The 70,533-nt window shown below is 49.8% G+C and overlaps 4 protein-coding genes across 6 annotated transcripts in view; 2 read left to right on the top strand and 2 right to left on the bottom strand.

Moving 5' to 3' along the window:
• Positions 1-22,118: 22,118 nt before the first annotated feature.
• Positions 22,119-27,520, top strand: LOC149852735 (uncharacterized). The gene is made up of 2 exons (XM_090029799.1): positions 22,119-23,458; positions 26,182-27,520. The coding sequence occupies exons 1-2, from the start codon at positions 22,897-22,899 to the stop codon at positions 26,724-26,726; spliced, it is 1,107 nt and encodes a 368-aa protein (XP_089885925.1). The 5' UTR covers positions 22,119-22,896; the 3' UTR covers positions 26,727-27,520.
• A 5,663-nt stretch (positions 27,521-33,183) lies between these two features.
• LOC149852734 (uncharacterized) lies at positions 33,184-47,336 on the top strand. Its single transcript, XM_090029774.1, has 2 exons — positions 33,184-33,483; positions 44,372-47,336. The coding sequence occupies exon 2, from the start codon at positions 44,380-44,382 to the stop codon at positions 45,751-45,753; it is 1,374 nt and encodes a 457-aa protein (XP_089885900.1). The 5' UTR covers positions 33,184-33,483; positions 44,372-44,379; the 3' UTR covers positions 45,754-47,336.
• Positions 47,337-57,971: 10,635 nt separating this feature from the next.
• LOC149852733 (uncharacterized) lies at positions 57,972-66,995 on the bottom strand. Of its 3 annotated transcripts, none has more exons than XM_090029783.1 (3): positions 66,842-66,994; positions 66,503-66,642; positions 57,972-63,133 (listed from the first exon to the last, which is right to left on the bottom strand). In XM_090029783.1, the coding sequence occupies exon 3, from the start codon at positions 63,122-63,124 to the stop codon at positions 61,829-61,831; it is 1,296 nt and encodes a 431-aa protein (XP_089885909.1). In that variant the 5' UTR covers positions 63,125-63,133; positions 66,503-66,642; positions 66,842-66,994; the 3' UTR covers positions 57,972-61,828. The 3 variants fall into 3 exon arrangements, with proteins under 3 accessions (XP_089885909.1, XP_089885910.1, XP_089885911.1); XM_090029784.1 differs by having other exon boundaries at positions 66,503-66,655; positions 66,842-66,956; XM_090029785.1 differs by lacking the exon at positions 66,503-66,642 and having other exon boundaries at positions 66,842-66,995.
• Positions 66,996-67,417: 422 nt separating this feature from the next.
• The window catches only part of LOC149852732 (uncharacterized), a 6,514-nt gene continuing 3,398 nt past the window's right edge, over positions 67,418-70,533 (bottom strand). The window contains exon 3 of the mRNA XM_090029802.1: positions 67,418-70,302. Coding sequence (XP_089885928.1) covers positions 69,782-70,302 — 521 coding nt within the window. The 3' untranslated portion in view covers positions 67,418-69,781. The remainder of the gene's footprint in view (positions 70,303-70,533) is intronic.

Below are 70,533 nucleotides of genomic sequence, written 5' to 3'. Positions count from 1 at the left end.
TTGCCTCTCAGCCAGTCCCCCAGAAAGAGGGCAGAGGCCTGTACCCCACTCAACACCCAGTCCACCCCAGTTGCACAGGTCCCTGACCTGGGTATCAGGCTGGCCCAAGGGAGCTGGCTCTTAAACCGCTCCGTTAAACTCTTTCCCCTGGGCCAGTTTTGTCTCCTCGTTAAGGACGTCAGGGACCAAAGGGAGTCATCAAGCCAGTAATGCCTGCTCTCACGCTAACGACTGGGTGGGACTCCAAGGGGAGGGAGCGTTGGAGGAGCTGTGGAGAACGGGGTGCGGGGAGAAGACTTCCCTTCTCCTTCCTCTGCTCATCAGTAAGGACTCAGAAGGATCTGGGCGCTCAGGCCACATCTGTCATTTCCCGCCACCCTCCCAGTGTAGGGTTACCATATTTCCAGGTCCAAAAAAGAGGACACCTGTCCAGCGGGAGGGGGGGAGGCAGATATGAATGCTTTTGCCCTGCCCCTGCCCATTCTGCTGCCCCACACTGCCAAGCCACAGCCACGCCAGCCCTGCCACTGCCCCTCACTCCCGACCCACTGACCCCACCCCGGCCAGTGCCCCTCACTCCCAAAGAGCAGTACCCTGCCCCCCTCCCCTTGCTGGTGCCCCTCACTCCCAACTCACAGCCCCCTGGCACTGCCAGTGCCCTGCACAGCCAACCCACAGTCCCCTATCCCATCCCCCCTGCCCTTCACTCCCGATCTGCCCTACTCCCCAGCCCTGGCAGTGCCCCTCGTTCCTGACCTGCAGCCCCCTTCCTCCCAGCCCTGCCGGTGCCCCTCACTCCCACCCTGCAACCCTCAGCCCTGCTCCCCAGCCCCGCCAGTGCTCTCCCGAGCCGCAGACCCTACCCCAGCCCCGATGGTCCTCTCATTCCTGACCCGCAGCCTCTGCCCTCTGCCAGCCCTGCCAATGCCCCTCACCCCCTACCTGCAGACCCCTGCCCCCAGCCCTGCTGCTCAAGCAGGTCCCATGTTGCACACACACCCGCTCTCTTACACACACACATGCACACTCTCTTTCTACTGCCAGAACCTGCACGGGGACCCATGACAGCCAATCCCCAAGCAGCCAGCACGGGGGAGCAGAAAACCCCGACATTTGATCTTATTTTAAAAACCAACCTGGACGCAGCCCAGGGGTACGAAAAAGAGGACGTGTCCAGCAACACCCGGACGTATGGTAGCCCTATCTCAATGTCACCGACACTTCCTCTTACCCCTGCCCTGCTGTTATGCCATCTTGGGCAAGGAGGAAAGATAACGGAGGAGACCTGCAGCTTCTTCCCCTTTAGTCGGCCTCACTTCTGCCCCTCAGCAGAAGCCTCTGGTAGACGTGCCACTGCTCTAATGTCTCTGAGAGCGTTTGCAGTCTTGCCTGCTGGATAACAAAGCCAGGAAGGGAGGGGGGCTTTGATTCAGTCTTTGGCCCTGTCCCCAGCAAGGCAAGAGTTAGCCCACTGCTGCTTATCCAATGACTACTACATGTGAGGAAGCCCCTGGGACCAGAACGGTCTCCCATCAGGTCAGCATCCAGCTCGGTGAGATGCACCATCCATCGGGCCTGCTCCCCACTTCCAGGCATCCCAAAGAGCAGGGCTAGACAGGCCCTAGGCGTTTCTTATCCTGTGGCTGGATGGTTACAGTCCTGAGCAGAAAAGTAGGAGATGCAGATTCAATCCCCCTCGAGATGAATGGGGGGCTAGCACCTAGGCCTCCTCCCCCATGGGTAAGCGCTCAGCCCCTAGGTTACTGGACTGAAAGACAGGAGAACCGTCCTCCTCCGGTGTCAAGCATTTGCTGATCATGGTTTGCCTGTGACTAAAGTTTGAGGACCTACCCAGCCTCATGTGCATGTCTAAGCAACCCTCCTCCAACCTGGAGCCTAGCCAGGGCACAGCCTCCTGAGGCACTCGGCAGCTATAATTGCCTGGAGTCGAAACTGTGCCTAGGTGCAACAATTGCTGTAACCTGTCAGGTAAGCACGTAAAGGTGACAGCAGCTTTAGCCCCAAGTGCATGGGGAGCTAACTGTGGAGATCATCAGAGACAAAGTGAAGGGAGATGGATATATGGGAGCTCATCATCAGGCTAAAGCCAGAGGCAGAATAAGGTTAAGATTCAACTCAAACCACAGAGTTAAATAGCCCTCATAGGTTTGTCCACACTTGGATGGCGCCCTGGGCTACAGGCATGTTTGGGCCAAGACGACGAGGTGTGACCTGGGGATGTCAGTGAAATCTCACTGCATTTGCCAGTAGAAACACTCGGGAATTCATTTTCCTCCTGTAACAGAGCCATGTTACAGTCATTGCAAAGCCACGCTGACTGCCAAGTATTCATTTAACAACCAAGGTTTCCATGGGACTGACAGCAAACATACCAGACAGAGGAACCCAGGCAGAGCTAGACCAGCTGAGGTCCAACAGCGAGCACGTGACAGAAGGAACTGAACTCAGGGTTTTCGATCTTTGCTCAACCCCTTCCTCAAGGGCAAACCCCTCGCGTCCAGAAATCTGGGCCTTACTTCAGGTCTGAATTTGATTTTAGAGTTTGCTTAGTCACAGGGACGAAACAGAAGTTAAGCGTTTGGCAGACTACAGGCCTTCCTGCAATGCTTCTGTGTTAACTGTTTATATTATAATTATGTTTTGTGCCCCAATTTCTCCTCAGGCCCATCCTGGGCCAGATCTGGGGGCCAGCAGCCACTGTGGCAGGTCTGCATTCAGGCAGTAGCTTCAGCCTTGTGGTGCATGTTGGTACAGGCCCAAGGACATAGCCCTTACTTGCCTCCCTGCCACCAACAGCCATGTCCATCGGTCTCCAGGGACCCTGAATTCTGTGTCTTGCTGGCTCTGGCCCATATGGTTCAAGACTTTTCTTTAGGAACAAAATTCTAATTGAGTGATCTTCTCTGCCGTACAGGCATACACCAGGACCACAACCAGTCAGACACAGGCCTCATCAAAGATGTTCCTTCCACAACTTCTGGCAGAAAAATGGAATTGTCCCTGACCAATTCCCACCCGCCACCCTGAACAAAAAGCATCTGCTTTCCTTGGACATCTTCATGGTCTCATCAAAGATCCAAGTACTGCACATAAAAAAACACTTTGGTGCTGAAATACCCACGGGACTCATGCTTTGATGGCCACGCAGGAGCATGGAATGATCAGATTGGAAGGGACCTTGAGAGGTCGTCTTGTTCAATGCCCTACTCAGCAAGATGATCCTTATCTAGACCATCCCAGACATCTGTTTGCCTAACTTCAACATTTTCAGCAACAAACGCTCCATGTCCTTTCAGCATTATCTCTAGGCCTGAACCACTCCCAGTCAAAAAGTTCTTCCTCATACCCAACAGTCAAAATGTAACCCCATCACTCCTTGCTCTGTGACCCCTGGATAAATCATCTCCATCTAATATAATAAAAGGCTTAATCTGTCTGTCTGTGTGTTTGCCTGTATGTCTTTGTCCATAACACTTTTGGGCAACTGTGCATATGCTGCTGAGAGGGCGGGTGGCTATTGGCTGCGTAGCTTGGACTGCACATGCCCAAGCTTGTGCCACTGCCAGGGAAGTTTTTGGCAGCAGCGAACAGGCCCCAGCCACCTGAGAAAAAGGGCTCCCCCCAGGCCTCCCTGCATAAGGGTGAGCGGGGGATCACCATGGTGGCACGCCCCCAGCCCCAGGCCCCTATGCCCCCCAGAACAGCTGGTAGGGAGGGGGAGGGGGAGGGCATGGAGGGAGGGAGGTGGACATGAGCTAGATGCACGCAGTGCCGGGGGGTGAAGCAGGGCTGGAATTAGAGCGGCGGGGAGGGAGTAGAGCAGGGCCAGACCCAGAGCGGCCGGGGGAGTAAGGTCGAGTGAGGCCAGACCCGTAGTAGTGTGGGGGCGGGGCAGAGGGGGCTGGACCTGGAGTGGTGGGGAATGGGATACAGTGGGGCCAAACCCAGAGCAGTTGGAGGGGTGGGGGCGAGGGAGGTGAGCAGGGCTGGACCCAGAGCTGTGGGGGGTGGGTAGATTGGGGCCAGACCAGGAGCAGCACAGACCCAGAGTGCCAGGGGGTCGGTCTAAAAGATGGGGCATTTCAGCCACCCCTCCCTCGTGGCAGCTTTGACCTGCCCTCCTCCTGCTAGTCCAGCCCGCAAGGCTGCCGTTTAGAAACTGCCACCTGCGTGCAGTGGGTTGCAGTGACAGCAGCGTGCGCAGGGTCTTGGCCGAAGGCCACCCGGCTACTCTGCGTGCTTTTGCCCGCTCGTGAGCACCCTTCATCCCACGGGCCTCTTCTGTCTAAGCCCTAGGAAGTGAAGCTCTTATGCAGAATGGCTTTGTCAAGGAGAGGGCAGACCCTGTGTCCACAGGGTCTCTCCTGCTGTGCTCAGGGGGTGGGGACGGGCTGGTGGACATGCAGGGAGGCAGGCAGGAAGGAGCGGGCCCAGGTGAGGAGTGAGGGAGTGCTGGGGACTGCAATACGTCTGGACGCCCCCAGGGTCAGCCTTTGCCATACCACTGAGCTCAGCTCTGCCCTTGAACTGTTGACTACTCTTACACAGTCTTTTTCCCCCATGGGGCAAAAGAGGTAGGTCATAAAGTAACAGGTGAAGGTAAAACAGGTTCAACTGGACACGAGGCCGCTAAGAGAGCAGAGCCCCAGGGTGAAGGCTGCAGCTCGAAGAAGATGAGCACTGGCTTAGTGGGTCAGAGCAATGGTCCATCTACCCCAGTCTCGTGTCTTCAACAGGAAACACATGGCACATCAAAAGGACCCGTCTCCAACAGTGGTAGAAGTGGATGCTACAGAGGGGAGCGCATTGAACTGGATCCCTCTAGAGTGATCTATCCCCTATTCATTACTTTCACTAGCATCCACCATTAGAGGTTTAGAAAGATCAGAGAAAACTTCTCTCTGGAGCCTGGGGGCCGGGGCTCAGCCTGCCAGCCCGGAGCTGCTCCCCCTTGGTCAACATGCTGTGGAGGGGCTAGCTGGGGCACAAGGGTGCTATAGTGCAGGGCTAGTCGGCAGGCAGCCCCATCCACTGTAACACCTGTGTGCTACAGCCGGCCCCGGGCACTGTCTACGCATGCATTGCGGCACGCTAAATAACTCCACCGTAGCACAGTACTTGTGTTGGGCAGTACTATCCTACAGCAGAGTTAATTAGTTTATTGCAGCCTAATAGCACTGTACATGTAGACAGTGATGCTTTACTGATGAGCTAATTCATCAACTCCCCAGTAAAGCACATATGCAGATGTGCCCATCCAGTACAAACCTCTGCCTGAGGAAGGATCAGCCATATCTAAACTCCAAGGGGATTGGTAACAATGGCTAATTATTCATGACACACTAATTACCAGTATTTAGACATTTCCACATTTTCCCAAAATGCATTTTTCAGGCTGTATGGAGACTCAGGAAAGGGTGAGTATTCACATTAATAATGAAGAAAAATATCCCGCAAAAATTCTCAGGGTAGCTTTTAAGCACTCTGGGTTGCTGTATGACAACTCATAATTATATGGATAAGTGCTTAATGTACAGCTTCCTTCTAGGAAAATTCAGAGTGCTTACCAGATTGGTATTTCAATCTAATAATGGTCTAAAATAATGAGATAAAGCTTTCACTCCACATTTCTGCATGCACTCACTACCAAAATGGAAGAGACCTCTGCAAAAGGGAACAGTTTGATTATGTCCTGTTGAGTAACGAACAAATGCTTTGTGGCACCCTGCTGCCTGACAAATGCTATGGAGGGCAGAGGTCAGCCAGTTCATTATCAGAAGCCAGTTCCATTATGATTTAGCCTGTGTGCGCCTTTGGAAGGAACTAATGATGCGGTAGCAAATGGCAAATTAGCTGGAGGGGTGTACACACATATCTAGAGGCGTCACTAGCAATTTTTTGTGCAGAGATGCAGGAGCATGAGGGGAAGGAGGGACACTGTTCACCCACCCTTACTAATACTGCCGTACAAATCATTAGGATTCTAGGAGGAATTCAATGAGCTGACAAACAAGATTACAGTTGCACGTTATCCCAGTGACTAATTAGCCAGAGTGACCTGTAGATTGTTACTTTGTGCCTGTATCTTCGGTGTGGCTTCCCATTTTATTTATGTGAGAGGAAAGGATTTGTGCGGGGGAGGTGATCTCTTTTATTGAACCAACAGCATGGTTGGGTTAAAAATCAGACAAGCTTTCGAATGCCAGGCATCCACGCTGAGGAAGAATGAATGCATAATTACCATTTTAACTCATGAATGCCACCCAGTTCTTTGCAGCAGGGTCTGTGTTGCACAAGGGATAAGCCAGGGGCCTTGCTTTGCCTTTGCTGAGGCCTATGGCTACTACTATCATGTCACAGGTAAATTGAAAGCAGCTGAAGACTGTAAAAGGGGGCCAGGCCCAATAAAAAACTACCACTCCAGAAAAATCCTTGCTTCTCACATAATTCTTGGACCAGCACAGCTACAGCATCACTCCAACATGATCAGAGAGTATTATTTACATCATGCTTCAATAAGGGCCAGAAGCCTAAACAGAACCACATTGAATAACAGCAGCAAAGCAAATAGATTTCCCTTCCTCCAAGCAGAAGATCGTAGCCTTATGGAAATGGAGCGCGCTGATGAGCTGCATTGAAATGAGGGTCACGTCTCCGGTCTGCAGAGAGGCAGGGCTTTCCATGGAAAACAATCCCCAGGGTCTGACCTGCCCATGCTAGAAGCTTCCTTCCTTTCCAAGAGAAAGCACCAGTCATGGGATACCCCCCAACTCACACTCCCAACCAGCCGCACACCCTGCCAGCTAATGCCCCTCTGGAAAGGAGGGGGCCATCATGTCTCTGCTTTCTTGCAGCAGAGTGGCTGGGGGAAAGGGGGTTTGTATCAGCCTGTTCAGAGGCTGCACTAAGAAAGTGTGTGTGCATGGTGTGGGAGGGCAGGCCCAGATAACAAGGGAGGGTGCTTCCTTCTAAGCAGTGGCAACACATAGCAGGTGCACGGGGGTGCATGTGCACCCCCTGAGAGTGCTGATGTACCCCCTGACAGGCCACATTCCCTGCTTAGGCATCAGGTGGGGGGACAGGCAGGAGCACCAGTGCACCCCCTGCAAGTGCTGGCCGGGGAGTGGGAACGCCAGATGAAGCACCATGGCCACTTCTGGGAGTGCTGCAGCCACTTCCAGGAGCACCACAGCCTCAACCCTCCCCCCCTCCACTCCCCCAGCCCCGGTTGGTGAGATTGGCTGCAGGGGAACCCCCCCACCCTGTTGCTGACTAGTCACTGGGGGGGCATGTACTCCCCCTGACTAAGGTGGCACCAGTCACCCATGCATCTAAGAGATCAACTAAAGCAGACAGGAGGCCTGTTCAGTGACTGTCTGACTGAGTTTGAAATAACTTCTTGCACCACCAAGGAGCTATTGTGCACATCAGAGGTTTCCTCTAACCCTTACAGCATTGACTCCACGAGGGCCAGCAAAAAAAAAGCCCAGAGAACACTCCTTATTGCTAAAGCATCCCACCGTGGGTCTCAGCCAAACCGCACATGTGTTTCCTGTTTGCTGATGTTGAAACTCCCCAGACTGAAAGGAGATGCATTCAGCATGACTCACACCACTCCTTGCTTCTCCCTCCTCTTTGAACAGGCTGGCAGTACAGTGTACAGCCACGACAAAGCTGAGGCGCAGGATCCTGCTTCAGTTCTCAATCATTATTCCACAGTCAGGCATTCGGAGAAATCACAGAGAAATCCTAGCAGCATGAGGCTGGAAGAGACCTCTAGCAGTCATCTAGTCCAACCCTTGCCTGAGGCAGGATCAGCCCTATCCAAACCATGCCATATAAAGCCTAACTCTTCATCCAACGCCCACAGTCAATCCTGCCACAGGAAAAGCCGGGGAGCCACAGCTGCTTCTATAAAAGGTTGTCAACATACACTCAAAAGATCCCAGGTAAAGAGCTATGCCCCCCTCTCCAGAGGAAGTCAAAAGCCCCCACAGTCGGTACCAATTCCTTTCAATCCACCCTGGCCATGGACATGACAGCACAGCAGGGCCCTGCCTTACCCCTTGTGGAAGGCAGTCCCTGCCACAAAAAAAACAAGTTTAATTAATTAAAATTCTAATTATGTATTACAACATGAGAACCTAAGAGGTGCCAGCCTGGTTCAGACCAATGGTCCATCTAGCCCACTATCCTGTCTCTATAGGCCCCAAGACCTCCTGGTCAACCTCCTCCTGGCTCTGCCCAAGCTGGCTGTCTACAAGACTGGGAAGGAGGCTCTGGCTGGGAGGAACCCAGGCGAGTGCAAGGCTGCTTTCCTGGCACTCCTCCGCTCACGTCTCTGGATGGAGATTCGCTGGCCAGCATCAATAGGCTGCCTTGACATCTTCAGGGGGCAGCAGGCGCTGACTGGTGTGCTCTGTTCAGTGTCCACTGCTGATGCCTTTCTTATTAACCTACGACCTCACTCCTGTTCCTATTCTCTTTTTTGCTGTCCAATGCATTTAGTTGATGTGTCCTCAGTGGCCTCCTTTCTTAAGTGAAGCTTACAGTTCCCCATGATAAGCCATTCCCATGACCAAGTATGCACCTGTTTCTATAGGCCCCAGCCAGACCCCAGGACCTCCTAGTTAACCTTGTCCTGCCTCTGCCAAGATGGCCATCTATAAGATCAGGAAGCAGACTCTGCCTGGGGGGAACCTGGGCAAGTGTGGGTCTATCTTCCTGTCACACCTTTGCTCACATCTCCAGCAAGGGTTTCATTGATCAGCATCCACAGGCTCCCTTGGCTGATTCAGAGGGCAATGAGAGCTGGCCAGTGGACTTTGCTCAGTGTTTCCTTCTGGATCCCTTGTTTTGAACCTATAACCATCACTCGCATTCCTGTTTTCTTTTTATTTGTCCCAAACAACCAATTGAAGTGTCCCTACTGGCCTCCTTTATTAAGGGAGGCTTATAGTAATTTGTGATGTGCCAAAGTCCATAAACTTATGGCACATCAAATAGGCCTGTCTCTGTAGTTTTTCTTGGTGGGCCTTGCCCCTCAATACCATCAGTGTAACAAATAGGCCTGTCTCTTGACAGAGGTAGAAGTGGATGCTACATGTGGAGAGCATTGAACTGGATATCTCAACAGTAATCTATCCCCTATCCAATACCTTGCCTGTCATCCATCATTTATTAGGTTAGAGATGCCAAAGGAAACATCTCCAACCATTCTGTTCAACAGTCATGAGCAGATCTTGTAGGAGTTCTGGTTGTGCTAAGTTATATATATGTTAAGCCATAGTAAGCTACAGTGCCAAAAAGCAGTATGGGAGAAAGGAGCCTCATGACTGCTGGATGACCCAGTAAGAAAGAAAAAAATAAAAACACACCAATGAGCAAGAATACACAGAGGGGAGTATGAAAATAGCAGCTGAAATACTTGAGGGCAAATGGAAAGACTAAGAACTTACTAATCATAGAGAAATCAGGATGAAAGGGACCTCCAGAGGTCATCTAGTCCAGCACCCTGCCTGAGGCAGGATCATCCCTATCCAAACCATTCTTTACAATCCATCATCTAAACTCTTCATAAGACTACCATGAACTCTGACCCATCATAGACCTAACACCCTAAGATGCACAGGCAAAGCAGGGGAACCATGGTAGCCAGTGTCCTGCTTCGATGAAATGTTGTCACTATATGCTCAAGAGATCCTGGGTAGAGGATCATGTCCCCAGCTACAGAGGAAGGCAGAAACTCCCATAGTCCATACCTATCTGATCATGAGGTAAAATTTCTTCCTGACCCCAAATATGGTGATCAGTCTGACCCTGAGTGGAGGAGAAGACCCTTTAGCCAGGAACCTCCAGCTTTGGACTTAGCAGGAGCATTGGCTTAGTCCAGTCAAAATCCCCAGCCTTGGCTGTAGCCAACACTCAGTGCTTCTGAGGAAGGCTTAAATATACCCTGACACATGTAGAAGAAAGGGAATGAGACAGATCACCAGGACTGAAATTCTCGGCAAACGAAACAGGCAGAGATGCAGATCTCAACAGAGAGAGAGAGAGAGAAGAATTGGCACAAGACAGGGGACATGCAACTATAAATGCAGTGACTGGGAGACCTGTCCCTGGTAGAGACCTAGGGGAGGGTGAATAACAGTGTCTCTGCCTGTCGGGGGCAAGCTTCGCTAACTTGGACTGACTTCATCAGACCAGCTGTTGGATTGTCCAAGAACAATATACGTAGCTGAGCTTTTGCCACTGAACATGGATCCAAGTTGTTTTTTCTGCATTGCCTCTGGACCCTGGAAGATGGCCTGCTCACGTCAGCCTTCCAGAACATACAGACTCCAGTAACCTGAATAGCAAAAGTAACAGCAGCCAGAGACCACCCAAGAAAACACTCCACAGTCCTCAGAATAACTCATCTATTTTCCATGAATTTATCCAGTCCCTTGAACCTGCCTCTGCACTCCGCCAATGAACTCTATACATCAATGATGCATGGCATAACAAGTTCTCTTTTTTTGGTTTTAAAACATTTATATTCTACTAAGTTTAGTGGGATGCCCCTAGTTCTAGTATTCTGGGACTTGGTGAACAACAGTGTCCTGTTCGCTTGGTCCACACCCTCTTTCCTATCCCCCCTCAGCCCTGTCATTTCCAGACTGAAGAGTCTTAGTCTTTTTTAGTCTCTTCTGCCATGGAAACTGCTCCAGACCCCTGATCATTTAAATACTAGTTATTACAAAGCACTGGAGGGGGAAAAAAATCAAATGTTATAGAAACTGCCATGAGATCCCATCAATTTTGATTCTGATCTATCTGGTACAGAAGGATTTTGGGGATATACCAAGGTATCGTATCATAACCCTGTAATTAGATTGCTGACATGAGTAGCTTTGTTCTGCATAGGCAAGAAATTTTCAGTGCCAAAACCAGTTTGCTCACTTCGGAGCAAATAATCAGAGGATCCAAACTACAGAGTTTGCACATGTTCCTCAAACAGCTCTTCATGGCCAAGGACAACAGGTTAAGTCTGTGGTGTTAATGCTGGGACATGGGTGGCCAGGTCTGATGGTCCACAGGAGATCAAGGTTACTATATGGAGTACAAACCAGAGTCGAAGAGGGCAAGCAGAATCCAGGGACAAGCCAGGTGAGGAAACCAAGAGATTGAGAGGTGAATGAGGTCCACAAGCAAGCCAAGGAGGTCAGGAAGCAAAGTTACCAGAAGCACTATCTGAAGTCAGGCAAAGCTCCATAACCCAACCACTTCCTGGGCTTATACAGGGGGAAGTGCAGGGTCAGGGAATGAGACCCAGGCCACCAACTCAAGTGTCAGGGAGTAGACAGTGACTCAGGCACAGATAGAGGTGTCAGGTAGTGCTCAACCAGCCTATCAAAGCAGAATAAGGGAGTGGTGGGTTGGGAGAGATAGCCATGCTGATTAGACTAAGGTCCTGGGTTCAAAGCTACAGCCCTGACATGTAGGTCAACGAAGACTCTCCAATGGTAAGACCAAAAATATGTGTTAAACCCTGTTGAAAATAAACTCTAAATCCATGGCTCGCAAATACTTATACACAGGGGAAGATCCACCTTTTCAAGGGCTGATGTCTTCAGTCAGACACTAAAGTGAGGGGCTGGACACCACAGTCTTGTCTCAAAGGAAATGACAACATCAAGGCTCACCACAAAGGTTGGTGATGTTGAACATGAGCCAAGGGGAGGATGGCAATGGGGGTGGAGGTATGGAAATCAAAATGACCATATCCATAGTGGGAGCAAAACTCAGAGAGCTCCAAGCACTCAAGTCAACAGGACAGTCTCACCTCCCAGGGCTCTGAGACACAGACCACAAATTCACAGGTCTGGTGGCATGGACTGTGAATCCATCTATCAACTAGGGCATGGGGCCAAAAGCTGGATGATGGAATATACGGTGCCAATTAAGATGGAAAAAAAAATTAATCTTGACAATTCCAAGCCTGGCATCTTGACCTTAGTAGCATACATGGCTTTAGACCAAGTTTTGTAGAAAAGAAGAATTAAAGACACGGAGATTAACAGGAAATGGGCATGAGTTTATCAAAGGTACATCATGCCAGAGTTACCTGACATCCTTCTTTAATGGGATAATTCACGGAAAAGAATATATCGTGTTCATCCAGATTTTACTACATTGTCGCAAGGGAAACAAATCCTTGAAGATGGAGAAGATGAGGATTAGAGCAAGACGGGTATTAGAGACCACTGGCTAAAGGATGGATGACAGTGAATTGTGCTGGAAGAGGGACTGTGCAAGTGTAGATTATAGATTCATGAAATTCCTCAGGGGTCAGTCTTGGCACCGACCTTACTTAATGTTGTTTCATGAATGAGTTTGTCACATAAAGTAGGAATGTGCAACATAAATAGCAATAGGTGTGGGAAGCTTCATCCGTACAGAGGAGGATTGGCATATCACAGGAAAAACTGGATGACCTTGAGGACTCGAGTAATAGAAACAGGGTGATATTTAACACCACAAAGTGCAATGTTGCACACTCAAGCACTAATAACAAGTACCCTAGAGACTGGGTCTCAGTGGTTGGAAATGACATGGGCGCATATTATTCCAGTGGGGGACAATCTTTTTGACAGGCATGCCACATAGTAAACCCTGCACACTCCTGGAGTGCCATGCTGACCCCCTTCCCAAACTCAATCTATTCCTCTGCACTCCCTGCCTGATCTGCTGCTCTGATTTCTGCTCCTTGCCCAATCTGCTGCTATGTTCTGTTTCCTAGTCTGCTGCAGGCCACACACAGAGCCTGCCAGCACCACTTGTGGCACACATGCTGCAACTTGGCCACCCGTATCAGGCGAGGTTGTTCCAGTAGAAGCAGAGAAGTGTCACTGCCAGTTCTCCAAGCTTTGGCGAGACCTCCCCTGGAAGACAGTATGATTCTGGCCCATGCTCCAGAATAATGAACTCAGGCTGGAGAAGGGCAGCGAGGGAATGGAGAGGAGATGAGAAGAGCATAGGCTTTTTAGCCAAGCAAAATGAGAGTTGAGAGTATCTGATCACAGTCGGTAAGTACATCAGGGGATTCACACATGGGAAGGAGAAGAGCTGTCTAAGCTAAAAGTCAGTGTCTGAACAAGAACAACTGTGTATAGACCAGTGATTTTTAACAGGCGTGTCTGCACGAGATAATAAACTACGAAATAAATGCACAATAACCACTTCACAGAAGCACCAGTGAATCCCTTTTAAGTGATGCTACTGCACCAAGTAGCCTAATAATACATCACAGTAGCATGCTAGCCTTGTTGGCTCCGTGATGCACTCCTGCAGTAGTATTTGGCTAGCAAAAAGCCCATCTCCATCCCCTCTGTGATCACCCTTTGGTTACTTAAAGACTGTTCAACTCACCATCAGTCTTCTCTTCCACAGACTAAATGATGCTAGCTTTTTCAGCCTGTCCTCATAATTTTTGCCTCCTAAGCCCTTCATCATTTTTAGATTTAAGAGTCTCATATAATTTGCTATGCATCTTTAGACTCTTTTGGTAGCAGTGTTAATCACAGCTGTTAGTCAAATGCAAACATCTCCTGAAGCTAAGCCATGAACCTAGTCAGTGGATGGAAGACATTATACAAAGGGAGTTGTATAATGTCTTCAGGGAGGCATGGAGTTGTATAATGCCTCCATGAAAGCAAGGAGCTAAGCTAAACTCAAGGCTCTTGCTCTTCCAAACCAGTGCCTACTCCACTGAGCCACACAAAGCTTCCAGCTTGAGTCCTTCTCCTGGTCCTTCCTATCACCCACACATCTGCTTCCCCTGGCTGCTCAGAGGACCAGCTTTGAAAGAAGCACAGGAGAAAGAGATGCATAATTACTGACCAGTGGTGTTGTAGCTAGAGATACCAAGGTTCACAGCCTGCCTAGGTGAGGGGGTGCCCAGTAGCTTCCAAACTGAATGTCCCAATCAGCTACTGGGAGAAAAGCTGGAGAGAGAGTGGAGACCATGGACCTTCTCCATCCCTGAGTCTAAGTCCAAACAGTCTTGGGTTTTGGTAGACTTGTTTTGGAAGATCTGCACCCATTAGAGTCATGGGTACAGGCCCCGAATGCAACTTACAGCATGTCGTATCTGCAGTGCATGCATCAGCAAGTGCACTGGATTACTTTAAGTAACATTAAACTGCTAACATACCTTGTCACTTAATCTATGTATGTAAGCACCTCCCCTTGTCTGGGTTCTTGGGTCCAACTCAGTCTCTGATCTAACACGTTGCATTCTCCTGACACTTTTTCCCTATACAATGCAGCCTTCGAACTTTGTCTCCACTCCATCCTCAAGTATATCATCCCAGCCAAGGCTTTGTCTTCAAAACCTCTAAGGATGGAGATTCCACAGTCTCTCTGGGTAACCGGTTCCCGTGCTTTACTACCCTCCCAGTAAGAAAGTTTTTTGTAATCTCTAACCTAAACTTCCCTTGCTACCACTTGAGACCCTTGTTCCTTGCTTTGTCATCTGCCACCACTGAGAACAGTCCAGCTCCATCTTCTTTGGAACCGCCCTTGAAGTAGTTGAAGGCTGCTAGGAAATCCCCCCGTCAGTCTTCTCTTCTCCAGACTAAATAAGCCAGGCTCCCTCATCCTTTCCTCATCAGTCATGTCTCAGCCCCCTAACCAGCTTTGTTGCCCTCCACTGGACTCTCTCCAATTTGTTCACCTCCTTTCTGTAGTGGGGGCCCCAGTACAGAACTGGACACAACACTCCAGATGTGGCCTTACCATTGCCAAGTAGCGGAGACGAATCATTTCCCTTGATCTGCTAGCAGCAATCCTACTAATACAACCCCATGTGCTGTTGGCTTTCTTGACAACAAGGGCACACTGTTGGCCTAAACAATGTGCATTCATGATGTGCATTCTAACGCATTACATTTATTTTTTCTTCAATCTTAAACTGAATGAGGCAGCTCTAGGCCAATAGCATATTAGCACAGCTTCTAGTTTCTTTTTAACAGGAGAAAATTATATGCTGTGTTCTATACGTGATGACCATGACAGCATCTGCTCCCCACTTTTAAAACCCTAGGTTTACCCATGCTTCTAGGCCCTGGCTGTGAGCAAGAACCACATGCAAAGTGAATCGCTGAACTCAGCTTGCAGCGGTTCTGTGGAAACCCCCACAGGAAATCATCCGTCCTCATTTTTCCTGTTCTGCAAACACCAAATCTCTGCTCATACTTCTGCCCTAGGTATGGCCCAGCTGCCTGACTTCCTCACCAACGAGGATGGAGCTGGACTGTTCTCAGTGGTGGCAGATAACTGAACAAAGAGCCATGGGCTCAAGTTGCAGAAAGGGAAGTTAGGTTAGATAGGAGGGAAAAAAAATTCTTAGAAGTAGTAAAGCACCCAAACAGGTATCCACCCTTAGGGGTTTTTAAGACCTGGCTTGACAAAGCCTTGGCTCGGATACTCTAGTTGGGGCTCTGAGCATACTGTCGGACTAGATGTGGCCTCCTCAGGTCCCTTCCAACCCTTGTTTCTATAACTAGTATTAGCAAAGCTTCTCGTACCTTTGTAACTGGAGAAGTATATGTGTGGTGTTCTCTTTGTGATGATCCACCACAGCTTCTGCCCCCACCCCCTTTCCAAAATCCTACATCTGCTCATGCTTCTGGTTCCCCAGCTGTGGGTAAGAACCACAACTGATGTGAATAGTTGAGCTCTGGGTCTCTGTGCAGTATTTCCATGAACAAAACCCACGTCCCGCCTTGCTGCCGCTCTGCAGAAAATCATCCGCTCTCACGCTTCCTGCATCGCAAATGCTGCAGCTCTGCATTTAGCTCTGCCCAACACCAGACCCAGCCACCGGCTCTCTCTCAAATGCCTGCAGCTGCAGCCCTAATCAGCCCTCTGCTCTTCAGATCCCTCTTCACACCTTCCCCATCTGGGATCCAGCCCACTGCTACCATGACACAGTGGCCAATGCCACCCCCTCACTCCCCAGCCAACCTTCCCCTCCACTTGCCTCTCCTTGTGGTCTCCCCCTGATCCTTATGGTGAGCGAGCCAGAAGGGATTTCTGGCCCCTAGACATGCACTGGGAGAAGGGGTCTGCTCTGAGGAACAGCTCAGAAGGAGAATGGGGAGGGAAACTGAGGCAGGGGGGATGGAAGGGTCTTGCCTTTGGTTACTCAGCAGGTCAGTGGCCCCACGTCCTTGGAGTCCCAGCCCAACATGCAGGCCACTGGGTGCTGGCACTTCCCCTCCTGGGGTACAAGCCCCTGCCTATCCCACTCTTAGAGCCCCTCCTGCCCCATGTCACCTCGGCTCTGGGCTCTCCCTCCTGCCCCAGGTCTGTGCCACACAACACATCTCCCCCAGGAAGCACATGAACCCCTTGACAAGAATGAGAGGAGAGGGCCAGCCCATGGGAGCTATGGGGAGGCCAGAAAAGCAGCAAGAGCTTCTGCCCTGGGATGGGGAGAGGGGGGTGAATGAGTGCACGGCTGGATGGACAGACTGGCCTGGGGAAGGAGAAGCAAGAGCCCAGCCTGGCTGCTGTTAACCTACGGCTTCAATAGAGCCTGGCCTGGCCTGGCCTGGACCATCCAAAGGACTCATGAAGCTTCATCTTTCTCCAGCTCTGGGTGCTGGGGTGAGTGTGAGGGAGAGGCTGCTTGCCTGTAAAAAAAAACATTTGGGACCACTGCCCCAGCCTGGCAGTGGGGTAAGAGGCATGTCCCCAACGCCCATCCCTGCTGGCTTAGCAATGGGCAGGGGTGGACGCAACCTCCCTTGCACCTGGCCTCTCTGTGCCAGGTCGTTGGTGCCAGTGATCACCTCCCAGCAGAGGCCAGTACAGCTCATGCCAACCAGGGACCAGGTCCCACCATCCTAGGTGGGGGTCGGCAGCTAATGGTGCCCACTGGAGAGCCAGCTGGGTCCCACCAGTGTCCTCCCAGCCTTATGGTCCTATGCCTTGCCCCTCACACCCAGCTTGTGGTCATCACCCACTGCCACGGCGGCCACCTCAGCCCCGCTTCCCAGCCCCAGGCCCTGTTGCCTGTGGTCCTGCAGCCTTCTGCCCTCACCACGGTGCACATGGGGTGCTGGGCTCTCCTCCAACCAGGAGGCACCAACATCGCTTCAGCACTTGGGGCCAAGACCTGCCCTCTTTCCCACATATGGGGATGTACACGGCTGTGAGGACATTGTGGGAGGGCATGCACACATGCACGTGGGCTCACAACACATGTGCGTACACACACACATACATACCTGGGCTCTCCTCTTACACATGTACACACATCCACACACACGGGCTCCACACATGTGCATACACACAAGGTCTCCTTTCTGCACACACACACACACACACATGCGCACACAGACTCCCCCTCCCCCCATCCACAAGCTCCTTTCCCTCCACACCCACACACAGGCCCCACATGCATACACACACCAGCTCTCCCTTCTATACACATACACACACGCAAAGACACACACCAGCTCCCCACATTCAAACACACGGGCTCCCCTTTCTACATATACATACACATGCAAGTACACACACACAAGCTCCATACACACACACATCCCGCCCCCCTTCTACACACACACACATACTGGCTCCCAACTCCGTCCCCCATGGGCTCTTCCTTGTACCCAAACACACACACACAAGCTCCCCGCCCACACACATACCCTCATGAGCACACATGTGCCTCCCCCCACCCACAAACACCCACAACCCCTTCCCCCCACACACACACACATAGCAGCACCACCCCCACCCTGGGAATCACATTCAGGATCTACACCTTGGCCTCAGCAGCCCCCTCCACCCCATGACCCCTGCCTCCATGCCAGCCTGGCCTGCCCACGCCCCAGCTCCTGCTGGTCCGTGACACTGGCCTGGACACCCATCTCCAAAGGTGTCACCCAGCCACTTCCTCCCCCACCCATGGGGCTTTGGCTGTGGCTACTTCTATGGGCATCTCCAGGACTTCCAGCTTCAGTCAGAGGCCCCTTGTGCTGAGGTCCATGTAGACACCCAGGCAGAGACAGGCCCTGCTCTGGCTGCCATCGAACCCCCATTGTGCTGGGCACTGTGCAGACACCCAGCAGAGACAACCCCTGCTCCAGCCAAAATCAAGGCCGTGCTGTCAGGCCCTGCAAACACCCAGCAAAGGTCAAACCAATTGCTGAATTTGGGATCAGGAACAAATTTCACCCCATGGTCAGACTGGGACGAACTCTGGGTGCAATGCCTTCCTCTGTAGTGGGGGGAGGGCCCATTTCCTTGGATCTCTTGAATACAGATTTCCATAGCAGCAGGACATTGGCTGCCGTGGTTCCCCTGCTTCACCTGGGGCAGGTTCGGGACTGATGTCTTGTGTTTGACATCAGGGTTGAGCTTAGATTATGCTTTTGTATAGGATGGTTTGCATAGGGATGATCCTGCCTCAGGCAGGAGCTTCACTAAATGCCCTTTGGAGCTCACTTCCAGCCAGACTTCTCTATGATTTCTACAAGAACAGGGGTGGAGGGTAGGGTGGGGTGGGGCAAATGACCAAACAGGATATAAAGTAGGGGTGGAGGCAGTCTCCATCCTATAATACTCCGCAGAATAGCCAGCTCTTCCCCACACAGCTCCTTCCAACAATCAGCCCCTTCACTACAATCTCCATTCCCACTCCCCTCCCCACCCTCATCCCTGCCTTGCTGTCACTGCAAAGGCCTAGATTCCCACTTCCATGTGAATGTCACCATGGTTGTACCCTGTGTCCAACAGAAGCACTGGCCACTTTCCCCTCAGCTCAGGGCAACCAGCTCACACACTCCCCTACATCTAAGGCTGAAGAGCACAGGGATCTTTGACTGTTAAAATGCCCCATGGAATTAGCATTGGCCCATGTCACGGGAGCAGCCGCGAGATCCTACACCGGGCTCTCTTCTTTGCGTGCCCCCCATCCCTCACACAAGACTGAGCAAGGTCTCTGCTTGACCACGGGGCTAGCAAAATCCAAGAGCCTCCCAGATGCCGCCTGCACCTGCTCTTCCACCTGGGCTCTGGACCCTCCTTAGACTGCGGGGCCTCAAACCCTAACCACCGGGTCATCAAATATGGCACATGAAGGCACTCTCCATGTCTTCTGGGGGAACAGGCTACTGTGCAACCAGCAATGCAAGAATCATGGATCAAGAAGGAGCAGAAGCAAAAAGAGCCTGGCCTGGTAGCTCAGTGATGAGGATGTCCAGCTAGGAGTCATAAGAAAGAGCCCTTCACCCTTATCCAGGCTGCATTGTTTTAAGGAAGATGAAGGTGATGTCTGGATGCTTAAGCATGAGACCATCAAGCAACAGATGGGATCCTCTCTGGATCTGAGGAGTGGACAACACTCTTTTCCACTTGGCACCTGCATTTCTAAACATGCAAAGGGTTCAGGAAAGAGTAAAGAGGATGATCTGAAAGCCTGAAGAAAGCGGAGAGGCTGAAGGAACCTGCTATCCACAAAGTTCATCTGAGCTGATGACTAACCAGGACCAATCAAGTCCTGTCCAGCTGAAGGCAGTCTGCTAGTCCTTGGAGAAAAAAACAACTTGTGCTTTCTAGCTTGCAGAGCCTTATAGCTGCAGTGGGACCTACAGATTTGCTTACTTGCCAGAGCCACCATAATGAGGGCTGAATAGGGTCCTACAAACAGCAGTTGCAGATTATTTACCACATCTAGCATTAGCACCTTCATTTAGTCTCCAGCAGCCTGTTCCCAGTGAACAGAAGCACAGCTTTCCTTGAGGTCAAATGAGACCTCTTGTTCTCTTAATAGGAGCGACTTCCACACTGCTAGATCATTCATCCTCTGTGAGCTGGTTTCTCAACTCCAGGCATGAGACGTTGAGAGACACAATCTCCTTAATGATGCTAATTCTCCTGCTTGGACCAGGACTTCCTTCAGTCAAATTTTTGTTCTGGATTTGTGCATCGACTCAACCACTGAGTCCTTGCCTGTGCTAGGCACCACTGCCTCACTCGCATAAATAAGTTAAGAGGCTGTGACAGACAATTACACAGTCCAGTGGGTGGCACATTGGCTTACAGTCACACCCAGAGAGTGGTAGTAGATGGGTCGGTATTAACCTTGAAGGATGTGGGCAGCGGAGTCCCGCAGGGTTCAGTCCTTGGGCCTGCGCTCTTCAAAGTCTTCATCAGTGACTTGGATGTGGGTGTACAGTGTACTCTGTCCAAGTTTGCAGATGATACTAAATTGTGGGGTGAAGTTCACACCCTGGAGGGTAGGGAACAATTGCAGGCAGAGCTGGATAGGTTAGAAAAGTGAGCAGTACACAATAGGATGCAGTACAACAAGGACAAATGCAGAGCGCTGCACCTAGGGCACAAAAATATCCAGCACACCTCCTGGCTGGGAAGTGACCCTCTCAGCAGCACAGGAGCAGAAAGGGATCTCGGAGTCACAGTGGCCTCCAAGATGAACATGAGCCGTCCGTGTGACCAAATCACCAGCAAAGCTAACTGCACTTTACCATGCATCAGCAGATGCACGACAAATAGAGGGGAAGTTTCACCTCCTTGGATCTATGCAGCATTGGTCAGACCGCAGTTGGAGTACTGTGTCCAGTTTTGGGCGCCATACTTCAAGAGGGATGTGGATAGACTCGAGAGGGTCCAGAGGAGGCCACTCATATGGTTAGGGGCTTACAGGACAAGTCCTATGAGGAGAGACTGAGGGACCTGGACCTCTTCAGCCTCTGCAAGACAAGGCTGAGAGGGGATCTTGTGGCCGCCTACAAATTCATTAGGGGGATGCAGCAAGGAACCAGAGATCCTCTGTTCACCAGGGCACCTCTTGGGGTAAAGAGGAACAATGGTCACAAACTGGCAGAGAGCAGATTTAGGTTAGATATCAGGAAAAATCAGGTAGGGTGGCCAAAATTTGAAATGGGCTCCCAAGGGAGGTGGTGCTGTCCACTACCTTGGGGGTCTTTAAGAGAAGGCTGGATAGGCATCTGGCTGGGGTCATCTGACCCCCAGCACTTGTTCCTGCCTAGGCCGGGGGTTGGACTCGATGATCTGCTGAGGTCCCTTCCGACCTGAGCATCTATGCATCTATGCGTCTACGAAGTGGTAATAGCATCTTTTCCCAACACCTGCTACAACGGGTTCCTAGCTAATGACTCCAATAATACAAAGAGCAAATGATACTTGTACTAAACAATCCATCTTGAAATGCACATAAAACTGCACAGCTGCTATGCGAGAAACAGATCAATGCCATGAAGGGAAAATATTGAATATCAGAATTCATTTATATTTTGCAGAAATTGTAGCAAAACAGTCTTGAGGCAGAAAGTCATTCATTGTGTGACCAGTTTCACGTCACTGTTGCAAGAGCCAGGAAAAATGAGAGTGGAACAAAGGCAACCAAAGGTGAGGGCAAGATGAGGGACAACATCTCAAAGTCTGACGTCTGAAAAATGAGCTGAAATGAACGTTTGGATGCGAAACCAAATGCAATTTTTTTTTCCATTTCGTCCTTTGGGAGAGTTACAGACCCAGAACAGAAGCACCTGGTGGCCTTGAATAGAGCAATCCATAGTCCCTCTGTGAGATGGTGGAGTTATGCCTGAACTGTAATGCCAGGATAATGCCAGCTGGTAATCCCTGAAATACAAGAGCATGTGGCAGGTGAAGAATATTTGAGGGCTCAGAGACTGAGCCATGGGGAAGGCATGCCTAATGAAGGACTCAGCATGTAGGACCCCCAGATTCTGCAATGAAGGAGCTCGTTCCTAGCTGGATTAGGGAAGGCAGGATGGTGTTGTTCCAGCTACATACTGCACAGGCACACAGAAAGTTAGCGCTGCAGTTCTGGATAAGCAGTCGGAGGTGTTCACTGACTTGGAAGATGATGGGACAATGGAGTTTTATGTTTAATCTGATATTATGCAGAGGCACCAGTATGCTAATAGGCAGAGCCTTTTCTTGGCAAAGCCTGGTATGACAGTGTCTCCCCCCACCCCAATAACAGAATGGGGTTCAGTCACCAAAGAGAAGAGGAGCCAAGCAAACAGAAAGGTAAGCAATGGGGAATGAGGTAATTTCACAGCTCTTTTAATCACTGAGGAGAAGAGGGACCCCCAGAGGTGCCACACAAAGCTGGGCTGGGCCCCAGGAGAGCCCAAAAGACAGACCCCATGGGTCTGCCCTTGTGCTGGGGCGTTGAGTGTTATTGAGCAAACTGACTCCACTGCTTCAATCGGGGGAGGTGCTGGAGTAGATTCTGGGCTGGATGAATCTATGTGTTTGATTTGGAGTTTCAGGGGTGGGCTGCATTAACACTGGGCTCGAACCAGTCTATTTTGGAGCAGGACAGCAGTCAGGATGGTGTCCAGGCAGTTGGCATTCAAGGTGACAGATTCCAGGGGCTAGATCCTCATTGCCTTTATGATGCAGCAGGCACACCCCAGTCAGGAGGGGGCTGCTCCGGGTTAATACTGAGGTAGCTCAGATTATAACAAGGTGTGACTACACTGGAGACTCTGGATTTACCCTGAGCGAATGGAGGTCCAAGTGTGAATTCCCCTGTTTTTTTTCAAGGGGGAAAGTGGGGGCTCCATTGATTTACATCAGCTGAAGAGGTGACTCCAGGGGCCAGCTTTCAGAGGAACAGGACAGGCATAACTCCCCAAAAAAATCACACCTCCACTCTGTATTCATTGGTTTTCCAATCCTGAACTGGGGGAACTTGAATTCTCAAACACCGGGAAGGTAAAAAAGGATTGTAATGATTTAATAGCCTTTGCAAGACATTTTTATGGGCAGATTAGACCGCACTGTGGGATATGTGGAGTGAAAATGAGGGAGGAAAGGAACACCAGTGTTCTATGTCTTGTTCACAGCCCTGACAGATCTCTCCCTTCTGCATATCGGACACCTCCTGATTCTGGTCCAGCTGCCATGGCTCCAGCAACCTGCAGCCTGGGAGAGGAGTGCCCAGAATATTCCCTTGCAGCTGGGGCAGAGTCTCTGGTGTCTCTTGCTCAGTGCCTGCAGCATGTCCCAGTAGTGCCTCAGGACCTGAAAGGACATGTTGATTGTGCCTTGAAGAAGCTGCAGTCTGTGGAGAAGAAGTTGGAAGAGCGCAGGGATACCTTGAGAAACGAGGACAAGAAGCTTCTGCTGCAGATGACAGATCTGGAAGATAAAAAAAGGGAGAAGGAATTGAACATTAAGCTGTTGAACATCAAGTTGGAGTTACCCAATATGATGATAAAGAAATTCGAGGACATGCTGGCTATGGATGAGGGGGACCTGAGCACACTAAGGGAGCAGTTGCATAAGGTGGAGCGGAGAAAGGAATGTGAGACAATCCTAAAGAACATTGTCCTGGGATTCTTGTTTGCTTACACTGCTATTGGTAGGTATGAAGCATAGCTGGGGTGTAGACTTGCCACGGGATGATAGTGTGTTACTAGACCTTTCTACTGTCTGTTAGCATATTGGCTGTCACACTGGCCTGCTGGGTAGTGTAGCCTGATTACTTGAACTATCACACCAAGAGGGGTGGGGGGCCAGGCACCATAGAGGATATGCAACACCTACACATGAGTGAATTGTAGGAGTTTTGTGTGCTCCCGTGGAGAATTTCCAGACAGGAGAGGGTCTCTGCCAAGGTGGGAGTCCTTGGAGAAAGTGTTTCTCAGAGGTAAAAGTAAGTATTATCCCTGACTGCTTCTGGGGTGGACTTATCTAGAGGGGACTGAATTCCTAGAAACTTCCCCTCATAGCTCTTTTGAAGCTCTCTGAGATCATTAGATTGGGCCCTCTGGCTAGGGACTAGCTGTCATCAGAGGGGTCTCTGGAAATCACCTGTCTGCCTCACAGGTGCCTGTTGCATTCATCTCTCTGCCTCCAGTAGTGACTCTGGTCTATCTTCCCTTCTTTCTCTTTGGCACTACATCATAAGTTGTCTGTTTTGGGGGTAAATCTCCCCAGCTGCCACTTCCACCCTTTCATTTACAACCCCTGCAAAGTTTCTCAGGGCTGTAGAGAAACAGAGCTGCCCTTAGCCTATGAGAAGAGGCTCTCTTTCACATCAGAAGGGGGTATCATGATGGGGCCTTGGGGAGAGTCAGCCTATCAGGGTGGGTATTGAGCCATTGGACACTACTGGAATTGTGAGCATCTCCTGCATGAGGGGAAAGACTGCATCACCTGGCCGTGCCAGGTCTGAATATATTCTAAAATACTATATTTGCATACTAAATGAACCTTTCCCCAAAAATTAGCCTTACAAAAGCGATGAGCATTTCTGGTGAGGAAGCTGATTTTCTGCCTGGAATAGCAGCAGTGTCATTTCTATTCAGGCAGCACGGAAGGAGTCAATTGACTTAATGGTCCATTAAAACCTGCTTGCTTCCTGCTAATTGCTTGTTACTCAGGTGTTAATAAACCTCTTTCCTGTTTAATGGTCTTGATGTTCCATGAATCAAGCTATCTTTTTTTTCGTCTTTTCTTTTAGCTGAAAATGATGCAGTGTAGCTCCTCCTGGTCCCCCTCCCATTTCATAGCCCAGCAGACTTTTAGCTCTTTTCAATATCTAGGTCTGCCTATGGAATCTAGTCTTCAGCAGCAGCTGGAGTTTCAGCTTTTGGCAGAGCAGCCAAGAGTTGCTGAAAAATTCAGCCATTAAAAATTGTCAACTTCTGCTTTGGGCTGAACTGGAAAGGGGGTAAGAATGATTAGGCTTTACCCCTGCTATATGCAACTCTTCCTTTTCCACACCTCAGAGGAAAAACAACAACTTTATTTTGCCTTACAGAAAACCAAAGTGTGTATCTTATTTGGGAATGTGAGAAACTATGGGAATAGACTGAAATGACAGTTCTGATAAAAAGATATTTCCAGAAGAATATTCAGGTTTTTCTAAGGAAACAATATTTTGAACTAGCTTATATAAGAAAAACAAAGGTTTTTAATTATATTTTGAACAATTTTGTGAACCTGAAAAACTCTCCAGGGACTTAGACTTTGATTCTTCTCTATCTTAGTCTGCTAATACAAGGAACACCTCCCTTTAAGCACTACCTGCTTAACATCTTGGTGAAGGGGTGTGTGCACCCAAGATGCATCATCAGAGTTGTAGTCTGGCCAGAGAACCTACCTTGTCGGAAAGAATAATAGTAGGAAACAATGGAGCTACAGGCATTGGTGGATATAGGATATTTTAAAGGGGGTGAAGATGGTGTGGTGCATCATCACACACAAAAACATGACACACATTTTTCTGCAGCTGAGGAGAGACTAGAAGCATTACTAATATGCTAGGGGCCTAGAATTATATTATGCAGTTTAAAATTAAAGCCAAAGCACATATAACTTTATTGGAATGTGCTTTAATTTGCTAGATTATATATTAAGTTAAAAAAGCACAGGGCTGGAAAGGGATTCAGGAGGTCATCTAAGCAGGATCATCCCTGGCTAAACCATTCCAGACACTTAATTGTCTAACCTGCTCCTAAACTCCAATACTAGCCAAAAACAGAGAGTGTTTAATCAGTCCTGCACTCATTCTAGCTAAATGTGCATGTCTTGTTCAGATTCGTAAAACAGAATCTTGGGCTTCTTGACAGAGCCTCCAATACTTTACCGTTAGTCATTTCTACACTTGAGTTAACATGACCAAAATTGAGTTAAACTCTTTATCTAGATCATAAAACAGTCTGCAAGGCTGTGAAATAGGAGAGAAGCATTCCCAAGAATGTCTCACAGGCAGCAACATTGCAGAAAAAAGGATAGTTTGACAAGTGGAACATCAAAATAATTAAACACCTGTAAAGTGAAGAGAGGAATCAGGTATGTTATAGTGAGAAATGAAGTCAATTGATTTGCTCAGTGCTCTCTGAATAGAAATGCCACTGCCTCTCCCAGGTATCTGGCTTTGTAAGTCCTGGTGGAGCAGGAATCAAAGTGGGTACAGCTGCACCACTGAACTACTTCACAGTCTAGCACTGGTTACATGTCCCTGCAGTCTCCTCTCACTTGGCCCCACTCTTCCATGCAAAATATCTCCAGGCAGTGGGTGAAGTTTTATAAGATGTTGGTAAAATCAGTAAAATCATGTGTCCTGTCTCAATATAGCTTCCATAGAATTCTTTCGAGAAGCCCTCACACTGAGCCAAGAGAACCAGTTTCCCGTCTTGCTGGGCGTCCTGGCCGCGAGTTTTCAGGCATCAGCGTACATGACAGAGAAAACAGCGCAGACGTTGGAGAAGTCCATCCGCTGCTTGGAAGATAGCATGCGTAAATGTGAAAATGATATTTATGCCTACAGGAAGGAGGAGGAAGAAAACAAAGAGAAGATTGAAACAGATGAGAGAGCCCTGGAAAGGATCATCCAAGACACGAACAATGAAGGAAAGAAGCTTTTAAAAATAAAAAAGGAATTGGAAGCGATGAATGGATCCCACAACTTGAGTGTGGTGGTGGAGATCATCAACAGCATCAACAATTTCTCAGACCATAAATATATCTGGAACAGTCTAAGAAAGATTGCACAGTCCATGATGCAGCTGGGAAAGGAAGGAGCCACACACTTTGGGTGCTCTGCTGGAGAAAAAAGAAACAACCAGGTGAGAATGCTAAGAAACATTGTAGACCAGGTCTTTGAAGGTGACAAGCCATAGGACCAGGACTTCAAACTAAAGGGAAAGCAAGGCAAACATTTAAATGGCAGCATGATTCTTGGAAGTGTTTCAAGGTCAAGGTACAGGAACTTTAGAAGAAAAGGATGAGAGAAAAGGCAAAGAGTTTTATCATGAAAGTACCAGGCCATATTCTTGAACCTGAGGGCTCCAGTTTGCCTGATGCAGCCTCTTATCCTTGGCTTCTACCTCCTCAGATGAACCTGGGTGTAGGCATAAATTGTCAGAACCCAATATTTTGGCTTAGCTACCTGCCCACTCCCTGCAACTGGTGTGGCCAATCAGAATCAGCTGACTCTTTCCCCCTTCCTATGAAAACCCCTGACCAGAAGAGGAAGTGCCTGTGTAATAAGGTTCAATCTTATGTTCAGGCAGTTTCATTGTTGGTTTGTGCTTTCAACTGGCTCTCTGATGGATTCTCTGGATACCTGACCCAGTTTGTCCTTGACCCCTGAGTTTGGCCAGACCTTGGCTCCCTAACCAGAATTTAGTTTGATTTCTCTGGCTAGTCTCCTAACCCTGTGCTCTGACCAGCTCTGCATCTCCAACTCAGCTCCCCAGGGAGCTCTTTTGGCTCCCTTACGTGGACTTTGCACAATTCCCTCAGATCCTGGTTGCTTCTTCTGAACCTGGATGATTCCCAGGCCTGGCCACCCATGACCCAGCATGAAAGAAAGAGCTGAAGTCCTCATCCCCAGTTTCTCAGTGCCATGAAGAGAAAATGTGCAATCCACTGGATACATAAGCATGATAGAGAAATAGCACTAGAAGGGCACTGGGGGTGAATGCAGAAAAGTGCATGGGGAGTTGGGGCTGGAGCTCCAGGGTTTAGGGATTATCTGGGGGTGGGGGTGTGTGCGAGAGGGTAAGGTAGTGCAGTGCCTGCTGGTACTGGGGGAATATGGCTGGGGGCGGAGGCTGTGTCAGGGCAGAGGGCAGGAAGGAAAAAAGCACCTGCCTCTCCAGTGGGGGAAAGGGGGGGTCTTTCAGGGGTGGTGGGTTGCTGCATGGCTGGGCTGGTGGCACTGGAGCTGGTGTCCATACTCACAGGGGCAAGGAGGCCAGGAGACGCTGCTCAGAGGGCGGGTGAGGCTGTGACCAGGCTGCTTGCTGCTTGGTGTGGCACAGGAGTCCCAGCCCACGGCAGGGAGGGTGCCACAGGACTCCACTGCTCCTCCCTCCAGCCTGTGCCAGGGCCGGACTCACTCCACTGCCGCCCACATGAACCACAGCCACTGCAGCCACCATGCTCCGAGTGGGATGGGGCAGTAGGGGATCCCCTCTGGAAGGGCTGGGGGGGTAGGGGGCTGTGGGTTGGAAGTGAGAGGCATGGCCCAAGAGGGCAGGAGACTATGGATCAGGAGTCAAGGGCATGGGCAGGGCCAGGGCGCTATGGGTTGAGACTGGCCATCAATGTTTACAAATGGGTCCTGGTACAAACAAGGTTGAGAACCACTGCTCTAGGCCCCCTAACTAAGCTATCCCAACCAAGTGTCTATCTAACCTACTCTTAAACTCCTCCAAGAACAGAGATTCCACACTGTTTTAAGGTCAGCCCCTGCATTTCTTCCGGGAGAACTAAGATTCAAAAATCAATGTCTTTAATACCACCAGAAAAACGCACTTTTAGACATCTCTACGCAGGGGGCACATCTACACATGTGCATTTACTGCTCAGTAACCAAAATTACTACACAGTATGGGCATGTGTCTACAAGTCTATGCCTGTCGTGTGCAGTAAATACAGTGACTTATACTGACCGGAGAATAAATTTGATACCTGCATCATTCAGGTATCAAATTTACTCCCAGTTAGTTACTACACAGTAGACACCTTACTGCAGAGTAACACTGTGTGTGTGAACTGACTTGGGACTATCTTGTGTGCAGAGTAACACTGTGTGTGTGAACTGACTAAAAATAGTCCCAAGTCAGTCCACACACAGCATTAATGCACTTTAATGCCTGCACATATAGACACCAGCCTATTCCCACATACTGCACAGAAATTTACTGCGCAGCAAATATAAGCTAGCGTAAATGCATATGTAGACATGCACAAGGGGTGGCAAAGACAACAGCAATTTTACTGGGGGCATGGGAAAGGAGTGGGGGGGGGAAGATATGAAAGAATTGGGCCCTCTTAAAGTAGTTCTTTGACTCCTCCAGGTTTGCAATTGGTGTAATCTAAAATTTGCAGGGCTGGCTTATTAACCTAAAGCAGGGGTGTCAAACGTACGGCCTGTGGGCCAGTTCCAGTACAAGGAGCCACACAAACTGGCCCACCAGGCTCTTAGTTGGAGCCGTGACCATGGCTGTGAGCTGCCACAGAGTCCATGGCCATTAGGCCCCAGCAGGTGGGCGATCAGCGGCAGAAGGATGAGCGAGGGCTGATACAGCCCCGGTTGCCTTCTGGCTTCTTTGCAGTGCACGAACTACAGTGGCCCCAGCAACTCAGCTGCTGGCCCACATGCCCCATGCTGGAGCTAGAGCTGCTGCTGCTGCTGCTGTTGCAAGCCCCAGGCTGTATCGGGTCTGCAAGGAGTCCCACAGTCCAGATCCAGCCTGGGGTACAATTTGAGTACAACACCCCTAGCTCAAAGGTGTTCAGGTTGCTCGGGTTGTTGTGGTTACATTTCTATTGCATCAGCTTCTGCGCATTTTCTCTCAAGCAATCATGGCAGATATTCAATCTCTGCCTGCGTCATGTTTCCACGTTATCCTGACAGCTTAGCTAATAAACAGATTTTGCACACGAAACCTGGCTGCCTTGTAACTGTAACGGAGGGCAAGGAGAGAGCATGCCTGCTTGTTGAACCCCTGTAGGCTATAATGTTTAGCTCCTGGCGCTACTGAGGTACTTCTAGCAGAGCGATCCCAACGTGCCTGCTATGAAGCTGTCCCGAGGGGGTGAACAGGCGGTGCGCTTCTCCCAGGCCTGTGAGCAGCTGGTGGTGGAGGAACAAACCCCACGCCCGAGCACAGGCACACTCGGCCTCCGGGACGAGCTGCTGGGAGCATTAGCTGCGGTGCGTGGGGCTCCGTGCCTGCCACCACCAGAGCCCTCGGCTCTTGCTCTGAGCCTCTCTCCAGGCTTTGGCCTGTCTTGGCTCCTTCAACTCAGCTTCAGCCCTGCCTGTGGACCTTGCCCCGTGGTCCTTACCTGGCTTCTTGGCCTTAGCCTCTGGTTGCTGTCCTCTGCTGTCCAGACCTTGTCCCTCATTCTGGGGCAGGTCCACCCGCGCCCGAGCCCGACAGAGCCCCAGAGTTCGGGGTGCTCTGCAGAGAGAAGTACATGGGCCCTGCCCTAAAGCAGGATCAATGGATCAGACGCAGGATTGGAGAAAACATAAGTAATCGCTCCAAAAATTAAATGTCCCTTCCTTGGCCACTTCCTGGCAGGTCTGTCTGTAATGTGGATGCATTGAATGCGACATTCAAAAGTTATCACCGAATCCTAGACGAGTCAGGCTGGAAGGGACCTCCGGAGGTCATCTACCCAACCCTGCGCCTGAAGCAGGGCCAGCCCTACCCAAACCATCCTGCACAAATCCAGCATGTAAACTCTTCATAAAACTACTATTATCCCTGACACAACACAGGGCATCACACTCAAACCTCCCACAGGGGAAGCAGCGGGACCACGGCAGCCAACACCCGCTTCTATTAAAGGTTGTTAATGTAAGTTCAAGAGATCCCAGGTAGAGGCCATGCCCCCTGCTATAGAGGAAGGCTAAACCCCACCACAGCCCATGCCAATCTGACCGTGGGGTAAAACTCCTTCCTGACCCTAAAGATGGCGATTGGTCTGACCTTGAACGGAGGGGCAAGACCCTCTAGCCAGGATCCTCCAGCTTTTGTCCCAGCAGAGAAGCATTGGCACGTCCCAGTCACCGTCCCCAGCTTGGGCTGCAACCAACACCCAATGCCTCTGAGGAAGACTCAAAAACACACGTAGGGCCTGCCACATGTAGCAGAAAGCAAAGGAGGGTGGGGGTGGGGGGCAACCAGGAAACCCAGAAGCCTGGGAGATTCCCGTAGTACAACACAGACGTCGCTACACCTAGATCATCCCTGACCGGTGGCTGTACGATCTCTTCTCGAACACCTCCACTGACGGAGGGTCCACAGCTCCCCTCGGCGTCTATTCCCCCCCTCCCGCTCTAACAGTGAAGATGCTCTCCTGACACCCAGCTAAACCGACGGCAATTTCATGGACTTCAGTCGACTCCAAAGCTCCAGAGAACATTTTTGGCACCACTGAGCAAAGCCCTGTGCACATCAGTGCGGGGTGAAAGGCGGGGAACAGGCTGGGTGTGTGTCACACCCACACCTGGCAGCTATTTGTCCCAGCTGGAGCTTTGAGCACCTCCACAAGTGTCTGTAGCTCAAAGAACCAGGGGGTGGCACCCATAAACACCTCCCACCTGACAACACCCTCCCTCCTCTCCCACCTTCCCATTAGAGTATAACATAGCAACCCCCAAACAGAAGAGCACTAATGGGGAATGTGTGGGCATAGGGTAGGGAGTAAGGACTGGGGGACATGGACACAGCCCCTGGCGTGCCTAGGTTCTCCTCTCAGTCCCCGCTCCAAGCCCCATGACTCCTGTGCTGCCCACCCAGATGCTTGGGACCCATTCCCCAATATTTGGTTACTGGGACACACCGTGACACCCCACCCCTTCACTGCTCCTGTGTCACCTTCCTGGATGCCTGGGTTCTCACCTCCTCCATACCTCGCCCCCCCAAGCCTCCGCAGCCCCACACCCTGTGCTGCCCCCCCATAGGCTCTCATTTCTGCACTACCCACACCCCTCCATACTTCTTCCCACGCCAGGTGCCCTGGCAGGGGAAGATGAGCACAGGCAGCTGACACAACTCCTTGGCATGGAAAGGAAGTGGGTGGAGAGGGGTTATGAAAGTGCACACCAAATGCTGGATAGGGAAGGAGACAGGAGTGTTACACCCATGATGACTCTGGGGGCTTTTATTTCATCTGGAGAAGTACAAGAGAAGCCAAAGCAAGTTCCTCTGCCCCATACACCGGTTTAACCAAGAGCAGCTACATGCAGCAGAGGATACACAGACATACTCACAGGCAGGTGCGGAGGACTCGGGCCCTTGAGAATCCGTCCTCGTGGTCCAGGCAAGTCCCAGGCTCCCACCCCTCTGCCTTGGTTATCCAGCTCAGTTATCCAGCTCAGATTCAAATGTCTGTATTCCCGCCCCTTCCCCTGAGATAAGGGGCTCTTGGCCAATGGAGTAGGGAGCAGGAAAACTGGTCCTGACCTCTGACCATTGTGCTTTTCTAGGATCACCTTACTAGCATTGGGTGTGATCACAGGCTTAGGCATCTCAATTCCCCTGGCAACTAACTGGCCCTCGCCATCCGCTTCTCTCACATGCAAATCATTGGGATTCAGACTGAACTGCTTCTGGGGGCAAAGTGCCTGGGAAGAAGAAGGTGGTGAAAACGAGCTGAGCTGCCAGAAGCTATGAAGTCCCAATAACAGATTCACCAGTCAATCGCACAGCTCTCTTCTGCACCTCTTTCCAAGTTTTCCACCTCCTTTTTGGAGCGTGGGCAGCAGGACTGAACAAGGTCCTATAGTTAATGGTCTCATTAATGCTATGAATTGAAGTGAAGCCACCTCCCTCTTCCATGTGGTTTCCAGCAGGACTGCAGCATCCTTGTCTGAGTCCGCCCCATTCCCAGACTCCATCCCTATCCCATACGTGCGGCCCATGTTCTTGATTCTTGGAGGTAGTCTTGCAGCGTGTGTTTATGTATATATGTTTATGTATATATGTGTGTGCATGTGTGTCTGTATATGTGTGTATATATGTATGCATATCGATATGCTTGCAGCATATATGTGTGTATATATTACATACACATACATGCATATATATACTATATATATTTGTGTGTATAATATATGCATGTGTATGTGTGTACATACATACACACGCATATATAAACATACATATATACACATATCTACACACACACATATATACCTATATACATACACACACATATATGTGCTTGTGTGTATGTTTGTGTACATATGCATAAGCATGTATCGTTTCATTGTTCTCAAATTCACTAAGCAATCCCTACTGAAGGGCTTTCTCCATCACAGCTGTGCTACAGCAGTGTATATACATCACTTGAAAAAAAAATTATTTTTTTTGAAGGAAAGAAGGGGGTGGGGTATGAGTTTGTGTTAGAAAGCACTACACCGCCCGGCAAGATCCTGCCTCCAGTGGAAACACGGACATCTTTTTAACATAAATCTATTTGTGCTCATCTGCTGCTTGATTGGAGGGAGTGATTTGCAGTGCAAAGTCAGGCAGAAGGCAGGGCCGATACGCACCTTTTCAACTAAGTTAGAGATGCATAAGCTGTTTCTATGCCACAGCTTGCTTCATCAGATGCCGCTTGTAACAGCATATACATCTCGGAGGTGCAAACATACCCTGCCTACTTTCAATGGCCTGAGCCACAGAAGGAAGCTCCCAGGATGCACAAATCCTGGACAGCAAGGGAGGATGGGGGGGTTGCTTTTATTGTACTTCCCCTTTAAGAAGACAATTTCCGCCCTGGTAATGTGAGTTTTCATCTGCATGGGGCCCTGCCTTTGCTTTTCACCCGCCTGCCTTGGGGCCTGGATCTGGCTGCAGGAAGCGTTGCAAGCTGAGGACATTGGGACGACTCGTGCATATTAAACAGGTGAGTGCTTTGCAGCATGGGGCAGGCACAGGAGGAGAGAAAAGGCCCTTTGGAGCCAGCTCCTTCCTTGCCGTCAGTCAGCAGCTTTTTTCCTGGATTTCTCTGGGCTTCTCCCCCAGTTGGGGATCCAGCTCTGGACTGCCGTGGTGCTGCGCATCGGCTGCGGAGCTGTCTCTGGACTGGGGAGAAAGCTCTGCATCCCAAGAGTCAGCGAGGCATATTTCCCTGCTTGGGCTCACCCTTTTGTGCAGTCGAAGGGAGCTACACAAGGTCTCACCGGCTGCAAGATGCAGAAACCATAGAAAATCTAGAGGAGTCTTCCAGAGGTCATCTAGTCTAAGCCCCTAGCCAAATCACCCTGTCCAAATTCAGAATTTAACCTCAGCAATCATCTAGTCCAACCCCCTGGCAGAGGCAGGAGCGTCTCCATCCAAACCACCCTTTACAAATCCGTCATTTAACCTCCGAGGTTGCACCTAGTGCAACCCCCTGCTGGAGGCAGGATCAGGTTTATCCAGACCACCCTATACAGAGTCACAATTAACCCCACAAGTCATCTAGTCCAATTCCCTGCCTGAAGCAGGGTCATCCCTATCCAAGCCACCCCGGACAAATCCATCATTTAATTCCAGAGGTCACACCTAGCCCAACCACCTGCCTGAGGGAGGATCAGCCCTATCCAAGCCACCCCAGACAAATCCTCTCTCTAACCTCTTTTCCTAAAACTGCCATCAGCCCTGACACAACAGAGGACTGTCACACCCAAAGCTGCTGCAGGGAAAGGAAAGGAAGCACAGAAGCTGATGCCATGCTGCTTTAAAAGGTTGTTAATACATGTTCAAGAGATCCAAGGAAACGGGCCATGCCCCCAGTCCAAAAGTAGGAAACCCCCACTAATCCATGCCAGTCAGACCGGGGCCTGAAATTTCTTCCTGATTATAAATCAATAGTTGGTCTGACTCTGCACCTCTGTGCAGAATTGACTGCGTGGCTTGAGGGTGTTACTGGAATTGATGCCACATCATTGTCCCTTCCTAGCATCCTAGAGATGTGGGGCTGGAAGGGACCTTCAGGGGTCACATCTAGTCCAACCCGCTGCCTGAGGCAGGATCAGCCCCATCCAAACTGTCACGGATGAATACATAATCTAAACCCTTCATAAAATGACTGTGAGCCCTAACACAACGCAACCCATCGCACCAAACCTGCCGCAGGTAGTGCGGGGGGACCACAGCAGGCAACATGCGGCTTCTGTAAGTTCCAGCCCCTAGTGTGGTTTCCAAACTAATTTTCCCATCATGGTTTGGTCTGGGGGGGTTTTCCCTTATTTTTAATCTCCCCAATTAAATAGATCACCGGGGGCACACATACCCTTGGGGGTACTTGGGAAGGGTCACCACCCTGCACTACTGCCACTCTGCACGTGGCCACGCATGCCCTTTGCTCCGCGTCTGGCTGCTGGGGGTACACTTATTAAAAAAGGTTGAAAACCCCTGAAATAGATGGCACTGCCATTTAGTTTTGGCTTATGTAATGATGGCATAAGCATCCCACTAAGAGTCCAGAGTGGAGACACCACCCCACGTGCTATAAATTCAGCACCGTGGTGGAGCAGCACCCCTGAGGGTTTGGGCTGTGAATGTGGGGACCAGAATTACCAGGGGATTATTATTCTCAACCAGTGGGATCTTGGGCACCTTTTGCCACCTGTTCCTGTGATGCTTCCTTAATAACTACCATCCCTCCATCTTATCTGCACAGCCATAATGGGGCTTGTGTCTTCCTGAGCCTTTCTGGTTGCCACATGGGGCCAGAAAGGAAGTTTTTCCCCTCCTGTTGATACAGGTGTCAAGCTTGGGGGTTTCGGGGGGGAGTTCACCTTCCTCAGCAATGTTGGGTGTTGGCTGCATCCCAGGCTGGAGACTGTGGCTGGCTTGTGCCAGTGCTTCTGCTGGGACTCCAGCCCAGCAGGTCCTGGTTAGAGGACTCTGCTCAGGTTCAGCCCAACCTCTGGAGTCAGGAAGAAATGTCACCCCCTGGTCTGATCATTATAGACTGTGGGGGTTTTGCTTTCCTCTGTAGTGGGGGCCTGGCCCTTTTCCTTGGATCTCTCCAGTGCATGTTAACAACCCTTGTAGTGACATAAGAATTGCCATTTACTGGGTCAGATCACAAGTCTGCCTTGCCCAATCTCTGGTGTCACACAGGAGCAGAGAGCAGACGCTGAAAGGAGGGGGGAAGTGGGCCTGACCAGGGCTTTTCCATAGTTCCTCTTGCAGCCTTCAGCATTTCAGATCAAAACAGTTCTGATTTGCAGGCTGTGCCCCCAACTCCCATGCTCAATAGCTGTGGATGCCCCTTCCCTACAAGAGCATGCCCAATCCCTGTTTGAATCTGGTTACACCAGGGGCGGGCAATTATTTCAGCTGCAGGGCAGCTTAATGAGTTTTGGTGAGCTGTCCAGGGCCTCCTCTTGATAGGTGCCCTACCCTCTGATAGCCATCTTGGGACCAGGCGTCCCCACCCTTAACCCTTGACCTGTGCCTACCCCACCACCTGCTCCCAGAAGTACTCCTTTTGGAGGAGTGGGTTGCCATCTTGGAGCCCCTCTCCAAAAATCCCAAATCATATACTCAAAGTCAAGCATCTAGTATAATATATTTTAATTATATTTCAAAAAAATATTTTGGTCCTGATTTACATGTGTTTGTATAGGGTATGTAGAGGTAATGGCATAATAGGTAAAAAAATAAAGTCTTACTCTTGTACTTGGTGGGTGGGGTGTATTGTGGGGTGTGTGGGTGGGGTTTGTAAGGGTATAGCTGTGTGGGGGTGTTGCGGGGTATGTTGTGCTGTGTGGGGGTGTGTATATGTGGTGGGGTATGGGCAGGGTGTGGGTTTGTGGGATGTAAGGGAGGATGGAGGTGTGTGGGGGACCCTCCCATATGCCCTTCCCCATAGTGCACAGCCCCTGCCGCAGGTGGCAGCAGCAGCAGCAGGGCCCCTCTGCGCAGGCACCGCATGGCTCCCACCAGCTTCAGGAGCTGCACATGGTGGTAAGGAGGTCTGCCAGGCCAGCCTGCCCCATTGCACAGGGTTCCCCGTGGCTCTCATGCAGCTCCCAGGACTTGCAAGCTGCCAGGGAGAAGCCGTGCACTGTGGCCTGGCCCCACTACCTGCTGCCACACGCAGCTCTTAGGACTCCTCTGGGAAGCCTCTGGGCCAAATGAAATCACACGGCAGGCCAGATGGGACCCGTGGTCTGGATGTGGCCCACCCCTGAGTTACACTGTTGGCTTCCGCCACATCTGGTGGCAACAAGTCGCACAGTTTAATGACACGCGGTGTGAAGAACGACCTTTCTTTTGTTTGTTTTAAACTTTATAGAATCATAGACTGTACTTTGAACTAGATTTATCTTGTGACCCCTAGTTCTTGTGTTGGGAGAGAAAGTCAATCTTAAATCCCTATTGACTTTCCATTTGCCATTTCAGATTTTGTAAGCACTTCTCATGTCCCCCTCAAGAGTCTCTTTCCTAAACTGAACAGGCCCAGCATCTTCAGTCTCTCCTCATAGGGAAGCCCCTCCATGCCACCCATCAGCCTTGTTGCCCTTCTCTGGACCTTCTCTAGTTCTTCTTGATCTTTTTAGAGGTGTGGGGACGAGAACTTGGCAGTCTTCAAGGTGTGGACGCAGGATTGTGAGACTTTCCATTCTATTTACAATTTTCTTCTTAATCCTAACAATTTGTTTGCCTCCTTGACTGGCCAGGTTCGCCAATGACACCAAACTCTGGGGTAAAGCATCCACACCTGAGGACAGGTGGGTGATCCAGGTGGATCTGGACAGGCTCAGCAAATGGGCGGACAAGAACCTGATGGTGTTCAACACCGAAAAATGAAAGGTTCTCCACCTCCTGCCTGCCTCTGCTCTGCAGGAAAAACCTGCAGCATGCTTATAGGCTCGGTAGTGCTATGCTGGTTAGCACTACACATGAAAGGGACTTGGGGGTCATGGTTGACCACGAGATGAACATGAGCCTGCAATGTGATACTGCAGCCAGTAAAGCGAGCAAAACACTGGCTTGCATCCGTAGATGCTTCTCAAGCAAATCCCGGGACGTCATTCTCCCATTCTACGCAGCCTTGTGAGGCCGCAGCTGAAGTACTGCATCCAGTTTTGGGCTCCACAATTCAAAAAGGATGTGGAGAAGCTTGAGAGAGTCCAGAGGAGAGCCACGCGCATGATCAGAGGTCAGAAAAACAGACCTTGTGATGACAGGCTGAGAGCCATGGGGCTATTCAGCCTGGAAAAGCACAGGCTCGGGGGGGACCTGGTGGCCACCTCTAAGTTTATGTGGGTGCTCATCAGGATCTGGGGGAATGACGGTTCACCGGAGCCCCCCAAGGGATGACAAGATCAAACAGTCACAAACTCCACTGTGACTGGTTCAGGCTGGACATAAGGAAGAATTTCTTCACTGTCCGAGCCCCCAAGGTCTGGAATAGACTGCCATCGGAGGCGGTTCAGGCACCCACTCTGAGCACCTTCAAGACACATTTGGATGCTTATCTTGCTGGGATCCTGTGATCCCTCCTGACTTCCTGCCCCTGGGGCAGCGGGCTGGACTCAATGATTCTCCGGGGTCCCTTCCAGCCCAAATGTCTATGAAATCTTGATGGCTGCTGAGCACAGATGTTTCATAGATGTTTGGGTCAGAAGGGACCTTAGCAGATCATCGAGTCCAACCCCCTGCTCTGGGTAAGAAAAAGTGCTGGGGTCCATCCAGATGCACGTCCAGCTTCCTCTTAAAGACCCCCTCGGTAGGAAAGAGCACCACCTCCCTTGGGACCCCATTCCAGATTCTGGTAACCCTTATCATAAAGAAGTTCTTCCTGATGTCTAACCTAAATCTGCTGTCCGTCAGTTTGTGGCTGTTGTTACCCCAAGGGGTGCCCTGGTAAACAGCATCTCCTATTCCTTGCTGGTCCCCCCTAATTAATTTGTAGGCAGCCACAAGATCACCTCTCAGCCTTGTCTTGCGAAGGCTGAAGAGATCCAGGGCCCTCAATCGCTCCTCGTAAAGCTTGGCCTGCAGGCCCCTGACCATACGAGTGGCCTCCTCTGAACCCTCTCGAGGTTGTGCACATCCCTCTTGATGTTCTTATCCGGGGCCCACAATGAGTCCCAGATCTCTTTCCTTCGTGATAGCAGCTCATGTAGAGCCCATCATAGCGTTGGTATAGTTTGGGTTATCATTGTCTACGTGCATCACTTTAACCTTGAATTTCGTCTGCTGTTCCGTTGCCATTTCATTCAGCCGTGCCAGAGCATCCTGTAGTTCCTGACGCATGGTAGATCAGGAATGGGACAGGCAGCCCAGTGACAGATAGGGAGGGAGCAGAAAGCAGAGCAGCAGATCACACAGGGAGCACAGGGCACAAAGCAGAAAGCAGAGCAACAGATTGGACAGAAAGCAGAAGATGGGACACTGATAGCCCTTGTTCCCCTGCTTTACCTCTGATAGCTTTAAGGGCTCTTGGCACCCTTGGGCAATGGGCCTTGTACTTGTGCAACAGGTTTGTTGTATAGTTCTAGGACCAGGTTAGACGAGGATGTGTCTGGGATAGTTTGGATGGAAGTAATCCTGCGTCAACCCCTGTTAGACCAGACATGACCTCTGGAGGTCCCTTCCAGCCTGAATTTTCTATGATATATGCCTGGTAGAAATGATTAAATATTTTGAGAGGCTTTTGACAAAGGAAAAGACATCCATGCAAACCATCCAAATCCTCCTGCTGTTCAGCTGGTTTGTACAAGCCCACGGGTTTTATCGTTGTCTCCATGGCAATGTGTGCCCTGTGAATTATAACAGTTGCAATGAACCTGTTGGTGGTAAAAATCCCCCTAAACTGAGCCAGGCAAAGATAAAAAGATTGGAATAATGAAAGCATTTATTCATTACAAATTTAGTGGGATTCCTTGGGGCAAGGGGAGGGGGGGTTCAGTTGTTTCACTAGAAAACTTCTCAGTCACAAAAACTTCTGTCAGCCCAGACAGTGTTTCTCTTCCCATAAATAATTGGGCCACCTCTGACCCTTTTTTTCAGCCAGCTAAATGGACCAAATTCCTTTCCTCTCTCGCTGAAAAGCAACTCTTTCAAACTGCATTCTTACGTGCTAATCCCCAAGCCGTGCCCAGTTTTTCAGCAGCACTTGGATCACAAACTGTGTAGATCCCCTGTTTTCTGAGGATCCCACGGTCTTCAGTATAGACTTGACTAGAGAGGCAGGCATTCATTTTTACCCTGATCATAGGAAAGTTGGGCTGGAAGGGACCTCCTAAGGTCACATCTAGTCCAGGCCCCTGCTCAGGACGGGATCATCCCTGATTAAACAATCCCAGGCACGTGTCTGTCTAATTGGCTCATGAAAATCTCCAAGGAAGTTGATTCCACAGTTTCTCTGGGCAGCCTGGTCCAATCCTGGATCCCTCCTAGTCACAACGTTCCTCTTCACCTCCAACCTTAATGTTACCTGCTGCACCCTAAGGCCATTGCTCCTAGTCCTGTCCTTTACAGCCAGAGAGAAAAGCCCATCTCCATTCTCTCTGTCCTTCAGGGATTTGAAGGCTGTGATCAAATCCCCCCTCCATCTTCTCCAGACTCAGTAACCCTAGTTCTTTTGGCCTCTCCCCAACAGTCTGGTCTGCCAGGCCCCTGATCAATTGTCTTGCACTTTGCTGAACTCTTTCTAAAAATCTCTCCATATCCTTGAAACACAGGCCCCAAAACTGGACACAGCGCTCCTGGGGAGGCCTCACCAATGCTGAATAGACTAAGAGAATCACTGCTCTTGATTTGCAAGTGACCCTCCTGTTAACAGGCCCCAGGATGGACCCCACACCTCAAAAAGGGAGATGGAAGAACTAGAGAAGACCTGCAGAAGGGCACCAAGAGTGGTGGGTTGGATGGAGGGGCTTCCATATGAGGAGAGACTCAAGAGGCCAAGCCTGTTCAGTGTAGGAAAGAGATGCTTGAAGGGTGACATGAGACGGGTTAACAAAATCCAAAATAATGGAAAGGAAGTAAATAAGGGGGTTACTTTTTACTCTCCCAATACGAAAACTAGGGGTTGCAACACATAGCAGAGAGAGTAAGTTTAAAATGAAAAAAAAGGGATTTATTTTTCACCCAACGTGTCATTCAAGTATGGAACTCGTTGCCACCAGCTGCGTGGAGGCTGACCCTTTAGCCAGGTTCAAAGGGAGATTGAACACTTTGTAGAGGAAAGGCACGTTAGTACCTATTGAACATGGGAGAGGGCAGGGCAGCTGTGGCGACGCATAGCGTGTGCACGTGCACTCCCGGAGAGTGCTGATGTGCTCCCTGACTGGCTGCACTCGCTGTCTCGGCGATGGGCATGGGGAGCAGGTGGGAGCACTGGTGCCCCCCCTGCAAGCATCGGCCAATCACCAGAGCCACTCCCAGAAACGGCTGCAGTGATCAGCCGTCATGGGATCAGCCATGGGCTCCCCCCGCCCCCCAGTTGACACAATTGGTCGCGGGGGGGGGGGCACGTGTCCCCCCTGACTAAGGCGGCACCAGTCGCCCATGGGAAGGGCAGCCTCTGGATCAGAACTTCCTGGACCTTAAGTACTAGCAGCTGCAACAGAGAGAGGAACAGTGAACAAAACCCTGCTCAGACCCAGTTCCCTCACCCTTTCAGGATTTGCTCCCTGCTGCTGTATGACACAGGAGAGTGAGCAAGACGGATCTATGGTCTCACCTAGTAAATGGCAGTTCTTACATTCTTGAGTTCTTATAATGCGTTTGATTTTCCAATCTGTCCATATCCTTCTTGAAGTGCATGGTCCAAAACTGGACACAGTGCTCCAGGTGAGATGGAGACACAGGGGATCTCAGCCACAGAGATACTAAGGCTATAAGTAGATGCCTCATATGACTTGACTGTGTTATTAAAGCATGTCATTGATTGCCCCAGGATTTGTCCCAGCTCAGAACATGACCCTCTCAAGCTTCTTGGCTTGACCCCGGAGTCACTGTACAGATGTGCACAACGATGTCTCAGGATAAAGTGTCACTGCATTTTATCCAGCTTGTTTTAGGGTGAAGTGGAGCAGGATAATGGATGTGTATGTCTGTACAGTACCAGGAAAAAGGGTATTCACCCATGATAAATACAATGTTTCTTCATACCATAAAGCAGGGGTGGCCATCCTGTAATGTGGATGCCACAAGTGGTATGGCTAGTCTCAGTGGTTGGCTCATGGCAAATCAGGAGGGGACATGGCCCTACAACTGAGCCTCCTCTGCTGGACATACAATGTTTACCAGGGCACCTGTCAGGGTAACTAGAAATAATGGCCATAAACTGGAAGAGAGCAAATTCAGACTGGACATCAGGGAAAAAAAAAATTTACAGTGAGGGTTGCCAAAATATGGAATAAGCTTCCAAGGGAAGTGGTGCTGTCCTCTGCCTTGGAGGTGTTTAAAAGGAGATTGGACGGACACCTGGCTGGGCTCATCTGGCCCCAGTACTCATTCCTGCCCAGGGCAGGGGTCGGACTTGGTGATCTAATAGGTCCCTTCCAACCCGAACATCTATGAAACTATAAGCAGTGCGGTGGCAGATAGTCGGGGAGCAAAAAGAAGAGCTGTAGATTGGGCAGGGAGCAAAGGGCAGGCACAAGACCGCAGAGCAGCAGATCAGGCAGGAAGGAAAAAGCAGCAGGTGGGGCAGGGAGCAGAAGGCAGAGCAGCAGACTGGGCAGGGAGCAGCAGCTTGGCAAGTAGCTCATGCCTACACCCAGACTGGCTTTGAGGTGTTCCTCTGCTGTGTCTGAAGAGCTCAGTCTTACCAGACATGCTCTAAAAATGCCAAATCTGCATGTATTAGATGAGCCACTGGTTCTTTTCAGTGCAGTGAGAAACCTGGGTCCACTTCCCTGCTCTGCTGACAGGCCTCAACCTGATGTCTCCCACCTCCTTCCTCCAGGAGAAGCTGCTCTGGGGGGAGCATACGTGCAGGGGACGGCGCTCTCCACCCCTCCGGCAGAAGCTGTTGCCCTGTGCAGAAGGGAATTCAAGAGTTATGTGGTCAGGAAGGGGGAGAGAGCACAAGTTTATAACCTGAGGTCTGGGGCATGACGATAGGAAGAGGGTGAAAGGGAGAGGGGACACCTGAGTAACTACCCTACTCCCAGAATCGAATAAGGTACAGAAACAAGGGCTGGGTTCTGTTTTATACCATATTTTCTCAAATGCAGCATGCACCCCCCCAAAAAAACCCCAGCAGGTAGAAATGTCAATGTGCATCATATTCAATAAATACAGTAAGAGTGTGTTCTGCTACTTAGCGTGTGAAACCCAACATAACGTTTGCCATGATGCGCAGGGCGAGATTGGGGCTGAGCTATGCTCCCTTCCCCTCCCATGCAGCCAGACTGAGGCCAGGCTATGCCCCCTACCCCTCACCTCACACCACTGCTTCAGAGCGAGCCTGCTTCTCCTTCCCCGCCTTGCAGCTGGATGGGGACCCACCACGCCTGCCCCGGGAGCTGGATCAGGACCACCAGCCAGATCCAGCCCGTGCGCTGACTGGGCACTGTGCATCTGGCGCCCCAGGGAAAAGTGTTGAGCGCTACTGGGTTAAACTGTATGCTAAGTACAGTGAACCTTTCTGGAGGGTGATCTTAAGATGGGGTAATGTAAGGAAGGGTTCGAGACAGGTCTTCCAGCCTAGGGCAGCAGGTTCACAAGGTCCAAAACCTACATATAGTCTAATACTAGGAGTCAAGCAAATTTGAGAGGCCAGAGATGGTGACTGGACAATGGGTGGACCCAGGGGGCTTCAGAGTATAGAAGGATGTCCAGCAAGGAGATTTCACCCAGGGGTGGATCCACAGGGGCGCAGATGCACCCCCCTTTAATTCCTGCTCCACCCAGAGCTTAAAACCAACTTCTCTGGGGGTGGCAGCGTCATTTCTAGTCAGGCAGTAATGAGGGAGTCAATTGATATCATGACCAGGGCTGTCCCTGGGGAGGGGGTCGCAAATCAGGGCGACTGCCCCAGGCCCCATGCTTTGGGGGGCCCCGCAGACAGTGCTGCATAGACCCCGCTGTGGCTGCCATGCACCGTCACTGCCAAGTGCTACTGGCTCCAGCTGCTTGCTCCCCCCCCACTCCGCGGCCACTCGCCACCGTGCCCTCCCCCAGGCCCGTGCACCCTTAGGGACAGCTCTGATCATGGCTCATTGTAATCTACCCCATTCCTGCTAAACTCTTCATTGCACAGGTGTTAACCCCCCTCTCTCCTTTCTGATGTTGGGGGTGTTCTGCTTATCCAGCTGTCCTTTCTCCTGCAGTTCTGCAGTCTGTTACCTGCTTCTGGTCATGAAGCTCCTATTTCTCAGCCTTGCCAGACTGCTTTTAACTCCTGCTAAAAACATTAAAGTCAGGTGTGAAAATGTCGTCAGGTGAACGTTAATTCAGGCAGGGAAATAACTTTCAGAGAAGTGTTGGATGCACTGCTGAGATGCTCAGGAAGGCTAGCTTTTGGTTTCTGCTTCATTCTAAAGACCACGGGACTAATGAAACAACCTCTTCTGGTGATTTTTGCCTGGTTTGTTGTGTTTTTTTATACATGACATATAAGATAGTAAGACACCTGCCAATAAATGAATATCTGTTTTTGCTTCAGTCTTAAACTAATATAGCCCTGGGCCCCTAGCATATTAGTAAAGTTTCTAGTTCCTTTTTAACTGGAGAAACATCTATATTGTGTGATGAATGTGCCTCACCACCTGCAACCCCCTTTTCAAAATCCTAGATCTGCCCGTGGGTGACCCCTGTTCCCTGTTTTACAGGCTGCACCATGACAGCTGAGGAGGAACCAGCTCACATCATGATGAAATCTGAGCTGAGCTATGAGGACGAGAGCAAGGTGCGTGAGGAGGCCGAGCTGCTGATGAAGCCTGAGGCTGACTGGGAGAAGCTCCTTCTGCTAGCCCCCATCACCGTTGCACTGCTGGGACAGCTGGTGTGCATCCCTGTGGAGAAGGGCGATTTCTCCATCTGTGACAATGCCCCTAGTGATGGGTACAAATACTTCAGAGAGCTTGAATCCTTCAAGGTGTGCTTGAAGGAAGTATGTGACAGAGTGTGGGATGCCTTCCAGCTGGGCATGGACAACGCCGCCCTGATCAGCCTGCAGCTGAAGAGTGTCCCCAGGAAGCTGGCAAATCTCATGCACGGTTTTCTCCAGGATGCAAACTTGAGAAGGGACCAGCTCGTGGCACAGATCGAGGGCATGCAGGAAAAGGTAGATGAGTGCAAGACTCTGGCAGAAGAAGCGAAGGCCAAGTTCATGGATCAAGAAGATGCATTGCAGGAGCTGTTTCAGGCCTGCCTAAATGCCAGAGAGGACTATAAGAAGGAATTGGAGACAATGCAGAAAGAGCTGGAAGGGGCAAGGACCCAGATGGAGCCTGCCAAGAGCGAACAGAACCACGCTGAGCTGACACATGCACAGTTGGAAGCTCAGGAGCAGGCAGCCTTCGAGGAGTTTGTGAAGGCCGTGAAAAACAAACCCAACTTTCTGGATGCTCTTGGAGCAAAGGGAGAGACTGCGGTGATGGAAAAACACACCGCTAAACTGGAGAAGAACCAAGAGATGCTGGTTGGGGCTCAGCAAGATAAGGAGAGCAACTACCAAAGGATCAAACGCCTGAACAAGGAGATGGCAGAACTCCAGTGTGCTGTGAATCGGTGCGAGCTGGAGGAAAGAGATTTGAAGGGGAACGTCTCCTCCCTGGAAGAAGGACTGGAGGCCTTGAGGAACGTGCATCAACAGTGGAAGAAGATGGGGCAGTTCTTCCAGATGATCTCCAACCTGGTGGACTTCTCTCTCAACTGGCACATCAGGGAGTGCTTGGACTCGGCTAGCGACCTCCAACAGGTCACACAGGCATTCAGCGCTGTCAGCGTGGCTCAGCTAGTACAATTGATCTCCCACACCTACGCCACAATAGTTGAGAGACACCTGATGGAGCTACTCAGCCAAGTGGGGCGTCTCCTGGGTAAGGACCGTTCCAGTTTCCCTGCTGAGAAAGCTCAGCTGGACAGAGGCTGCAAGGAAGCCCAGGAGGCCCTCACCAGGCTGGTGGGGGAGATGAAGGGCAACTTCCAGAGGGACCTCAGCACCAGGCTGGACACCATAGAGAAGGTGAAACTCAAACTGAACCCCTGAGCTCGGGGAGCTGAGAGAAATGAGTCGGTGCCTCACTGGGGTCCAAGCTACTAGCCTCAACCAAGCAAAACTCCACAAACAATAATTTTCGCACCTTCTTTTGGATGACCTCAACCAGCCAGTGCCTCAAAGGTCACCTTGGTAAAGCTCCATTTATCTCCATATCAGCTCTTGGAGAAGATGAGAAGGGGGCCTGCCTGTTAGGACTAGAGAAGGACTGTCCGGTTCAGTCTACAGCCCCTTCAGTCCTGATTGTGGCCAGTTGTTAAGACTCCCAGCCACTCGCTCACATTAGAAGATCCCTCAAAGGTAACTCCCATCCTACTCCATCCCACCAAGCTATTAAACCCATTAAGGAAGGACCTTGAAGCAGGCCACTGCAAAGCAGCTTCTGCCATGTGGGCTTAACTTAGAAGACAATCATCAACAGGAAGGAGTTGGACCTTTTGTGGGGCTGGGGAAAGGGGCTGGCGATCGGCAGATGGGGTCGTTTCTCATGGGTGTTCCCCAACAGGATGGTGGAAGCCCGATGGGACGGGGTGGAGAATGACGAACCCAGAACCAGAGTGCCCCGTGGGAAAAGCAGAATTATGAACCCTGCAAGGGTGCGCTCAGGCTGAGCAGTGACTGGGGCGGGTCCGTCTTTGGACACTACCCTGCCCCCTTAGCCTCCAAGCATAGTATATCTCACCCAGTGTTATCCCACTCTCCCATGCTGCTGAGAAGACTCTGGGAAAACCTGAATGAACAAAGAGGAATGCCAACCTCTTGCCACTTAGCACTCGCTAAGAGCAACTGGCTGGCCCAAGCCAGAGGGAAGATTGTGGGTATGAGTTTGCTGCTTGTTGTCACGATAGTCCTCAGCATTTCACTGCATTCACTATGTGCAGTGCTTCAAGGGATCTGCCACATGTTCAGACGAAAGGCAGAAACCAGCTAGAAATTTGTTACACATTTTAAAGCACTCTGTAGCCAGTTGGCTCATTTTGTATCTTGATAGACATTTTTATGGCATGGTAATTCTTTTGCACGTGTAACCAGCCTGACTTTGCATGTGTGGCCAGTCTAAATTGATTTCATGATTTAACCAGTGAATTGTGTAATATATGTACCATGTAGTGAGGGCCTCCGCAACCACAAGAATTAACTGCTAAAGCAGACTACGGGTTGAGGGAAGAGAAAGGGAGAGAGCAAGGACCCCGGGCTTCGATTCTCGTGGTTGGAGTCAGGAAAGGGAGGGACCGGGGAATCCACATTGCAATAGTCGTGGCTGAGACCTTGACTCCCTACATGAGGTGATCAAATTGATTTGAACTTCAGCACATTCCTGTCACAACTTGTAGCGCCGGGTCAAGAAACCTGACATGACATGAACCAGAGTGCCCGGTGCTTTCTTTTAGCTCCAGCTAAAAGCCTTAACTCAGCGGCGGTCATATGAACTCGGGTGTAGAAATGAGAAATGACCACCAGAGAAGTACCGGGGGGCACGGTCAAGATGCTCAGCAAGGCTCGAGTTGGCTTTATGAATCTGATTAAGTGATGTACATTAAACAGTCAATGGCTGCAGGGCTAATGACACATTATCTTCAGGCTATTTTTGCCTAGTTTGTGCTTCTTAAGCTTAAGACATAATCTAGCAGATTCGAGCACATTCCAATAAGGTTATATTTCTTTGATCTGAAACTGAAGGCGGTGACACTAAGCTGCTAGCCTTCACTGGAGAAAAATGTCTTCTGCTCTCTCTAATGATGCATCACCCCATCTGTACCCCCCTCTTCCAGATCCTAGATCCACCCATGACTCCCTTCCCCTGCATTTGCTGTCATATCTGCAACCCCCTCAACCATGGGTTTTGCTCCCACACACTAAAGGGAGCTGTGTGCTCCCTAGAGTTGGAAAGACTGTTGTTCTTTTCACCGTTTCTGATGCAGAGAGATTAGGCTCATGAAAGCTGGTGCTTTTTTGATTTAGTCTATAAGGCGCATCTCTCCCCTACCTCTCATCTCTGCCATAGGTCACCCCAAATGATCAGAGTAAGACCAGACCTCAACAGATCATCGAGTCCGACCCCCTGCCCTGGGCAGGAAAGCGCTGGGGGCAGATGGCCTCAGCCAGATGCCCATCCAGCCTTCTCTTAAAGACCCCCACGGTAGGGGAGAGCATCACCTCCCTTGGATGGGCTCCAGGAGGGGACGAATTGCCTGTCACTTCCCTGCTGCATGGTGGAGATACAGAGTTAGTCTCCAGGGCTGCTGGTGCTTCTTTCAGCTACATGGAAATCCCTGCTGTGTCTGAGCTCAGGACATCCTGGGATGTTGATTGTGACAGTGTTGGTCAAAGAACAGAGGCAGACAAGGTTCTTCGGGTAAAGCTGACTCTCCCCCTGCCTGAAGAAGGGCGTTTTTACCCAAAGGCTTGCAAAGAAGAATTTTTCCAACTATTTTAGTTGATCTAATAAAAGAGATCGGATTTACCCAAAGAACCTTGGCCACTGTGAAAAGCATTTCAAATTGAGGTCGTGTTATGTCACGCACTTCTGACCCTCGGCCCCTTCCTGGGTTTCGCAGCACCTCAGACCCTCTTTGCCCACACAAGGGTGCCAGTCTGAAGCTATTGAGCACTGCACAGCTGTCAAGTCACACGATACTACAAGCTGCTTAGGTCCGAGGAAAAGATTTTGGATAGATGAAGGCTACCTTATACCTGCACCCGAAGCAACTGGTAACAGCCTCAGTGAGAGACAGGCCTGGATGGGCGTCTTTTTGCAATGGGATTTGTCTTCCTCCGTAGGGGGGGCACAGCCTCTTCCTTGGAGCTGTCCACGGCACGTTAACCACCCTTGCAGCAGCTGGGCGCTGCCACCCCTCACCCCTCCCGCTTTACCTGGGCAAGCTTGCATGCTTTGCAGATTTGGGGGCAATGAGCCCTGCAGCTGTGCAACAGGGATGATTGTTTCCTATTAGGAACAGTCAGACAATGACATATCTGGGGCGGTTTGCACAGCGATGATCCTGCCTCCAGCAAGGGGTTGGGCTAGATGCAATCACCAGAGGTCCATTCCGGACCTACGTTCCTGTGGTTCTGTAGACCCTCCAATTACAACAGCTGCAAACACTTCCTCGTACCTCGTCTGCCCGTCTACAGGGCAAAACACACAAAGCAATAATGACAAGCAAAAAGAATAGCAATAATATTGTATGGTGCTTTTAGCTCTGTGAACCCAGGTTGCTGCTCATGGTCTCAGCCAGCAGAGAACATCTCTGGTGCTTTCAAGCACTCGCAGAGTTTGAATCAGGCACAAAGCCAGGGCTGGGGGCTTGCATCTGGGCTCAGGGAATAGGCAGAGAAGAAAGGCCTGACAAAAAAAATACGACCTTGGATCTGCATCCCTGGCAGCACCGAGCCCTGGAAGCAGCTCTGCCACAGGCAGGAGCGTGCCACAGCCCACCACGTGTAGCCCAGAGGGATGCCAGCCTGCACCATCGCAAACCTCTGTCCTGCCCCACGCACAGTCCCTGCCCTGAAACTTCCCTCCCAGCTGCCCTGGGTTCGGCCGCAGACTCACCCCCTGGCCCCTGCTTTATCCTGGAATAGCTGCCTGTCTGTCCCCTACATGCTACAACTGGTGGTTGCTCCATCTCATGGTTGCCAGGCTCGCTGAATGCCTCCTGGGACATTGGACTCCCTACACATGGCACAGAAACCACAGCAGGTCCTGCCACATGCCCCTGCCTTCAGCAAAGCCCCCTCGCTCATGGCCTGTCTGTCCCCACTGCCCTGGCCCTGCTGGCAGCTTCCCTTCCCTCAGGCCCTGGGGCATCCCCTCCCACTAATCACCCCTGCCATAGCAAAGTCTATGAAAGGAGCAGAAGAGGTCACATCCCTGCCTCAGGGGATGCACTGTCTCCCCAGTCCCCACAGCCCTGATGGCAGGACCTTTGCCAGGAGAAGCCTGGCCTCTCACTAGGGCCCCAGCAGCGGGGTTATCCTAGGGAGCGCCTCCTATCCAAGTCCACCCAGCCTCTGGCCCCCTCCTCCTTCATAATACCCCCTGCTTGATCCAAAACTGCTGCTCCTATCCACATTCGCACCTTCCCCCGTCTCCCAGGCACGGTTTCCCCCTCCTCCCCCTTTGCCATGACCCCCCACCAATCCTGCCACACACAGGTACCCCTTCCCACTGCCAGCCCCAGCGCCTGATTGACCGCCCCTCCGTCCCGCTCATGGGCAACATCTCTGTGGGGCCTCTGGGGCTCAAGCACCCACCGAAAAAATGAGCAGGTGCTCAGCCCCCACAAAGTTGTGACTGCAGACGTTAAAAACGACAAATGCTGTTCACCAAAAGAAGCCGCGTGTTACTTCCACCCAGCTCTGCAGCATCTGCAAAGATCAGGCACTTTAGCAGACTTTTTTGGGCACTTTTTTAGCTACAGCTGACTCACTCAGCTGTTAGATAAAAGCACCCAAAAAGCCCAGCTAAAGTGCCTGATCTTTGCAGATGCTGCAGAGCTGGGATGAAGTAGCACGCTGCTTCTTCTGGGCATGCGTGGGGATTGGCATGGGAAGGGGCTGAGTTTAAAGTAAAGCACCAGGGTTTGGGGGGGGGGGGTTGTTGTTGGGGGCTTGTTTTTATTTTGGGTGGGTGTTACATCTGCAAGCTGCCACCAGCATAAAACAAAGTTGGCACCTCTAAGGTCCTCCTTCAGCCTCCTTTCCCTACACCACAACAATAACCTAGGAGGGCAGACCAAATAAATGAACAAAAGGTCATGTAGCCCCTTCCCAGCCTGCCTCGGGGGACAAACCTCTCCACACAGGCCACACAGCCCTTCTCCATTCATTCATTTAATTCCTATGCTTACAGGAGAAAGGCTGTACAAACTCGAGGCGGCATTTGGACGGGGCAGAGGGCTGCCTCAGAGAGGAGACTGTCCCTGCAGAGACCTCTGCGGGGGTGCTCTGCACCCGCCAGAGGCCCTGCCGTCAGGGCTGTGGGGACTGGAGAGAGATAGCGCATCCCTTAAGCCAGGGACCTGACCTCTTCTGCTCATGTGTTTGCCCTGCTGGGCTTTGTAATAGCTGGGGTGATTAGCGGGAGAGGACCCCCTAGGGCAGCATGTCTCAGCCCGGGGGTCGCAACCCAAGAGTGGGCCCCAGGATATATAAAAGGGTCACAAACAAACTTTAAGAATGGATTTTCCTTTAAAGGGGAAAAATGTTGGAAACGGTGGCTTTCCCCTTGCCGACTGGCAGAGCACCAGCCTGCAGGAGGTTGCTTGGGGCCCCCCGACCCTCACATTGGGGGGCTGAGGCCTGGGGGCACTGGCCATCGATGTTTACAAGCAGGTCCCGGTACAAAAAAAATTGAGAACCGCTGCCCCAGGGCCTGAGGGAAGAGTTGCTGCTGGCAGGGCCAGGGCGGTGGGGACAGACAGGCCGTGAGTGAGGGGACTTTGCTGAAGGCCGGGGCATGGGGCAGGGCTGGTGTGGGGGGGGCGGTGTACTGGGAGGTATTCAGTGACCTCGGCAGGCTGTGAAGGGATGGGGCAACCACCAGCAGCAGCGTGTCGGGGACAGACAGGCAGCTATTCTGGGATAAAGCAGGAGCTGGGGTGAGTCTGTGGAAGAAGCCAAGGCAGCGATGGAGGGGAAGCCGGGAGGAAAGGTTTGGGGCGTGGGCTGTGTGTGGGGCCAGACCGGCAGCTTGCCCAGGAGGTTGTAGCAGAGCGGGAGTCGCTCGTGGAGGAGGAAGCTGGATGGAGGGGCAGGCAGTCGGGGACTGGGGTTAGCCGTGGGAAGGGGATAGCTGCGGGGGGCAGACTCTGTTCAGGATGGGGGGCGGGTCACAGTATCTTCTATATATATAAAAGCCCTAGCCTGCCTGTCTGCCTGTCATGCTGCATTCACACTCTGATTGCTTGTCGCAGCAATGTGGACTGAAACAGCCAATCACAGTGCTCCAAGAGCACTGGACTCGATGATCTCCCGAGGTCCCTTCCAGCCCTAATGTCTATGAAATCTAGGAAAGAGCGTTTCGGACAGGAGGCAGTGGCGGTGTGGCGGAGCGGTGCCATGATGGCGGGGACAGTGGGGACGGAGCAGGGGTGGTGCAATGCTGGCCTCCCCCCCGCCCCCAGCAGTGGCACGGGGTGCTGGCCCAGGGGGACGGAGGGATGGTGGGCCAAGCTTCCCGCCCCCCTCCCCAGGAGGCAGCAGCAGCGCAGGGTGCTGGGTGGCAGCGCCCTGTCCCTGCTGCCCGCCAGCCCCCCGGTCATTCCTGACGGGCAGTTGGCTAGTAAGGACGTAATAATTGCCATTTACCAGGTCAGAACTTGCCCAGGATCCTGCGTCACACCATGGCAAAGAGCAGATGCTGAAAGGGAGTTTGAACTGGGTCTGACCAGGGCTTCTTCCTGTTCCTCTCCCACTTGCAGCCTCCAGCATTTCAGGGCTGGGAAGTTCCCATTCAGAGCCCGTGTGCCTCACTCCTGTGCTCGGTAACTACAGATGCCCCTTTTCTCCAAGAATGCGTCCAGTCCCTTTGTCTGTCGGGCATGCAGGCTGGAGCCGTGTTGGTCTAGAGGAGAAGGCAATCAGGACTCATAGCAGAGACGATATCTTTTATTAGACCAACAAGATGTTTGCCAAAAATGTCTATAACTGCAAGCTTTTGGGCATAAACACCCTTCATCAGGCATTGGAGAAAAGATTGTAAAAGTTCTCCTGGGTGGAAATGAAAGTGCATATTTCATAGGCTTTCACAGAGTCAATAGATGGAAATCTCCTTTGGGCAGGCAGTTCATCACTGGTATGGAGCCTGTCAGCTCCCGTGAGGATCTGCGATGATGCAAATGACCTTGAAACAAAGGCAGGAGCAGGATCTCCGGTTTCAGGTGGTCACAGTTGCTTCCTGCTTGGGAAAATATGAAGATTTCATTTTAAAAAATCAGCTAAAATTTGATAACTTCCACGTGTCAGGCATCCAGGTTGTAGCCGTATTGGTCTCAAGGAAAAGGCAATCAGGACTTGTAGTAGAGATGCTATCTTTTATTAGACCAACAAGACGTTTGCACAAAACATTTCCAAAGGGATTATCCCTTTGTGAATATGGCTAAACTCTCAGCATCCAATCACAGTGCTCCAGAGCAAGTCCCAGACTTCAATCACCTGCTGGATGAAAAAGAACTGCCTTTTGTTCTTGTTAAATGTACTCCCTACTAGTTCATTTGTCATGACCCCTAGTTTTTGCATAGGGAGAAAGAGTCAATAGTATATCCTTATGGACTTTCTCTCCACCAGTTAGTATTTTGTATGCCCTTCTCATGTTTCCCCTCAAGTGTCTATTTTCTAAATTAAAGAAGCCTGGCCTCTTTAGTCTCCCCTCTCTTATGAAAACCCCTCCATACCACTCATCATCCTTGTTGCCCTTCTCTGGACCGTCTCTATTTTTTCTATAAACTTTTTGATGCACAAGAACTAGAACCAGATGCAGTCTTCAAGGTGTGGAGGCAGCGTGGGTTTATAAAGGGGCATCCTGATACTTTCTAATTTTATTCCCTTGTTAATACGCCCTAACTGTTGTTGTCTTTTTATTTGACTGCCAGGGAGGAAGAGGGGGAAACAGAGCCTGTGGGGGGCAGGAGATGGTGGGAATGAGGATAGGAACAGCAGTTTTGGACCAAGTCGGGGATATTATTAAGGAAGAAAGAGAGAGATGGGCAGTTCATCAGGGCCGTGAAGGTGGAAGGTTGTGAATGTACCAGACCTTGTCTGGGAGGGAACAGATGGGCAGCTTGGGCCATTGTTGGGTAGGATCGAGAAGACTGGAGCTCTGTCCATGAGGACATGGGCTGGCATCACTGGGCCTTGTCTTTGAGGGGACAGACAGGCAGTAAGGGCCATGGTGGAGCAGCATCGGGGAGGGCTGTGTCTGTGAAGGTGCAGGCTGACATCTCCCTGGGTTGTGGTGACAGAGCTGGTTGCAGTCAGGGACACCAGTTCAAGGCCCATGTTTCTCAGGCCTTTCTTCTCTGCCTTTTCACTCAGCCCAGACACAAGGCCCCGGCCCCAGCTCTGTGCCTGGTTTCAAACTCCATGAGTGCTTGAAAGCACCAGAGATGCCCTTCTGCTGTCTGCGAGCATGACCAGCAGCCTGGGGAGTCAGATCTGAAGGTACCCGACATTATTATTCCTATTCTTTTGCTTGTCATTATTGTATTGTGTATTTGGCTCTGGAGATGGGCAGATGAGCTGCAAGGGAGTATTTGAGGCTGTTGTAATTGGAGGAGGAAAGTCTACAGATTCACAGAAATGTAGGTCTGGAAGGGACCTCTGGTGAATGCGTCTAGCCCAACCCCCTGCTTGAGGCGGGATCACCCTATGCAAACCACCCCAGACATGTCCTTGTCTGACCTATTCCTAACAGCACACAATCCCTGTTGTTGCACAACTACAGGGCCCATTGCCCAAAGACCTGCAGAGCATGCAAACCTGTGACATGTAAAGAAGGGGATGAGGGCTGGCAGTGCTCAGCTGCTGCAAGTGTTAACATGCACTGGAGAGCTCCAAAGAAGAGGGCTGTGCCCCTACTACAGAGGGAGAAAAAACCCATTGGTCAAAGACGCCTACCCCGGCATCTGTCCAGGCCTGTTTCTGACTGAGGCTGTTGCCGGCTGCTTTGAATACAGGTGCAGGACATCCTGCCTTGGTACGTAGAAGCCAACCTTCTTCTACCTGAAATATTTTCCTAACTCATCTCACCTGTAGTTTGCTTTGCTTTGCCCTGAAGCAGGGATTTTCTAGCCAGGGCAGGCCCCAGGAGTGTGATCAACACTTCTAGCTGTAGGCATGGACAGATCCAGGTGGGTGTAGTGGTGCAGTTGTACCCCACTTTCATTCCTCCTCTACCTAGCATTTAAAACCAACTGCCTGCAGTAGCAGCAGCATTTCTAGTCAGGCAGCACTAAGGGAATCAATTGACTTCATGGCTCATTATAGTCAACCTGGTTCCTTCTAATCCAGCAGCTCCCAGACAGGGGTCACAACATCAGTGGATAGGGTTGCAGGGGGTGGGGGAGTTAGGATCGAGGGTCTCTGCTGAGGAAATGGGGCCATACATGGGGTTATACTGAGGAAAAGTTTGGGAAGCACTGTTCTAATCGCTTTATTCCACAAGTGTTAAGGACCCCGTCTCCTTTTTAATGGGTTTCCATAGTTGCACTAATCACCCCGTCTTCTGCAATTCTGCTGTCAGTGAGCTACTGCTTCTCACCAAATTCCTGTTTCACAGGCCTGCACCCTGTTTTTAACCCAGCAAAAGACATGAATTCAGAGGTGGACATTTTAACTCCGGTGAACATCAATTCAGGGGTGGAAATAATTTTCAGGAAAGCATTGGAGGCATTGTCAAGATGCTCCAGAAGGCTAGATTGTGCTTTATGAATCAGAAAGAGATGGACATTCCATTTGAATGGCTACAGGACTAATAAAATGACAGCTTTTGATTATTTTTGCCCAGTTAGTTTTAGTTTTGTACATAATGTATGAAGTAGTAAATTAACTCATGTTCCATTAAAGTTTTTTTGCCTCAATCTTAATCCAAATAACACAGCTGTAAGCCCCTAGCACATTAGCAAAGCTTCTAGGTGTTTTTTTTTTTTACCTAGAGAAAAATGTGTCTTGAGCTCTATATGGTGATGTACCAGGCCATCTATACCCCGCTTGTCAACATCCTACATATGCCCATGTCTTTATGGTCTCTTCTAACCCTATGTTTCTATGGTGTAGACAGTGAGCAGGGAAGTGGACAAAAGAGACCGCCTGAAGTCCCTTTGAACCCTACTTGTCTATGATTCAGGGTTGTTATGGCATCATCATGCCCATTTGCTCTCAGGATGTATAAAACTGCAGCACAGCATCATAGAAAATCAGGGTTGGAAGGAACATCAAGAAGTCATGTAGTCCAACACCCTGGGCAAAGAAGGACCAGCCCTTACTAAATCATCCTAGCCAAGGCTTTGTCTACCAGGGTCTTAAAAACCTCTAAGGATGGAGATTTCGCCACCTCTCTGGGTAGCCTGTGTGGCAGAACAGTAAGGGATGCTACTACACTGAGCCACCTGCCTCACTGTGCCCAACCAAAATCACAGTTCAGGTGTCTCCCTGGGGGTATCTATGTCTGGCTGGCCCCCTTCCTGGAGAACACCCACAAGCCTGGGGTAAGCCTGCCACCACCCAGGCTCTGGTCTCAGTTAGGGTTCTGTGCAGCCCAGGGTATACCGACTCAGCAGACCTTGGGGGTGTTTTGGCCTTGGTAATATCTCTGAGTGCTTCTGATGGCCTGGAGCCACCCAGAATAAACTCAGGTGGGACTGTGTTAAACTCCCCTCAGCTCAGCTGAGCAAAGAGAGCAAAAAGGCTGGTCACTCCCTTCCTCTCTCAAGAACTCATAGCCATGCAAGCTGCAACAGATAGCATTTATTGATTGGAGAGAGTGAAAGAGAGAATGGGGGGTGATAGAGCAAAGAGATTTGAGAGAAAAATGCCTTAAGCAAAACCGAATGGGCTTGTTGGCCCTTTTTACATGCAGCTACTTTACTAGCTAAAGTTCAAGTAGGCTGCTTACAGATACAACCAAAGGATTCTGGAGGCCCAAGCTTCTGTTGTGTTTCCAGAAAAGTGGCTGCTGGAGGACACCCCCTCAGACCAGGTGACCTGAACTTTAAATAACTTTTCTGACCTAATCAACTCACTCCAACCAGAAAAAAGCATGGTTTGAACCCAGATGATGCAGACCAATCCTTGTGAAAGTCATCAGTCATCAGCATCAGGTGGAGTGACCAGGGTCACACAGGTTGTTCAGTGGGAAACTCAGGACAAAGGAAGAGCAAGCTCTCCCCTCCCCCTGCAATTTTTACAAGCCAGTCACTTAGCTTGACCAGGTGGATCCAGCAGCCAGAGTTTGAAAACAGAGTGGGGCTGGGCAGACTCAGAGCAGGGAGGCAGCCAAAAAGTGGGGTTTCTTCATAGTCTGTTCCAGTGCTTACTATCCTGCTAGTGAATTTATTTTTTTGTAATGTCTAACTTAAACTTCCCTTGCAGCAGCTAGAGACCATTGCTCCTCGTTCTGTCATGTGGCATCACTGAGAACAGTCTACTCCGTCCTTCAGGTAGTTGAAGGGTGCTATTAAATCCCCCCCTCAGTCTTCTCTTCTCCAAATTCAATAAGCTCAGTTCCCTCAGCTTCTCATTAGTCATATGTCCCAGCCCCCAAACCATTTTCATTGCCCTTCACTGGACTAGCTCCAATTTGTCCATATCCTTTTTGTAGTAGGGCACCCAAAACTGGACACAGTACTCCGGATGTGGCCTCATCAGTGCCAAATAGATGGAAAGAAGCACTTTCCTTGGGCCGCTGGCAACACTCCTACTAATGCAGCCCAGTATGCATTTAGTCTTAGCAACAGGGGCACACTACTGGCTCATATTCAGCTTATTGTCCAGTGTAGCCCCCAGGTCCTTTTTTGTGGAGCTGCTGCTTAGCCAGTCAGCCCCCAGCCTGTACCAGTACATGGGATTGTTTCATCCTAAGTGTTACCAGATTTGCCCACTACTTTGGGGTGTGCTCAATTTATTAGGGCTAGGGTCTTGGTAATTCTATCAACGTGCTGCTTGTGTCACTGGTGTTTCTATACGGAGCTGTATCTCTCCCGCTGCAAGCCCTCACCCCCAATGGAGCGATCTTGCAGGACTCAGTTCAGTGGGGGCGGGTTCCTCCAGTCCCCAAATCAGTCATACACACACAAACACACAGATTAATGTTACACGCCTGACCTGGCAGGGTTGATCAGCATGGACAGGCTGACACCCTCATATGCCAAAAATCAGTTCATCAGAGCAACAACAACCACAGTCACACACAACCACACAGTTAAACAGAAGACTTCTGAATCCAGCCAGGTGTCCAGATGACACCCTCGTGGGCCAGCATGCAGTTCATTAGGGCACGTCTGAGCCAAACTGGGTCAATCAGCCTGTACAACCTGATCCCCTTATGTGTTTCAAACTCAGCACGTCCCAATCTTTTAGTTTCTTGATGAGCAGACCCCACAGTATTTCTGGGTTTCACAGGGATCTTTAGCTTAGGTAAGAGGGGTGTTGCTACAGAGCAAGTGGGGAAAGAGAAGTAAAGAAGGCAAAATATACCCAATTACCACCAGTTGACTATAAAAGTTATTTATTGCTAAGTAGATGAAATATATATATTGACACTAGTAGTGATAGACATGCAATGGAAAAACAAACACAAACAGTCACAGTATACCCTGGTTTCACTAAGTATTTGGGGAAACTTAGCTCAAGCTTAACTAATACAGTTCGAGTTCAGAAATCTCTGCTTAGAGGGAGAGAAGAGAAGAGAGAGAGCAAGCTGGGATCTCCCCAGTCCAAGGCACTCGGGTTGCAAAGCTGACAGGTCGAAGTTCTCGGCAGGATCCTTGAAGGGAGACGATCTGCCTCCTGCAGCCTCTCCAGAAGAAAGCGAGTGGTGTCAGCACACACAGGTGCTGCTTTTACAGATTTTTATATCCTCAGTTCAGTTTCTTTCAAGCATTCTCAATATTGTAAATCAAATCGTCTTTTCTATTGACAAGGGGTTATCTGGGTGGAACATCTCAGGAACTTGACTGATGCTCAGGAAACACCTACTTGGGAGCCAGCTTGACATTCCTATGGATAGCAGATATACTTGACGGGATATCTCCTGGTGTCTTCAGAAACAATAGATAGCTTGCAGCATCAGGGTTTTTGGATTTTTACTTGCTGTGAACAAGCCTCAGCTTAGCATGACTTTTCCAGATCTTATTATAGTCTTTTAACAGACTTAAGGCAATTATTAGAGTGTTCATAACCTGTTGTGGAGAGGACTTCCACCAGTCGTCTCGGGAAAAGTATGACAACACATGTAGACAGGGCTCCAACAGGCTGGATGCTGTGATGAACCCTGTACCATTGTTCAAATGTTGCCCATACCCCCTCGGACTCGGTCTATTGCCTCAGCGCTCCCTAACCCGGCAACCGAGTTTTAGCCAATTAAGTTTACATCGGCCTCCCCTAGTGGGACCGGGGAATGTACGGCCCGAGATGCCTAGTAAACTTACTTCTGCTTAGAGGTGTGTGGGGGGGGGGGGGCGGGGGTGGAGGAAAAGTCCTTTGTAAATCCAGATTAGAACTGGTCTGATAAATGCTGAGCTGGGTGTGAGGGTCGATAAGCACCTGGAGCACAGCTTCCCCATCATGCCGTGCTGCCCTGCTTCACTGATCCCAGAATGCACTGCAGTCTCTGCTTCAGGCTTTCTGTTCTCCATCTCTCATGTAAATGAATGGTCATCTGGTCCCGTCTCAGATGCAAATGAGACCTAGCGCAGTTGTTGCACTTTTGTCACCCTTATCTGGAGGGTTTTAAGGTGCGTCTCTCACTGCATCTGACTCAGTTTCTGTTTGGGGGCGGGGGGGGCGCGATTCTTTGCGAGTCAGACAGGCTGTGTCCTGTGTCAGGGGTCCCCAAGAACATGGAGCTGACAGGTAACACTTGGGGGTGGGAGGGATCTGCAAATAAATTAAACCGATTCATTGATTAACAAGTCTATCTAAGTGAAGGAGCAATCTGATTGGTGCCCCTCCCCAGTTATGATTTTCAAATCTTACTGGGGGGTGTTCTCAACTCTTATAAGCCCCCCTGAGCTCCCCTGTAATTTGCACCCTGCTGATAATCAGTAATTCAAGCCACCAATGACCACCACTGGAGGTCTTAACACCTTTGTCAGCATAGCCTGCAAGCAAAACTTGAAAAATAGGACTTCAGTAAGTTGTCTGTGAAGTTCCTGCGTTTTAGCTTGTTGGTAGGTGGAGCTGGATTGCCAGAAGGTAACAGAGGAATGTGCCACAAAGCATCCACAACATCCAGAAGTTTCCAGGATTTGCAAACTTCTACTGAAGCTTCATCAACAACTTCTCCCAAGGGGCTGTCCTAACCACAGCCATCTTACTCAAGCCAGCATGGCTCCACCACCTTCCAGAAGCTCAGATGGCCTTCAAAATGCTCAAAGAAGTTCTCACATCAACTCCCATACTAGCACACCAAGACCCCAAAAAACCCTTCATCCTTGGAATGGGTGCATCAGATGTGCCTATCTGATGCTGGCAGTGTTTAGGGGCCCCTGTGCCTAGCTTTCCATAAAACTTATCCTAACTGAGCAGAATTATAGGATGGCAGACAAAAAACCCTTGGTTATCATGACTGAGCTTGAGACTTGGTGGCACTACCTTGAAGGAGCCCAACATCCCGAATACACCCATACAGACCACAAAAGCCTTGAAAGCCTGAAGCCCTGGATGCTCCATGATGCTGGGTCCTTTTCCTTTTCTGCTTTATATTCACAGTAATGTACTGGCTACAGAGGAAACATGGAAAAGTGGATTCCTTGTTTCAGAAGGGTAAGTATTATACACAAGAGCCCAGACCAGACCCAGCTGCCGCAAATACAATCCCATTTCAGAGTTTCCCTTGTAGAACCATGTCCAGTGACTCCAGATGCCCATACAAGAGCATCAGAGCTCCTTGAGACTTCCCTATATCTGGAAAGAAGAACTCTTGTGCCCACAGCACTGATGGTACCTCCCTGGAGGGTCCCTCTGGCTGGGAACACTCTGAGAGCACCACAATACACTTTGGGAAAGGGTACTCTGGCCAAAAGAAAAAGACTTTTGACACAGTCCTGTTATTCTGGTGACCCTGGATGAGAACTTGGGTCCAATCTTGCATTTTCTGCAGCTACCCCAAGACACAAGAGCATAAGAAGTGCCATATTGGGTCAGAGCAGTGGTCCATCTAGTCCAGTCTCCTGTCTCTGACAGTAGCAAAAATGAATGCTATACACAGAGATCAGCGAACTAGATATCTCTAGAGTGATCTATGCCCTATTCAATACCCTCCCTGGCATCCACCAGTTATTGGGTTAGAGATGCCAGAGGACACATCTCCAACTATTCTGTTCAACAGCAATGATTAGATCTTTCCTCCATGATTTTACCCACTCGGTTTTGAAACGTGGCTAGGCTATCTGCTGAGGCAATGGATTCCAGAAGACTCCCCTTCAGGAATCATTCAAACTCTTCATACCCACAGAAATACCCTCAAGACCTTCAGCTCCTATTACCATGGACTTAAAGTGGAGCTATGAACATCCGAGGGCTAGGACACCATTATTGCCATGGTAGACTGGTTAACAAAGGCTGCATCTACACGAGATGCTGACTGCACAGTAGCTCGTTACGACTGTGCAATAGCGTTGTGTAGCGGGAAGCGTGACAGGGAGCAATCAGCTACTGCTCAGTCAGCAGCACCTAACAGCCATCTGGTGATGCTACTGCACAGTAACTCTGGTTACTGCACTGTCATTTAGTACTTATTTATACAAGTACTAAATGACAGTGCAATAACAACTGTGCAGTCAGCATCTCATAGAGAAATGACCAAAGATGACCTATTTCCTGCCCTGTGTCCAACTTCCTTCTGCAAGGACTATGGTCAGTTCCCTAGTATAACATGTTTTTCAGTTACAGTCTTCCAAATTATATCATTTTGGATTGTGGCCCCTGGTTCCCATCTTTCTTTTGGAAAGACATGTGGAGGCTGCTATCTTTCATGGGCCCTCTGACTGAGAAGAAAGCGAATGGGACTTGCATCCCCTGGGGCACTGAAAGCTAAAACCCTGGGGCTATAGCCTGAATGGAAAATTTCAGCAATGGGGACTGATAGGAGTAAATGAGATGAGACCTTGGGGGCCCTCTAGTTCCTGTATCCCAAGAGAGTTGGTGTGGCAATGAACAGGACTTTCATGGAGGAGGAGCTTGGAGAGAGCAACTAGTTGGGACATTCGGGAAGAAAATAATCCAGAAGGAAGAGGTGGAAACTTTTGGTTGCTTGATTGTGAACCTCTACCTGGTTTGGGCCAGTAGCTCAGACCCGACTGGCACACAAACCTTCATCTCCTTCTCATGAGGTCAGTGTGAGCTTTTACCTCTTGATCTTCTCCTCCACTTCACTTAACTTCTTTTTAAATTTCTCCCTCATTTCCAGCACCAGGTGGCACTGGGCCTTCTGGGCCTTACAAGCTCTGTCTAGCTCCTCTTTCTTAGCGCTGAAATGAGTACGGTCCGAACAGTCCAGACAAAGGATGTCCTTTGCTTGGCTGAGGACAGACAGGTTCTTCTCATTTATCTCGGTGTAGGTCTCTGACATCACCTGTCCCAGGTGAGCCACACTGAAAGCTTCAAACGCTTGGCTGATCTGCTGTTTGTCTTCAGCAGAACCTAAATAGTCCTTAATCCAGTTGAGGCAGAAGTCTATCAAGTGGGAGATCATCTGGAAGAAACTCACCATCTTCTCCCACTGCTCCTTCACCCTCCCTAGTGCCTCCAGTCCATGGCCCAGAGAGACAACCTTGGCCTCCAACTCCCTTTCTGCAAACTTAAGCTTCATTATGGTTTTCTCATTTTCCTTCAATGTCTCCGTCAGCTGAATGAGGGTTTCACAGCTGCTCTCATGCCTCTCCTGGATGTCTATCAGTCTTTTCCCATGTTGCTCTATTTCTGAGTTATCGTCTTCCTTCATAGCCAGGGGACAGGAGGTCCGGATGGCCTTCAACTGACTGATAGCTGCTTCCTCCCGCTTTCCCTGCCACACTTTGTTCTCCTTTGCATGGGTTACATCCTGCTTTATTCTTTGCTCCTGCCCTGTAGCCTGCTCCAGTTCTCTCTGCACAGCCTTTAACTCTTCATTAAAGCTTGATTTGGACTCAGACCAAACTTGCAGCAGGTCCTGGAGGTAATTTATTGGGTCCAAGAACTGCTCCTTGGTCTCCTGAGCAGTGGACTTGCGGGCCTCAGCAGTCTCTCTTTCATCCTGGAGCTCATCCCTTCCTACCACAGCCCCCTGGATAATTCTTTCCATCATCTTTGAGAAGCATTCAAACCACATGTTGATTGTGACTGTGTTGCCATTGGCATTGTTGAAGGCTTGCCATCCTCGTTGAGTCACTTCATACAGACAAGTCCTGAAGGTATCTGTTCCTTTCATGCCCCTCAGCCTTTCCTTGGGGAAGTCCTTGGAGAAATGGAAGTCATCCTTCTCCATGGACTTGATGACGAGTTCTCCCAGGGTGGCAACAGAAATGGGCGCTGGCATGAGGAATTTCTCCCAGTTGGCTTTGGGCTCCATCAGCAACTCAAACTTCTCTCCCAGCTGGTCTACTTCTTGGTGGGTCACCTCCAGTTTTGCTGCAGCTTGAGCCTGTTTCATTTCAGTCGCCATTGTGTAGCTCTGCAAAAGAGAGAGAAGTAAGTCATTTCATGGAGCTCCATTTGCTGGATACTCAATCACAGGATTCTGCATTGTTTTTATCCCACTCAATCCTAGCAGTGCAGATGGCTGTATCTGCTCCCAGACTGTCTCTCAGGGAGCATATTGCTACTCTTACACTCTTGTCTGGTAGTGGCATCCAACTCTCCAGCTGTCCAAGCTGAAAGACTGATCCTGAACCCCACAACATCCACTCTGATCATCATAAACTCACCCTCCCCAGAGCTCCTGTGTCATGGATCTGCTGGTCTATAGTTTAGCCCTCAGAGGGGGACGGGGGGACAACTAAAGCAAGTGAGGCAGACTTTGCAGAAGTGTTTCTCAACCACATGCTGTGATCCTAGAAGTCACACAGACCTTGGCAAAAATAAGGCAACACCCATATTCAGTTATTCCACTGTCCTTTAGGGTTCTCCAAATTTTGATCAATGTCTTCAGAGTCCCAAGACCTTCCTTTCTCCTTCCATCAGGTCATAATGAAAGAAAAGAAATGAATAGGCAGCTACTCAACTGACATTACCCTTTTTACTAGAGTTGTTAGGATGGTCAGGCACAGTGGGAGCCAACCCTTTTGGTAGGTGTGCCACAAAGTAGCTCTGTACCCTGCCAAGCACCACTCTGATCCCCTCTGCCTGCCTGATCTTGTCCTCAGCTTTTTGCTTCCAGCCCTGCGCTCACTGCCTGATCTGCTCCTCTTCTTTCTTCTCCCTGCTGTGTCCCTGTCCTATCTGCTGCTCTGCTTTCTGCTCTCTTCCCTATCTGCCACTATGATGCCCATCCCCACCTCAATCTACTACAGGCCACACATAGTGGCTACCCATGATACTTGTGGCCTCCATGCCACAGGTTAGCCCCCACGCCCTCCAGTTTGGAGAAAGGGTTTAGCTAGATATGTTATTACTAAACTTTTATTGGGCCAAATATAGAGTCACTAGAGAAGTTAGACAATGTTAGACAAGGTTTGGAGAGGCCCAAGCAGGAGTATTTCATGCCTGGAAGTTTGTCTGATCCCCCCAGCTCTATAGCTGCTCCAATAAAAATGATTACCAAATCAGGCTCACTTCTTATCTTTTTAGATCTGTCAGTCCTTTTTGTCCTGGCACCCTCCTGGTAAGCCTTGGCCCCTTTCAGGTGATCTGCTGTTTAGTTACCAGCCCCCTACAGCCCAAATGTCTGTTTTCCTGGAGAAGGCAGAGTAGAGATAGACACCCATCCCCTGCAGTCAGTTCTCCTTACATCACAATAAGCCAATGCAAAGGACCTTTCATTGCTCAGCATTGTTTGGCCTATTACAACACCTCTTGGAATTTGAAGACAGCAGGTGCAGAGCAGACCCACAAAATAAAATGGAGTTGAGAGTTGGATACTTTGATAATGGTGCAGTCAGACATGATCAATCTTTCGCTTTTTGTCTGCAGCAGTGATGCAATCTGATTTCTGCAAAGCTGGAGTGATCTGCCCAGGGTTGCTCATACACCAGTGTCCCCCTCTCAGCCTTGCTGGTTTAATCCAAAGAAGAGGCAGATGCCAGTACCTTTGGAACCATATTGGCGGCAGCAGCTACTGGGAGTGACAGAGATTGTCCATTTGTCCATCTATGGGGGATCCACTCCTGGACTGGCCGCCAACCAGAGCTAAAGCTACCCTATCTTGGAGCGGACCTCAGTCCTACAGCCTTTTGGCAACATTTCCTCCACCAAGGGTAAACCTAATACCCTCCACTAGGGGTGTACCAATAGAGATTTTTTTGGCTGATACTGATAGCCGATTTTTAACGAGCCATATCAACCAATACCAGTTTGATTGCTGATATGCAGCCCAGCAGTGTCCAGCTAGTAAGTCCGTTGTAGGGGAAAGGGTGAGGGGGGTGGGAAGGGGCATGTGGGGACAGATAGAGGCACCTATGATGAAGAAAGGAGTGGGGCTAGGGCAGGGGCTGCACAGCCAGAGCAGAACATGGGATGGAGCTGGGAGTGGCTCTCCTGGGGGAGGGGTGGGTGGATGGCAGGGTGACTCCCTCCATTACACATACCCAGGAGGGCATGGGGGCATGTCCCCCAATCTGTGCGCAAAGCTGCCCAACCCCCCCACGCTCCCTGGACTTGCCACTCATGGCTCCTTCCCTCATCCCACCCTGGATGTGCAGTGCCTGCTCCTGCCCCAGCCCCACTCCCTCCCTCACCACTGGGGCTTCAATCTGCCCTCCCCCCCATGCCCCTTCCCTCACAGCAGACTTACCAGCCAGACCTAGCTGCTCACCACATTGCCGGGCTGTGCTCCTGGCTGCCCGCATGCTGCACTGTGGCTGTGCACATGCATGGGGCATTTATCGGTGACATTATCAGCCACATCAGCCACAAAAGACCAATTGCCAACACTATCAATTTTCTTTCAGTACCAATCTGATCTGGGACCTCTGTATTGGTGCACCTCTACCCTCCACTAAAGTTTTCTTCTGCTCCAAGTCATTGGGACCATTGAGGATGCCAGCTTATTTAACTGCCATCCAGCACTGGGCATTAACAATTGCAGGTAGGATCCTCTACTGTAAATTACAGTAGCAGGCAAACCTGACCTGACACCCACCAGACACAAATGTATGAAAAGGTAAACCAGGAAGGCAGAAAGACCAACAGAAACATGGGCAAAAAAACAGAAAGAAAAGTGCACCCAGCGCTCTCCAGCAGGCTGCTGCAAGTCGTGGGGCAGGGCTTGGGGGGCATCGCCCGCTGCAGAATTTGGGACCCCAGTGGACATGGCTGTCAGCGGCAGGTGTGCGAGCATGGGCTAGGTCCAACCCCTGCTGCCCAAATGCAGACCCAACGCAGTACTGATTACCACCCACTGAGGAAGTGACTGTAATTACATCAGTTTGCTACCACAAGCCTCAATTCTTAGTAGATTGCTCAACCTGTCATTAGCCCAGTAATCCTTAACCGATGAGCTCTGGCGCCCTGGGGTGCCCTGAGATCCTTTCAAGGGTGTCACACAACGTTAGCCCCATCACAATTCACAAGTAAACCCAGGGATTTCAAATAGGAATCTGTAGTGTTAAAAAAAAAAATCCTGCCCTGTTGTGCTTTTTCTGAGTTCTTTGTAACAAAAAACAGGCTATTTTTCCATAGTTAAAAATTAATGAAACCTAAAAATTAGCATTTTCCCAGGCTGGGAGTCCTTAAGTGGAACAAGGTTGAGAACCACTTTGTTAGGCCTGTGATTTGCTGAGATCAGAAGGGGTTTTCATACATTTAAATGGTGGCCCAAAATCAATTCAAAAGAACGTCATCCCCAGGAAAAATAGAATCACAGACAAGTCAGAGGACGACTAACCTCTAAATGCGGGGGGCAGACGTTCAGCTGTTGTGAATCTAAGTAACTCCCCAGACTTCAGCAATGTGGACCCACGCTGAGGGTCCACCCCGGCAAGTCCAGTGGGTTGATGGCAGCTGGAGACCCGGACCGGTGCACTCCTGTGAAACAACACTTTTTTTTCCCCAGTGCAGAGGAAAATCATATAAATCATGTAATCCAGGACAACTCTATGGGAATCAAGGAAGCAGGATCTCTACCTGGGGTAAATTAGCATATTGAAGCCAATAGATAAATGCTGATTTACCGCAGCTGTTCGATCTCTAGCTCAAAAAACTTGCAGTTCCCCTTTTGTCTTACCAGTTCCCAGCGACAAGAAAGGCGTATCTTCTTGGGAGGGCAAAGTCACATGAGTTTTTTCAGACTGAGTGCATCCAGAAGCCAGCATCAGCCTCCCTTGCTGGGGAATTATTAAATGAGAAGGGCCTTTTTACGCATGTGCAGTTTTGCTCATGCAAATGAACTTACAGGAAGCTCTGCTTATCAGGGCAAAGTGAGCCCTCTTAAAGGAATAGTACAAGCAAGTGAGAGCAGAGGGATGACTAATCCAGTAGATGAAGCTGAAATCACATCCGATGTTTGGAAGCAGAAAATTATATCCTGTCTGTTAATTGTGAAAGCTAGAAGTATGTAAAAACAGGGTCAGGCAGAGCTGTTATATCGGTGACTGGAAGCAACATGGATTTGTTTTTCATCCAGCACTGGACAAGCAGAGCGGGCATCTTTGCACAGCTCTGCCCTGTGTTCCTCTAGCAAGGGAAGGACCAACGATTTTGCAAGGGGGGCAGATGCTGTGGCACGTCATCCCATATAACACAACACCTATTGTTCTCCAGGTCAAAAGAAACTAGAAGCTTTATTAGTATACTGGCGGGGGGCAGCACTTTATTATTTACTTGAAGATCAAAGCAAAAACAAATATGACTTCTTAGAAGGTGCAATAGTTTGCTAGATTGTACATTCAGTTTAAAAAACTCAGCCTAGGCAACAAAAAAAGCTCAACAGATAGGCTTTTATTAATCCTGTAATTGTTATAGTTAATTTTACATCTCTTTTTCAGATTTGTAAAGGAAAACCTCACCTTCTTGAGCATCCTGACAGTGCAACCAGCACTTCACTGTCCATCAGGTCCACACCTGAATTAAGGTTTTTAACTAGAGTTAAAAAAAAGGCAGATATTACTAGGAACAGCTAACAGACAGCAAAAATAGCCAAAGAAATGCTAGCTTGCTTAGCAGAACATCAAATCACAAAGGAGAGAGGACTGTTCACATCTGCAGCATGGAGAGAAATTACAAGGAATCAGGGAGATGATAATGAGCCATGAAGTCAATTGACTCTTTCTTTCAGCTCTGCCTGAATAGAAATGCCAGTGCCACAAAATTTCAGGAGGCAGTTGCAAATATTCTTCTTCCAGTTTATAAAAAGTAAAAAGCCCCCCAGGCCACCATATTTTGGAGATCTATACAGAATTTGAAAATTGCTAAAAAAAAAAAATAACGAACCGGCTCCTGCATAGCCTAATGAGATAAATGAGTTGAAAAACAGCAGGCCTGGTTTCCATGACTGAGGATAATTCTGGCTCTTCTTGTTCCCCAGGAAATTTCCATTCCTGCTGTGAATTGTGCTAAAGACTTCTTGACCCCAGCAACTTTCTCTGCCAAAGAACTCCAGTCAACTCGCACATTATGCTTAACATGAATGATGCGTGCCCCGGCAGCTGGGGGGGCACGGCGGCACCAATGATCCTTTCAAAATGTGTTCTTTCGCATTGTTCAAGTGCGCCCAACTCCCCATATGATCCACGTCATTTGCAAACTTTAGAAGCAATTCTTTTTCTTAGATAGTATTTATTCTGCTGTTCCTAGTAAGCTCAATGGATGAATGGAGAAACGACGGCATTCTGGCAACAGAGATAACCGTGTAAATGAGACCCAGTTCACTGGGAGGCAAAAAGACTAGAGTTGGATGGGGAAAAACAAAACAAGGGGAAAAATAGCTATTTTGATATTTTTAAAAAGATGTTCTATTCAGAATCAAAATCAGAAGGTTTCACGATTTAAGGAAAGAAAGATCTAAAATAAACATTTCATTCTGACATTGATCTTTTTTCATTTCTAATTTTTTCATTCTAATCACAGTAAGAAAAACTTGAAATGAAAAGTGATTTCTAAATGAAACATCAAAACATTTAAAAATGCTAGAAAGGCCATTGTGATATCTTTTGGGGGTTGTAAACATTTTTTTCCAAATGGAAAACCTTCCATGAAATTAATGTATTTATTAAATGCCCAGTGTCCTTGAATCTGCACGTTTTACTAAGCAGTACAGCCCAGCAGCAGCTGACTTCTTGATCTGGACCTGATTGAATTGCCTCCTGTCAAACACAGATGCCTGTAGCCACTCAGGAGGGAAGAGCTTCCTTTGTTTTAGATTCACACCATCCTGTCATTTAGTTAAAAGGTGAGAGATTTGCTAATAATGTGTGAAACTCTGCCACCATTAATGGGTGGATCTAGGACATTGAAAATGGCTGCACCACCACATATAACACAACACATCTTTTTTCTCCAGTTAAAGAGGAACTAGAAGTTTTATTAATATGCTTGGGGGAGGTGGTGGGAGTTACCGTTATATTATTCAGTTTCATATGAAAGGAAAAACAAATACAATTATTGGACTGTGCACTGATTTGCTAAAGCATTTATTACATTTAAAAAAGCACAACTATCGAAGCAGAAAAAAGATTCCAAATAGCCAAAAGCTATTAGGTCAATATTCCCCTGGTCATTATAGCTAAATGTATATCTCTTTTTCAGATTCATACACCAAACCTAGCCTTCCTAAGTATCTCGACAGTGCCTCCAGTACTTCACTATCAGGCATTTCTACAGCTGAGTTCAGGTTTTAGGGAGTCTGCACAGCTGTGAAACAGAAATGGGGCACTGCCAGGAAAGGCCGACAGACAGCAGCACTGCAGATGAAAAGACATGCAGCATTTCCTGGGCCCAGTGCACAATTCAGCAGTATCACAGCACACAGAAGTGTCGTGTTTTAACTAAAGGAGACACCTTTACAGCCACCCTTACTGAGATAAGATTGCCACCACACCTTAGACCCGGCTGCCCTCCCAGGAGTCGCTCTGGTCCCAGAGACTCTGGTGTTCATTTCACGTCAGCAGCAGCAGAAGCAGATTTTCCCCGGATGTCACCTTCTCCTTGGCTGGGGTCCATCTCAGCTCTAACAGTGCTTGCCCTTGGTTGAAGCCCTGTGATTTTCTTCAAACTTGATAACAAGAGACTCTAGCTTCTGAGCCAGGTGCTCGTTTTTCGGTGGGTCCTCCTGATCTTCCTCTCCCACTAATGGCAGCAGCTGGCGATAAACTTTCCGCAAAATGACCCAGTACATAGAGGCTTTCTTCCTGTACTCTGAAAGCGGCTTCACCACAACCCGCAGGAAAGAAGTGCACTTGTCCAGATTGTCTGTCTGATATTCTGAAAGCTTTGGTTGCTGATCCGTGGGCTTGCTGCACTCCTCCATTTTCACCCGGATTTCTCCTTCCTGCTTCTTATATTCATAAACCTTCTGGTCGTACTCAAAAACCTTGCTCGTGTAGTGCTCAATGGCATTTTCCAACTCCTTCACTGTCTTGTAAGTCACGTAGAGAGAGGCCTGACAAATGGCAGCTACCACACTCAGGGAGATGGAAGACTGAGTCTCATCCGTTATATGGAGGGCTTCACGCACAACTTGGATTGAAACTGTGTCAAGACAGAAAATTAGGGTAGTGATTCAATCAAAATGTTGATGCAAAAACCTCAAGGCAGGTTTTGATCGGAAAGCCCAACTGCCCGATCAAAAAACCTAGGCACCTTTAATGCAAAAACCCAAGTGCTCCCAAAAAAGAAAGTGGGGATTTTTTTCTCCCTTTGTCTGTAGCCCGGGCTGAGGATTATGAATGCTCCTGCTGGGACTGAAAGCTGGAGGGTCCT

This window comes from Crocodylus siamensis, chromosome 15 (genome assembly GCF_052110815.1).
Source record: "Crocodylus siamensis isolate JL-2025a chromosome 15, ASM5211081v1, whole genome shotgun sequence".
NCBI classification, from domain to species: domain Eukaryota; kingdom Metazoa; phylum Chordata; order Crocodylia; family Crocodylidae; genus Crocodylus; species Crocodylus siamensis.
Note: the sequence above shows the minus strand (reverse complement) of the source record. Positions and strands in the feature narration are given on the sequence as shown.

Coding starts and splice junctions, on each gene's coding strand:
- LOC149852735 (XM_090029799.1), top strand. CDS start 22,897: ATGAGGGAGGAAAGGAACACCAGTGTTCTATGTCTTGTTCACAGCCCT. Junction 23,459..26,181: donor GTTTGCTTACACTGCTATTG/GTAGGTATGAAG, acceptor GTCTCAATATAG/CTTCCATAGAATTCTTTCGA.
- LOC149852733 (XM_090029785.1), bottom strand. CDS start 63,124: ATGGCGACTGAAATGAAACAGGCTCAAGCTGCAGCAAAACTGGAGGTG.
- LOC149852734 (XM_090029774.1), top strand. CDS start 44,380: ATGACAGCTGAGGAGGAACCAGCTCACATCATGATGAAATCTGAGCTG.